General features: G+C 40.2%; 3 protein-coding genes across 3 annotated transcripts in view; 2 read left to right on the top strand and 1 right to left on the bottom strand.

Moving 5' to 3' along the window:
* The window catches only part of FAM180A (family with sequence similarity 180 member A), a 24,687-nt gene extending 12,592 nt beyond the window's left edge, over nt 1-12,095 (top strand). The window contains exons 2-3 of the mRNA XM_054281799.1: nt 11,358-11,458; nt 11,754-12,095. Of these exons, the coding sequence (XP_054137774.1) occupies nt 11,358-11,458; nt 11,754-12,095 (443 nt within the window). The remainder of the gene's footprint in view (nt 1-11,357; nt 11,459-11,753) is intronic.
* A 4,175-nt stretch (nt 12,096-16,270) lies between these two features.
* Nucleotides 16,271-42,294, top strand: SLC13A4 (solute carrier family 13 member 4). Its single transcript, XM_054281922.1, has 16 exons — nt 16,271-17,044; nt 22,578-22,706; nt 25,699-25,835; nt 26,034-26,215; nt 26,927-26,981; nt 28,594-28,633; nt 29,345-29,422; nt 31,045-31,223; nt 32,388-32,507; nt 35,274-35,375; nt 36,461-36,562; nt 37,619-37,716; nt 38,814-38,944; nt 39,274-39,435; nt 40,923-41,060; nt 41,706-42,294. Exons 1-16 carry the CDS (start codon nt 16,880-16,882, stop codon nt 41,841-41,843), a joined length of 1,956 nt encoding a protein of 651 aa, XP_054137897.1. The 5' UTR covers nt 16,271-16,879; the 3' UTR covers nt 41,844-42,294.
* A 4,943-nt stretch (nt 42,295-47,237) lies between these two features.
* STMP1 (short transmembrane mitochondrial protein 1) lies at nt 47,238-53,252 on the bottom strand. The gene is made up of 3 exons (XM_054282057.1): nt 53,177-53,252; nt 50,192-50,245; nt 47,238-47,701 (listed from the first exon to the last, which is right to left on the bottom strand). The coding sequence occupies exons 1-3, from the start codon at nt 53,189-53,191 to the stop codon at nt 47,621-47,623; spliced, it is 150 nt and encodes a 49-aa protein (XP_054138032.1). The 5' UTR covers nt 53,192-53,252; the 3' UTR covers nt 47,238-47,620.
* Nucleotides 53,253-71,903: the final 18,651 nt, after the last annotated feature.

Below are 71,903 nucleotides of genomic sequence, written 5' to 3'. Positions count from 1 at the left end.
CAGCATCTCAGACAATAATTACCCTAACTTGACAAAAGGAAACCACATAAAGATGATGTAAGATATCATCAATCTCATATTCATAACCAGGTGGTGTCTGTAAGCTTACCTGGGAGGTCACCATCACTGAAAAGCTGAGGAAGATCTGTCATGCAGATTTTTCACATGCTGAAGTCCAGCTTTGGCAAGGAGTGATTCTGTAGGCCAAAGCAACAGACAGCAGATGGACCAGAAGATTTTTCCCTAGCAGGATGTAACCCACACACCAGCAAAACTTTGCTAAGCAAGCTCATTTCATTATGCAAGCCTCAGAGTCTCTGAGCCAGCAAGGGGAAAGCCCAAAGGTAGAAAACAACAGGATGAGATTTACAATGAGTATCACAGCATCTTAATTAAAGTGCTTCTCCATAATAACAATGCCTTCACACACAGAGGAGTTAAACCAAAGAACTGACTGCCAGCTGGTTCCAGTCAGCAGCATGCTAAAGAGTTTCGTGGAAATCAGGCCTTCCTCCCTTTCTCTAAATTTATTCATCCTAAATTTAGAAGATGAGGTCATTTTTTCCTTAAACATTTACTTGCATTATTTTCCCATAAGCCAAAATCTATTTTACAAGTTCAGCTCAAATGGCTCCAGAGGAGGGTGTACATTAAGGAAGAAGAGCACTGAATCAAATACATCAAATACAAATACAAATTGGCAGGGAGCCACTGGGAGATGGCACCTGTAGGGGCAGGGACTGAGAAAGGTTTTGAATTTCCATCAACTTCAGGCACAGCTCTCAGCATTTTGTGCCTTTGAGGTCTCTCTCCTCAGGAAACAGGATACTTGGGTTATTCTGTTGGCTGTAAGATTTCTGTAACCCTGACTCTACCGTTCTTGTCTCCTCTGTGATCCCATATCCCTCTGTGTCTCTCACAGCACAGGGTTCTCTGTGGCCTGGCTGCCAGCAGAGCAGCATCACAGGGCTGCTGGTGCCAGCTCAGGTCATCTGAGGATCTCACCCAGTGTCCAGCAGCCTTAAACAATTTGCAACATTCCAGGTTTTAGCAAGGCTTTCTGTATTTAATGGTGAATCCAGTTTTATGTCAGTCTCAGCCTTATTTCAGCAGATCTTGAAACCTGAAAGATCTCGAAATTGACAGGTTTTAGGAGAATCTGGAGCAACAAGATTGGAAAAATGTCAGCTTTGTAAAAAGGAAATCCCATGTGTGTGTTTGTGAAATGGGGGATGCAGCTCTAAACCCAACCTGTTTTACATTCATTATATTTCCATGCTATGTTTATGGCAATATCACAAAGACTGTCTTGGCACAACATCACATCTGCCCACATTGAAATCCCCTGATCAGGTTTAGTGGAGGATTATATTTGAGCTTCACTAATATTTCAACGTTATTCCCACAGAGATGCAGACATTAACATAAGGGGGCCCAGACATGCACACAGGTGTGCACTTGACAGAATAGGTGTCTTCCCATGCTGATCCTCACTCACCTCTCCAGGAGAAGCATGTGTTTGCCCTGACTCTCAGCAGGGATACAGCCCAGCTTTGCATCCTTCCTGCTCTGCTTATGTAGCAAAGCAGCTGTAGCAGTCTATTTCAAGACAAACCTAAATTCATCTTCAGGTCTTGAGTCCCTTTCTCAGACTTCTTACCTTTATTGACGCTACTAGAAATCATACAATTGTTTGAAAAGGCATTGCCTCCAAAAAATAACACATTTTTGTACAAAAAGGACCCAGTATCCCTATTCTTTTTGTTTTCTGGGCAAGGCTGATCTATTCTCTCTCTCACCCAGCACATATTCACGTCATTAAGAAAACCCCAGCAGGTGCACTGACATTTGGAGCTCAATGAACAGCTGGAAAGACAGCTGGGATTTCCCTGCTTTTGAAGAGCAAGTGAAATCCCAGAGCTGAGGAAGCAGAAAACTGGTATTTATGTACTCACTTCCTAACCATTTATTTCAATGAGGATGGGGATCTGAAGAAAAAGGGAAGACATTTCTGGTTGTTTCCAACTGGAGTGAGAAGATATAGTCAATCTAATGTTTATTTCTCCTCAGTTCTGAGCTGTGATACTCATACTTAGTGAGGATGAGGAGTACCTTGTTGTTTCATGTGTGTAAGCAGTTCATACATGAATTAAATAAAAATAGAGAGACTGCTCCTAGACCCACTGTCAGACACTTGAATTTATTTGCTAGTGAAACCATTCACAGATGGCTTAAGTGAACAATTCCAGGGTCCCTGGCATTTGTGAGCTGTCATGTGATCATGAAAAAAATTTCATACTACTCCCTGCTAGTCTGTGGTCCAAAACTGGACCCTTGCTTATTTTCATCCAGTCTGGGGAAAAAAATATTACATATTCTTTTGAATATGCCAGTTGAATTTCCTCAGTTAAAAGCTCAGTGGGTTGTAAGCATAGAAGAGGAATAAGTGGCAGCTGATGGTCTTGCAGCCAGCCCTCTCCTCTAGCAGGTTGAGGTGGCCATCAACATAAAAAAGATCTTATCCATCTGGTGGTTAGATCAAGAGTGTGCAGGCATGAGGAAGGGCTTCTGCTTTTCCTCCCAGGGCTGACTTCCATCCTTAGGTCATCTGAGGACTTGAATCATCACCAGCTACAGCAAGCACAGAGCACAACTGCACTCACTGGGAGTTTCTCACACGTAGAAACGCTGCTGGCGTAGCAGATGTGTTGTGAAGTGAGACAGCTGAAAGCTACCACTGTATTTTTTTTTGTTGTTGGATTTTTCCCTTCATTCACAAGCAGGCAGATTCCTGGCTTAGGTGCCTGTGTGGCCATACAAAGCAGTGTCAGCACCGAGGGAAGGAGCTGCCCCTTGCAGCCACAGCTCCATTAGGTCAGGCTCAGCAAAACCCCTGCCAAGCTGTCACCTCTGCCTGCCAAGACACAAAGGAAACCCAGCCATTCTTAACTACTGAGTGAATACCTTTCCTGCATGCCTAGTGACTCAGCTTTGAGGAAATGCACACCTGGGAAGTGGTGCAAGGATTGAGCCCACCCCTTTGGGCTCTGAGATGTTGATATAAAAAGGGCAGAGAACCGGTGAGAGTGATTTGGTGCTGTGACAAACAACTGTTCACATTGAAAATTTAAATAGGGTTATTAAACCTTGACAAAAATACAACAAAAGGACTATATAAGGAAAAAGTTGCAGAGCTGAGAACTGCTCCTCATGCACACCACATGGCCAGTTCATCTTCAAGAGGGATGCTCAGCCTTTTATACCCCTGGGGTTGCCTTAGCCAGCCCTGGCCCCTCCCAAAGTCTGTCAGTCAGCCCTTCTTTGCCATTTTTCAGTGGAGATGCTTTCTTGTCACTGGATTGGAGGTCAGGTGCTGCCATGCTGCCCCCCTGAGCACCCCCAAGCTTTTCCATTCCCCACTGCCCCATGCCAGGGACACCTGTGCAGCTTCTTTGTACCTGTCCTGGACAGCCCAGGCTGTGTGATGGCAACAATACAGGGGGAAAGGGAACTGTGGGGAGAACAGAGGGCATCTAAACTACAATAACATAACTGTACAGCACTAAGGCTTTTCTTAATATTCGCACAATAGTTATCCCTTAATTGTGAGAGCCAATCATCTCATTATCCATCTGTAACAGTGTTGAAGGGCTTTCCTTCCAGAGCAGCAATAGCACCATGCAGGAAGCGCTTGGAGCTGCTGCAGTTCTGTCTTTTCCTAGGAAGCAGAGCTCTGGTTTCCTTTATTCTCTCTCCATTGCTCAACAGCAGAGGCAGCTGCTTCATTCTGCTCCTGGGGTGTTTCCCCACAGCTCAGCACCAAGCACAAACACCCTGCTGCATTTCTTGTATTTCTTCCTTCCTTCCCTCACTCACTCCCTTCTCTGCTGCCTCCTGGGAGAAATGGAAGTAGATTGGAGCATTGTTGTATCCCTTTGCCTATTCATTTGTAGGAAACTAGGAAATGTGAAATAGGAAACTTTTTCAAATGGGTTTAATTAAGACTGCTTGGTGTCCTTCCCTTGGATCTGAACTATTGTGAGCAACACATACAGGAAGGAGAAGTGGCTCTGCAATGAAGACAGGAAGAAAAAGTATTTGCCCATTTCCCGACTCTGCCTGAAATTAACTGTGTTACCACAATTATTTATTGCCTATGAGTTAAACCTGTGGAGCAGAGTTGATATTTCTTTCCTTTATTGCTGCCCTTCACTTTCACAGTTTTTACAATTGTCTAGTCCCAGTTTGTGCTAATGTAGCAGCAAACTGGAGGATAAGAAAATGATATATTTCACTTCTTCTTTCCTTCAGTTTCTCTGGGTGCATTTTTCTCTTCACACCTTCTGCAGTGACTTTGCTCCAGCATATTAAAGGCCTCTCCTGGCTGACTGGAGTGTTTTCTTATGAGCATAAATAATTCCAGGTGGGCACCCCTCCTTATCACACCAAGGGAAGAATAAATAACACAGCATACATTGTTTCAGCCTGGGAACAGGTGAAAATGCTGCATAATGGAAATTCCATATGAGGGAATAAATTCTCAGACCATTTTAGTTGGTTGGTGCTCGTGATATCTTTGAAACCATTTCACTTAAGCCATGAATGTAAATATCCTCCACCTCTCACAAACACAGGCTCAGGCAAACCATTTTCTTCTCTAGCAATATCCATTTCTGCAAGCGTAATGGTTTTTTGGTCTTTCTAATGCACTTTTGCAATTCTTACTCGTGCCAAGTAGCTAGGCAGGCTATTACCACTCTATTTTTTTAATGGGACTTCTGTTGTCAATCCAATCTCTCACATCTCAGGTCATTTATGAAGGGCAGAAGTTTTAGGTAGGAATGGGTTCTGTTTTATGCAACTGAGGCGCCCTTTCAGAATGTGTTTGTTTCTTTAAAAGGAGATAAACTAGTAAAATCTAACTTACTTTGAAAAAAAACCTGATAATATGTTGCACTATAGAATTAAATACAATCTGCTATTAATTTTAAGTGTTTTAAAGTTTGGTGTTGTTTTTTTTTCATAAGAACAGTATTGCCTGTTGACAACTTTTGTAGGGAGATCTACTTCCTACATCCTTATTAACAAAACTCTTCAAGCCAAAGCCTTTCATTTAAACATATCTTTTTTCTTAATAACTAAATATGATGCTAATGTCTATTCCCACTTTTAGTCAACAGCAATGAATTAAGTTTAGCCTTAGGAGCTAAGATAGCAAGGATATGAACTGAGGGCAAAAAGAGGCATATTCTCTTGGTAGCTGCTTTTAAACATGTGCTAATTCATGTTGTTTCGTAATTAAAATGTTTTCTCCATCCTACTGCTGTGTTCTCCTAAGGGGTATTGGGATTTAATCCCCCAATGATGGAGATTTAAATGTATCAAAGTTGGATAAAAGTCCTTGCATTGCACTTGTCAAAGAAGCTACTTATGTCAATAACTGCAAATCCAGACACAAGTTTCAGATGCTAAACTGTAGCACTGCAGCATTTTTGTTCCTTGTCTCTCTAGGATTTTGTATGTGATTCCCCCTATTTTATTCCTCTTATTCTTCCTACAAATCCCCAGTCTGCCGATTTCTCCTGCACTGGGACAAAGTGTTCAATGATTTCTAATATAGCAGTTTTGATACAGAAAGGCAAAACAAGACGGGGAGTGTAGCCAAAGCTTATGTTCTGGGGATGAGCCAAGCACAGGACAAGGAATAAAATGCATAAAACACATTAATCCTTTAATAATGCTGCCCTTTTTGTGATTTACATTACCACTTTCACTGCCTAACACACCTGTCACAGGTTAACATCACCCCACCCTGGTGTAAGTGAAGCTTTTGACACCACTGCAGATGGGTAAAGGTGGCATTTTCAAGGTATTTTCAAGGGTAATTCCCTGTTAGCCTGAGGCAGCAAATAGGGAATAGTGAGTTGTTACTCCCACTGGAGTAACAATTCAAATGAAGTAACTCAGCATGGACTCACCAAAGTGTCATTAGGCAGAAATAAAATTCTTTATGTATAAAAGATACTTCTGGTCTGTGTGCAAGTCCTCAGAAGCAAGGTTATCAAAGAGAAACATAAGACAAAAGCTTTTTTCAAGTGTATGCAAACTTTGACACTCATGTCCTCTTCTCTTCTGCACAGCCTGGGCAAGGAGAGCTCAAACCTTTGCTTCCCACACACAGTTATGGAATCATCCAGAAAGATGATTCCAGAAAGATCCAGGGCCAGGTTGGGAGGGTCAGTGGGTCACCTGGTGCCACCTCTCTGGCACATGGCACAGGATTGTGTTCAGACAATTTTAAATATCTCCAGTGCAGGGGATTCCTCAACCCCTCTGGACAATCCGCTCCAGAGTGCAGTCGCCCACACAGTAAAGAATCCTCTTGTGAGCATTTCAGGCATTTGCCCTAAAATCCGAAACAACAGCTTCTAGGAACTGCCCAGCAGTCTCTGCAATAAAATGGATTCAGTCAGCCTGGACCACTCATCATTTTTTGCATGGCATTAATTATAATGGCTGATGTATCTGCCTATACAATCACTTTATGGACAACGCTGAGTTTTGTTTCTTTTCTTTGGCAAAAATTTGAATCCATCTTAAAGAATGAAGTCCTTCTTGCTCCTGTGCTCCTCCTGTCCTTCATGAAAGGTGTCCTTGTGAAGCAATAACTCTTTCCCATGCCTCTGATAGCAATCCAAATCATTCCTTCTGAGTCATAACCCCAATTAAACTGTTCATGCCATGGAGCCCTGGGGAGCTGTACTTGCTTTGGAGCAATGCTCTGCACCGGTCCCAAATTGTGCTTCACACCTTTTCATAGGGGAAGGAAAGGGCATTGATGATGCACAAATAACTGAGAACTCCTGCAGCTATGCTCTGTGCTTATGGAGCAAACACAGCACAGGAAACAACTGGGAAATAATGAACAGATGCACGGACTGGAAAGCAAAACTAAACATCTGTACCCTCACCAATCAAACTGCAGGGAAAACCTGGGAGAGGATCACAAATATTTACCACACAGCTAATGAAGTGCAGGAGATTCTGGCAGAATCTCTTGAGAGAGATGAAAACATCTTTAAAATGAGGCTATTGTCAGCCTCAAATGCGATGTTTTGTTTAAGCCATGAAGATGCTTTAGCTAAGTGGTTAGAAGCAGGTCAATGAGTTGGCAAGCTTTTTTGGTTTTGTTTTTTTTTAAGAGCCTGGGTAGTCTGGACGGAGAGTGGAATTGAGTCAGAGAGTGGAATTGTGGAACTGAGTCAGCAGAGCAGTAGGAGGCTGGATGGGCTCCTGCAGCCAGAAGAAAATGGAGATTTCTGTGCCAGTTTTGAAGGGCACTTTTAACCATCCTTATCAGGAGAGGTGTGGGCTGCCTGGAGGCAGTGATGCACTCCAGGCCATGCAGGGCCAGGCAGGAGGGCCTGGAGGGGATGGATGTGCTCAGATGTGCTGCTCTCTCTGATCCAGCCCTGAGCCCTGAGCAGGCAGCAAGGCAGAACTCCCAAGGCCCCTCTGCAGAAGGGATTTGGAAGAGGATGAGCAGTTATATATAGATATACAATAGAAATGTTTTCAGCAAGGACAATGAAAAGCTTATTTTTCGTCACTTGTCTCTGCAAATCATAAGTTTTTTGTTACATGACTGATCAGCCCTTGGGACAGAAGCACCCATATCTACATTGGAGATGTCTTAACACATTTGTAAGAGAAATAAAAACAATAAATCAATTGGAGACTCTCCACTGACTTCACTGGCTTTCTCTGTCAATACTAATTGGGAATCTCTGCTCCTTAGATGTTCATTCCATTGAAATGAATTGGCTGCAATAGGAACATAAAATCATGCAATAACATAAATTCTGCATCTCCAGTTTCTTAAGAGCTTTATAGAGAAGTGCCTTGAAAAAGAAATTAGTAAAGGGTTATAAATCCTGCTACTGTTTTTTGATGTCCCCAGACAACTCATGTCAGAGATGGAAGTAAATGCAGGAAGAAGTAAAAGTCAGCAAAAAAGCTTCAAGTGGAATTTGCAATCATTAAATGCAGAAACTGACTTAAAACCTTTCTGTATCTCAGCTTTTGTACTTAGCTGACACATGAGTTAAGTCAGTACAATGAAAATCAGAGTAGTGTTCATACAGACTTGGAGGAACTCGTGAATTCATGGAGAGGACTGTGGAGGGAGTGATGGTGGAAGGATTTGACTACTGAGCAGGAAGGAAGAGAGAGGGAAGGACTGAACAAAATGCAGATCAGGAAAATCAGATAACCATGACAAATACAAACGAGCACTGAAAGACTTTCTAACTACAGTCTCTAAGAACTGTAACAAACTTTAATATGTTTTGGGAACGAGATAATGAGACGAGGGAGTCAGTGCTACAGAGGCTGGCGTGCTTCTGATACACATTAAAATCCCTTCTCATCACAGAGTACCCCAAGTCCTTGTCCCTTTGAATCTCCTTACAAACCCTTCTTCTTCCTGAGGTTGTGACTCAGCAAGTCAATAGCCTGGCATTCATTTTTGGGTGAGTCCTTTGCTGAGGCTTTTCAGGGTGAGTGGTGATGGGCTGAAGCTGGTGTCCCCCAGCTCAGCTCCACGGTGGGAATCTCTGCTTGGATTGAAGCTTAAAAGCAATCATTGTGATGACAAGATGCATGGCAGCACTGAAGCAAGGTGCCACAGACACTTCTCCCATGGCTCAGGGGATATTTGAGATGTAAACCATCTGCAGATGTAGAGGTACTCCATGCTCTGAGGCTGTTTTCCACCAAAAGGGCATCTAAAAGCTAAAAGGGATAAAAATGAATAGTCATCATTATGAACTGGATTTCTGCCAGCTGCTAAGTAATTAGAGTTTTAATTGCCCAGTAATAAAAGTTTTTAATTACTCAGCAATTAGTGCTTGAAGTTTCAAGTGCTTCACACGCACTCAGTTGCATCCTTGAATTGTCAAAAGTGAAAAATGGAGCAGCTCCAGTGTGCCTGAGCAAAGCTCTGAGCAAGAGAGGGAAACACCGGGGATGGAGCAGCTATGCCTGAAACCCATCCTAACTACTCTATCTAACTACAGAATGTTTGTTGAAATTCAACAAAATACTTTTTCCCTAGCTAATTTAAGGCCAAAATACCCTTTGTATCATCAAGTAGGAATTGCTTCATACCTAGCATTATCATGATTCATTTTCCATATGCAGGATAATAAAGGTCCTGAGGCTCTGGTTTCTCTCTTCTTGCTCTACTAGAATTTAAATATCATTAACAAGCCAAACTATAACAAAGTCAGCAGTTGCCAATGGTGCAGGAAGCAGGGCTGCATTTAGAAGAATTCAAATTCATATATATGATCTTCTTGGGTAACCCTAAGGAGGCAAATTGTCTGATGAACCATGTAGTCAGAGAGTTGGGACAGCTTTTTCATAAAATAATTACAGTTGCTCCAGACTTTTTTTCTTTTTTCCTTTCCTTTCCTTTCCTTTCCTTTCCTTTCCTTTCCTTTCCTTTCCTTTCCTTTCCTTTCCTTTCCTCTTCCTCTTCCTCTTCTCTCTTTTCATGCCTAGAAGAGAGAGCTTCAAATGACATTCAGGTTTTTTTACAGGCAGCGTGCAAAATCCATCACAAGAACTTTGGCAAAACCAGGCAAAATTGATTCAGTAAAAATGTTTCATGGAAAAGAATTCTGGTAGAGGAAGGGCAGGTTGAAACCTTCCAAAAATTCAAACTAAGCTGCATGTTCTATTACGTGTTACTCTTAACTCTAAAAAAAATCTTAATTTTGAAAGAGGAATCATAACGCCTATCAAAATTTGGGGGATTTCTTTCCTTTTTTCCTTAGACTGGTTTCAAAATTTATCTATTGGCAAACAGAGTTAAAGTTGAGAAGTGAAGTTTATGGGAAACATACCAACAGTCACATAAGCACTAGTTAAAGAAACAAACCCTTCCCATTCCTGACTATTAGAAAAAATCCAACAAATTCAAATTATGGTTACTCAAACATCAAAATAATATACAGATAATAATATACAAATAAAATATTAAACAGAGGTTTTTCCCCTTCTGCTCTGAAAGTAATTTAGACTTTTTAACAGTACATGGATGGTTTGTAACCTAGTTAATAACTCAGAGCATTTAGGTCTTCTCTAAAGCAGCATCAGATGTTTTCGGTACCCTGGACTGTCCAGGTCACTGCTTCCACACATGCTGTATTTCACTGGGGTGCTGAGTTCAGGGACTGTCCATCTGTTTCCTGTCTCATTTCCCTGTGACAGTGCAGTGCACTTCACAGTGCTGAACAGCTACCTGATGGTGGCAGGCTCTGTTTTTTCCCAGTTATTACACTGCAGAGTACTAAAGCCACGCTAAGCTGGGATTACCTCACTGGATGTAGCTGCCTTGTCTAAGCTGGTAACAGGCTCAGTGAAGTGACACAGGCATCTGGGTGAGTCACTCCTTCCAAGTGCAAATGCCCAGGACAGATGAGCTGGTTACTCTCTGGTGGATCTGTCTCTAATAAATAAGGAGAGATCAACTTTTAGGCAATTGAAACTAGGAGAAATGTAGACTCTCAGAAGAATGGCAGTAGAAGAATATGTTGCAGACATCTTTTCATGAAAAATCCCTTCTTTAGGATTTTTCCTCCTGAGAAGCTGAGAGGCCTCAGGATCAGAATGTAAACAGTGATTATCTGCTGCTGTGGAATGCAACAGGTGCATCTGTGATTGGTCCATGTTGGATGTTTCTAATTAATGGCCAATCACAGTCCAGACAAAGGTCCGAGACAGCTGCCGTTGTTATAATTCCTTTCTCTTCTTAGCTTAGCTAACTTTCTGATGAAACCTTGTCTTCTATTCTTTTAGTATAGTTTTAATGTGATATATATCATAAAATAATAAATCAAGCCTTCTGAAACATGGAGTCAGATCTATGTCTCTTCCCTCATCCTAAGATCCCTGTGAACACCGTCACAAGAATGGACCAAATAAAGTAGTTTTGGTTGAGTATCAGTACTGATTTCCCCCTTCAGATCCAGGAAAAGGGCCTGTATTTCAGACAATGTTAATGCTGCCATTATCATTATTCCTTTCACCTCTGATGGTGCAGCTCAGAGTCCCAGGCTTGGGTAACAAAGCGCCTTGTGTTAGGCACCCTCTGGATCCAGCTAACCTCCATCCTTGGTCAGTCAAGGCCAAAGCAATCCTTGCCAGACATTTAATTTACAGCCAAAGGCCGTTCTGTACAGAAAGATTTTGCAAGAGGCATTTTTTTATTTGATTCTACTGTTGAAAAGTGCTGCTTCTTGTCATTGTCTGGCACCTTATGGAACCTCTCTTTTCCCATTGCTGTTTTCCAGCTGTGCTTTTCCCAGCTTCTCAGAGATTCAAGAGGTCCTCAGCTGCCTTCCTGAACCCAGTGTTACAGAACTCGCTGGAGGATGTGGTCCTGCTTTATGAGGTTCAGTATATGGTTCCTTAAACCTTAACCAGGACTGGGGGTACTGCCCATAATTGGGTTATCCACTATCTGACTTTGTGTCACTTTTATTCATCCCAGCATCAAGGCTGTGTGATAGTTCACCAGAAAAGTGGGAGCACACAGCAACTTTCTGGTCTCCCCCACCTCCAGACAGTGCAACTGTCCCCATTTGACAAAAATTAAAGACCCAAGGACATGTTGTTAATTGACATGTACTCTGTCTAGAGTCTCTTGGAGAAAATAAATAGCTTTCTGTGTTCTGATTTTGTACCAGTTTCTTTTAGCTGAGCTCGACATCGACAAAGGTCAGAGGATCTCCATCAAGGATGAGGAGCTGGCTTCCCTGAGGAAGGCTGCTGAGTTTGACACCATCTGCAACGAGATCATCCCCAAGAGCATCCCGGAGATCCGCAGGCTGAGCAGCAGGCTGTCCTCCTACCCCAGGGTCCTCAAGAAGGAGGACTTTGAGAGGACAGTGCTGACCATGGTCTACACGGCCTACAGAGCCGCCCAGTCCCAGGGGCACCAGAAGGACACCTGGGCTGAGTCCTTTGTCAACCTCTACAAAGCCCTGAAGAACGACTTGATGCTGTCATACAGCAAGCAGCCCTCGTAGTGGAAGGGGAGCAGCAGCTCAGCCAGTGCCCTGGCTGGTGAAGGACACCTCGTAGCACGCCCACCACTTTATTCTGTAAAGAGTTTCATAGCCTGCTTCGTGAGAGATTCTTCGTTTTCTGGCTCCCTCTTGTGGAGTCCTCTTTCTAGTTCCATGCTAAATGGTGAAAAACGTCTTCAGCCCTGAGAATTCGATTTTTGTGCTGGTTTGGAGGCGCCTTCTGTGACAGGAAAAGGAGGCAGTTTGGTGCACACCCAGACAGATCAGGCAAAGCCTTGATTCATCCTTTGGGTTTCCTATAAGCAATACATAAATATACTGTGCTTGTGCTCACATGCTGGTGTGTAAATGCTGGATATTGCTGCTTTCCTAGCTGGGTAAAGAAGTTCATGTTTTGCTGGCCAGTAAAAGAATATGACACAGAGATGAAGGCCTGCTGTAAAAGGAAGAGCTTTCATAACCGTCAGCCTTCAGAAATTATGCGACATATTATCCATTCCAAATGTTCTCATAAATAAGCACCCTCTGATTCACTTTATTTGGCTGAGCCAGTGTTTAATTGCAATAACATTTTCAGAAGACAAAGGGCATTGTGAAGACCAGCAGCAAACAATGCCTGTGAACGTATTCCCTGCTTCCTGGAGCTGTCCTCCCAAACAGTCTGCAATGATTCTTTCATTATTTGCACATGACTTTGCTTCTGCTGCTTGTTTTTTTTTGTTTGGTTGGTTTTTTTTGTGGTTGGTTTTTTTTCTTTTTGTTTTTGGTTTTGGTTTTTTTGAAAGAAACATGTATTTGTCCTCATTGGAATCCAAGGCAAGACAAAAGCCCTATTTAATTTAATAATGACACATTTTTCCTGGTTCTATCACTTGAACATAGGTCATCTAAACCTATGCTTCAGAATGCCACTGAGGCAAGGGAGGAAGGTGCATCAAAACATACCTGGTGCTGAATTTGGCACTGTGGCTCTCTTTTTTTAACAGTAAATTGTATATTCATTTCAGTATCCTTGTGTTTGTGTGTGTGTGTGTGTGTCTGTGTTCATGCATGTGTGTGCACATGAGTGCTCAGTAGGTAGAAGAATCCCAAATCATTCAGTCAGTGAACAATTGCATCTGACCACTTGGCAGAAAAGCCTATTTACCAATTCAGTGGTGCAAATTATGAGTTTGGGACCAGCAAAGGAAAAACTGTAGAAATGCTTACTGCAACCAATTATAATGAATTCCCAAAAAAGTCATGAAAGGAAAATAGACAGAAAAAGGAGATCTAATCTGTCAGAAGAGTGACTAGCTATCAAAAATCCAAACTCTTCTAAATCAAACCTCTGAATGTTTGTGCACAGGAGATACAAACTCTGTTTTTCTATTGATATTAGAGGCGCTTCTGCTTCCAGACCATGGGAAAATAGCTGAACATTTATTTCATCCTTTCATATCATCATTCGCTATTTTTCTAGTGCATAATATATTAAGGATGCAGGTCTAAATCACAAATCCCTGAGACTAAAACATACCTAAGGATTCCAGCCCAAGTTCTGAATCACGTTTAACTGCTTTTGCATCACTTGAGCAAAAGCAATTAATTTTTTTCTGTGTCCCTTAACAGGGGTTTCGCAAGGCTTGGAGCTGAAAAAATCTACCCAGAGCACAGTGTAAGCAGTCAGAGCACTGGGTTTGGCAAACAAACCCAGTTTGTGGGTTTGGGGAGGCACAGCAGCCTTGGGGCAGTCTGGCCATGGCATTAGCAGCTGGACAAAGGGCTTATAAAAGACAGACTCAGTCTTGTTTCTCCCAAGAGTTTCTGGATTTGTGTGTATGAGAGTGCACATTCATTTAGACACACAAATGTGTAAGCACACTTTTATACCTGGAGAATTTTGTTGGCCATCCTCAAAGCCTGTCTGGCAGACGGCAAAGGAAACTGCAAACCTCAGGCACAAAGCTGTGTGCCCCAAACCTCTGTGTCTCCTCTGCTTGCACACACAGAGCTCAGCAGCCCCAGAGCAGCCTTGCTTTCCCGCCCACGTGCCCTCTGAGCCCTCAGCTTTAACTCTGATGATCTGCTTGTGATTTATTCCCCTCTTCCATGCTTTGTGAACACATGAAGGGGAAATGCCACAGAGTGCAACACTGCCTTTACAGCTCTGCTTCTGGGCTCCCTGAAACACCACTTGCTGGAAGGGCTGTGGTGGAACCAGGGCAATTAATAAATGGAACCAGGGCAATTCAGAAATGCCTCACAGCCAGCTACTCTCCATCTGCAAAAACACAAGAACTAGAGCAAATATTAATTGCTATCAGGCAACTAGAGCAAATATTAATACTATCTCACCAATCAGAGAAATACCTCCCAGCCATGCTCCTCACCCCACAACAGGACTGCCCAGCAGAGTTTACTAATAAAAAAATATCCCATAAAAAAGAATTACAGATATTTTTAAATATTTTATAATTCCCTATGGCATACATCCCTTACCGTACTTACAAATTGGTAACTGAAACATTTATGTCCTCAACAGAAAATAAAGGTTTTATGAGTTTGTTTCCCTCCTTCTTTTACTGTTTGTAATGTAAGAAAAAGATTTATTCCTTGGGAAAGTGCTTGGACTGCCCAGGTTAATTTAACAGAGACTCTCAATGTAATAATAAAAACATTCTACATAAAAGTCCTTGCCTTTGCATCGTATTGATTCCAGCAGTAGATTTACTATTTTGCAACTTCAGCGTGAGTAATTGCTTCTCTCAGACTGTGAAACTCTGCATGAGAACAATGGTACTGGAGAGAAGAGGGAACAGCCCTTCCCTCTGAAGGAGATAACAAACAGAAATGAGGGTGCCTCCTTTTTTCAGGCTTCAAGTGGAAAAGAGCACTCTGCCTTCAGGAAAGTTCGCTTGGCTTAGGGCACTTCCCTGCCTCAGTATTGCTTAAGATGCAGCTGTAGGTTGTCTTCTCTCTATCTTAATTTTTGTCTTATCACTTTGGACTGAATCTTCTTTATGGGCAGGTTAGAAAACCATTACCCCTAAAGGGCACATTTTATCCACCCTTTGACCTTATGGGTCATAAAAATACAAAATAAGATTGTAATTTTTCCATTTAAAATAAAACAAATTTTCATTATATAAACACTTTAGACTTTTTTTGTTGTTGTTATTTACTTAGTTTCTCTGAAACTATTGAAAAAAAGAGATCCTGAGCTGTATCGGCCAACCCAAAATCTTTACATTAACTATACCTTTTTTTCCAGATCTAGTTGTTAAATTTACCTGAAATGTCTCAAGGTTCTGTTGCTTGATGGAAGGTTTGAGATATAGAACTCTAAGATACAATTATTAATTTCAGGAAGAATTCACCCTGTACATCAAACTCCTCTGCAGGGCTGCATTTGCCAGGTTTCCAGTGAAAAACTGAGCTCCCCAGACTGGACTGTGATGCCTCTGTGACCCTGAGTCCTGGAAACCTGGCAAATGCAGCCTTGCAGAGGAGTTTGATGTGCAGGGTGATTTCTCCCTGAAATTAATAACTGTATCTTAGATTTCTGGCAGAGGACAGGCAAGCAAGTTTGGGGGGCATGGAAAATCCTAGATGTGTTCTTCCCATGAGACACAGGGCAAATATACATTTGTCTGTCTACAGATGGTGCATGTAACCAGCCAGTGGGTTCACTCCTAAATCTCCAGTGCTTTCTGCTCCACAAAAAAAAAGCATTAATAACATAAGAGTTGGAGAAATGTTTTTTTCCCCTAGAAGACAAGAGCAGAAAGTCAAAAAGTTCTCAATTTGATTTGGAACCCTGTGGTTACTCGAGGCACAGGAGTCAGTACAGAGATCAGCCCCTGCCTTCTGAATTAGTGACATTCAAGGGTTGTGATGGAAGAAACACAAAGACAAAAGATACTGTTCAGAAAACAACAATTATTTATTTATCATCAGTACAGGGACCTTGCAACAATAACAAACTGTTCTGCAGCCTAAAAAAGGGTCTTTTTATATATTTGTAGGAATGTCAGAAGGCTGTTGATTTTCTCAAATGTTCTGACTGGGTTTGGGACAATGGGTGGAGCAACTTCTACCTTCTGCAGTCCTCATTGGTGAATTAGAGTTGCCTGTAGCTTTTTAACAAATGTTTGTCTTGAGATCAAGTATAATCCATGTTGGAATTACTGCCCTGTGAATTCCAAGCTCAGGGCAAAAGTAGGGTAAAGGTAGATAGAAAATAGAAGCAAAGAAATAAAATCTGAAGGACCTGCAAATGGAGGGGGGGGTTGGTCTTTTCTTTAAAGAAGAGGTACCTGAAAATTTACTTCTATGCTTTGGAAAATAAATTGTTTGGTTCAGTAATCGTCCAGAAGAAAATCAGCTGTGTTTGAGATTTTCAGACTATCAAACAAGAGGAAAAGCAGCAGCTCAAAACATATCTTGCCTGGTTTATGAAAAAGGAAATAACACCACTAGATGATGGAAGAAAAAACTTTATAAGACATGGGAATAAGGATACAACACATCTACAACTGTGAGTCTGAATTAAAAAGAAAATTTGTCAAAAGATCACTATGCTCCAACTTGCAAACCTCTGCATGTTATGGTGTGATAATAATTCGGATGTGCTGGTGAGCCCTACCTAAACTGAATGTATTTTTAATTGAAAAACCTTTTCAAAACAACAGATTGAAGAATAAATAAAGCAAGAAAGATATTTTAGGTGGCTGTGGGGATAGGACATGAGATTGTGAGAGTTTTTTGAGGGAAATCCAGGCACAGGTGAAGGAAAACGTGGCATGAAAATTGGAATATCTGAGGAACCAGAGAAGAACATGAAGGAGAAGAAAGGCACCAGAAGGAGCATGGCAGTGATGAAGGAGATCCTCCAATCCAGAAATCTCCTGCTCGTTGTTCTCATTCCACTTCTGCTGCTTCCTCTGCCACTCATATACCCCAGCAGTGTAAGTACATTTTCATTTTTTTTAAACAAACACTCTGAGTGCAGCAGGCAGTCCTGCTGATTAAGTTTGCAGCGTGCAGAAGGAAAGACAAAGATGTCAAGAAGCACAGAGCTTAGAAAAATCAAAGACTCATCTTTGAAGGACTGTGAGGGTCACTGAGAAACCATCTCTGAGAGCTAGAGCTGCCTTGAGTTGTGTCACAAGCAGAGCCAGGTGAAGCTAGAAAAGCACTGCTTTGAAGCAGAAATGTTGGATCTCTTTCTAACTCATAAAATAGCAATGTTTTTCTGTTGCCCTGTTCTTCTCAGTTCTTCTAAGCCCTCTGATGTTTACATTCTTGTAACAAACTTTCTTACGCAGTTTTATGTAAATAATTATTGGTTTACATTCTTTTCTGGAGGAGGAGAAATTTGATGGACTGTTAGTTTGTCCAGTGTCATTGGAGAGGTGACACTGTCATCCTCCAATCCTCTGTTACTTTTGAAAATCTATAAATGTTACAGTCAGAAATTAAACTTCCTTTTTTTTACCTTGGAAGTTCCAGTGTCCATATTGTTTTATTTTGTGTCCCATAGCAACATTTTTCTGCCTTAGAGAGGTGGTGATGTTTAATTTATCAAAATCTGCAATATATTAAAAATCTGCAGCTTGTCCTTCCTCATAGACCTAGACATAAATCTGTCCAAAAAGTGCAGCAATATCCAATTCCACCCTCTACCCTGCTAAAGATTCATTCTTCCTTATAAAGTATCAGGGGATTTATGAATGCTGGTACTTTACCCAATAGAAATGCAAAGGATTGGAAATTGCATAGCTGATTTCAAAAACAAAACAGTGACATTTTGCTTGGAAAATAAACCAGAATTCATAACAAGGAAACATTCCTGCACCACTGAACTGTGTGTTGCACTTTGAGTTTTCCTGCTTTGAACTTCCATGTATCTTGGCTGTTCTCTTAGAGTGCTTTTTCATCTCTTTTATCTCAAGAGAGCGGATGAATAACAGACAATTGTGCTCTTCAGGGAAGAGAAAGGCTCATCCTGTCACACAGGCTTGCTCTGCAGAGGGGTTTAATCTCCCCTGGTGCCCCTGGAAGGGTGACATGGTAAGAGATGCTCCCTGGCATGCTCATGTAAAGCACCTTGTGGCTGCAGAAGCAGGAGTTCACTGACAGGATTGCTGCAGGAATTGCTATTGTACAGCACAAGCTGCTCTGCACTGTTACTCTGCACCTCATGGTGCTGCTTTGCTGCAAAGTGATGTGAAAATCCATCCAGGGGAGATTTACATCCACTTTGTAGATATGTGAGTGACCACAGAGGGTAAAGCACAGCTGACAATCTGAGCAAGGGCTGGACAAATGTTTATAGTGCTATTAAGAAAACATCTACACCATTTAAACTCAGTCAACAGAACACTATCCAAGTGCTTTTGTGTAGATTTTATTTTGTTACAACCCACTGACTATGATTACTTTTTAAATGTGGAGATTAAATTTGATGCCTGTTCACATGCTTGTGTTTTTGCAATTATATTAGGGGTTTTGTCTTTTTTATAGGGATTGAAATTACCAGGTCATTTATATTTGCATTTCTGCAGGGAATCAGCTTGCAGTTTCTATGATGATACCAGCACATCTCTGGAAAAGTCAAAGGATCATTACATGTGTAGTGGCAAAAGAGATCAAAGAGAGCACAAGGAGTGGTGGTAGATGCTGCTAATGGGAATAAAGTCCACAGGTTCTTTTACATTATTTTGTGAAAAGAAATGTGTTAAGAATAAATTTGAGAAAACTTGCTCAAATTCTTTTTCCCCTTCCAGAGTTATGACTGAACTTGTACCACAGGTTTGGACATACATAAATGCCTTTCAGGTCAAAAAAAAAAAAGTGTGTGCTTTCCCAACTGAGGATCTTTTTCCTTCTGTCCTTATTTCCTTCATTGTTTACAGTGACATGTGAGCATTTTTGCTTCTTTTTTGTAATCTTTATCTGGTTTTTGGGGTTCTTTTTTTTGCCATGAAGCCACCAGAGATACCACAAGGAATGCCACATGATTTCAGCCGGTTGGGGACAGGCTTTCTGTGCCCACTGTTGCTGTGGCCACCCTGCACCCAGTCAAGGACATTTGGATGACGCCTGAAAGTCACCTGCTGGCAGGGCTGTGAGAATGTAGTATCAGGGGATGGTGGCCCCTTGATGTGCCAAATCAGCAGAATGGACCCTAAAGCACAGAACATGCTCTGGAGAGCCACAGCTGACTCATTTTCTTTCACCTTTGGTTTTATTTATGCAAGCTGAAGGATGGAATTTCAGCATGATCCCGTAAAATCAAAGATGTTATCCCAGAGGCTGGACTACCTCTTTGCAGAGCTTAACCACATGTCTGCATGCAAGATATGCAATGGGCAAATAAGTGGGCAAATTTCCAACATATAGAATTTGTTCTTCCTTTTAAGCATTCTGAGATCCTTGGATATTTTAGTTACAGAAGTTTTATGCATGACCCTTAGTGTGGAGTTTTTAGCCATGGCTTCCTCTCAGCTCTTCTTTTAACCCAAGGGGCTGACTGAAGAGAGATAATTAGATTATAGTCCCTCCAACCACCACGTTTTCCTATTCCCTGCTTCAAGCTCTGAGGTGGGTTTAACAGAATTCTTCAGCAGTAAAACAACAAGTGAGGAGGGGGAAACAGTTAAAGTTACACTGCCACTGCTTCTGTGCAATACTTAGTAGCTCTGGTAACCATTAATTAAATATATAAACTCAGTTTAATTAAATGGAAGAGATTAATATGGTTTCTCTTGGAAACCAGCAGAGAAAATAAATAAAGTTGCCAGACAAGCCGATTAAGTTTTTAGTGGAGATTAGCAAGCTTGGCTTTCCCAGTGCTTGCTTACAGTTTTGTACCATTTAAAAATGCAATTTATTTGGGTTTTTTCTTTTGGAAAATGATAACAGCCTAGTGTATGGGAAACACAAAGACTTAGTGCCCATCCCAGTAAGGTTTTGGTAGAGATGCAAATTCCCTCTGTCCTATCCCATTTTCACTACCAGCCCACTTTTTTTGCCACACACAGAGGAGTAATAGAAAATGACATAATTGCTCAAAGAAATTAGAGAGAAGTATATTTTTGGAGTGAGAAAATGGTTTGGATGCCCCTTGGATCTTACATCTGGACTGCTCTAAAATGAAAAAATCATTGATTCTTCTTTAATTAGAAGTTATTTTTCTCCTCAGGCAACTGCTGAATCTGATGCAGAACCCATGCAAACATTAGCAGAAGCTAATGAGTTAAAAATTAAAAGTGCGTTGGAGTCACTAGGTCACAAAAAGGGCCCCATGCTCTGCTCTCTGTGGAATATTAACCTTGAGGTATAATGTAGTTAAACGTGACTGAGCAGCAAGTTGGCTAATTCAGAGCTAAGTTTCACCCTACAGCTGAAGACATTTTCCCCAATATCCAATATAAACCCACCCTAGCTTTTTTGAATTATAACTGTTTAATGTTACACTTTTCTGAAACAGGAGTCAAAGCAAGATCTGGCTGCTAATTTAAATCCAAGCTTCTGAGCAACTTTGGCTAGAATTCTTGCCCAAGTAAAGGAAATAGTACATATCAACCTATCCTAACTTCCTCTCTGGGCTGTGTTATGCCTGTTGTTACTATAAGCTGTACTTCAAAAACGAACATCTGATTGTGGCTCTTTTTTAGAGGTAATGAAAAAATGACATCTATAAAGATGAATTTAAATACAAGCTATTGATTAATTCCATTGAACCCACATCCCTGTATAATTTCACTAGGCCTGATACCTTGTTCACAAAACTGATTGAAAACAATGAAATGTAAAACATGCTCTTTGATTTGCACAAGGATCTGTGAGAATTGCTTGTGAGGCCTCTTGAAAAGTGCTTTATTTAGAAGTCATCCAGCCAGGATGGATGTATAATATATAAAATTATATTTTAAGAGACTCAAATAGTATTTGTGAATTTTCTAAACAATAGCCATTTGTGAGCTGTGACTCCATACGGCTTGATAGGTTCACATGGAGCATCTGGTGCAAAATGAAGAACAGATAAATTTATAGTTGGAATAAATTGGTGCAGATCTATTAACCACCATAGAACAGCAGGTTAAGGCAAGTACAGGACTTGGCTTCAAATTTGAGAAAGAGAAAGAAAAGGAAAAACCTTTTCTTGAGGATAGTTTCCATAATTATTACCAGCAGACATCCCCAGGTCTCCAAGTACAGAAACTACTGCTAAGTATAGGAAACTGAGCTTAAGGAGAGTCCAATGAGAGCCATAAATAAAGACATTTCTAAAGAAATGGACCAGTAGACTTCCATTCACTAGCTGTGTTTTCCTGTAAGAATATTCAGCAGATAGCACTTTTATCTATCATACCCCAGCTCCCCATGACTGCTCACCATGATGCTCTCCTGCCTTTTTCAACCAGAACCTTGGACAGCAGCAAATTTGTTTGATTAACTCCATTGCCTCCAACCCCTCAGTCCTGTGGTCTTCTTCCCAAGGTCTGTAGGAATTATCTGAGCAAATAAAATCAGCTGACAAAACTGTTTGCACATTGCTTAAAAAAAACCCAGCAAACTAAAAAAACAATGAAAAACCCCAACCCCAAGTTTCTAGAGCATTTCCCAATATAATTACAAGGCAGTTTTATGGCAAATATGAATGCTCTCATCTGGTCCTGTGTCGCAGACATCTTTTATGGAAAATCTTTTCCTGAGGATTTTTCTTCCTGAGAAGCTGAGAGACCTCAGGAACAAAATGTAAACAATGGTTATCTGCTGCTGTGGAATGCAACAGGTGCATCTGTGATTGGCCCATGTTGGATGTTTGTAATTAATGGCCAATCACAGTCAGCTGGCTCGGACAGAGAGCCCGAGCCACAAGCCTTTATCATTCTTCTTTCCTATTCTATTCTTTGCTAGCCTTCTGATGAAATCCTTTCTTCTATTCTTTTAGTATAGTTTTAATGTAATATATATCATAAAATAATAAACCAAGCCTTCTGAAACATGGAGTCAAATCCTCATCTCTTCCCTTATCCAAGAACCCCTGTGAACACAGTTACAGTCCTGAAAACTACCAGTTCCTGTCTTTGTCCAGGACTGGAGGGACAAATATCCTGAGATAACAGGTCAACAGGTCTAATTTGAGAAGTCATGATTAAGTGCCTGGTAAATATTGGATTATGGAAAACAAACAAATTTGCAAATGCACTTTATGCCATTGTTTTGCTGATAAATGGTCTTATCCCAATGCTTTGCTTTTATGTGAAAACTTTCATTATCCTCATCTTCTGACTGACTCCCTCCTTTGAGAAGGTAGCCAAGATTTCACACCCAAACAGCTGCACCTTTGGAGGTCCCAATGCACTCCTTTTTGGTTTTTTTTTTTAAACCCAGGCACCCACAGTCTGAAGAATCCTAAGGGTGAGTTCCCAGGGCTCCCCAGAGCATGTGGTGGGCAGTAACACTCATCCTCTGTGCTTGTCCCTGCAGGAAGCCTCGTGTGCCTACGTGCTTGTGGTGACAGCTGTGTACTGGGTGTCTGAAGCAGTGCCCCTTGGGGCAGCAGCCTTGGTTCCTGCCTTCCTGTATCCTCTCTTTGGGGTCATGAAGTCCAGCGAGGTCAGACCATTGTGTGTTTTTATCATTTCATGTTCTTGTTCTCAGCTAATTATGTGAACAAGGCTGATCTTAGTGCAGCAGTGAGACTTAGAGGCATGAGAGGCAAGAGTGTTCATCCTGTAAGGTGCAACTGAGTCCCACCTGCTCTTTCTTCATCTGAAGATAGATGTAGGATATGAGACAGGCTACAAGAGCCAGGAGAGGTGTCCATCCTTTCAGCTCCTGCCTCACCAACAATGACCAACACCTATTGCACCACAGGATCCCACCTCTGCCTGTCACAGACACATTTTTTATGAAAAATCCTTTCCTGAGGATTTTTTCTCCTGAGAAGCTGAGAAGCCTCAGGAACAAAATGTAAACAATGGTTATCTGCTGCTGTGGAATGCAACAGGTGCATCTGTGATTGGTCTCATGTGGTTGTTTCTAATTAATGGCCAATCACAGTCAGCTGGCTCAGATTCTCTGTCCGAGACACAAGCCTTTGTTATCATTCTTGCTTTTCTATGCTTGGCTAGCCTTCTGATGAAATACTTTCTTCTATTCTTTTAGTATAGTTTTAATATAAAACGTATCATAAAATAATAAATCAAGCCTTCTGAAACATGGAGTCAGATCCTCGTCTCTTCCCTCATCCTCAGACCCCTGTGAACACTGTCACATCTGCCCTCCTCAAATCCATGTGAGCAGCAGCCATAGGATTCACTGTTAAGTTTCCTTGCAATTTTATTTATTGTGGATGGCATACAAGGCAAGAGGCTACATATAAGGCAAGAGGCTAAAACAAGCTACCATTTACTGGAAAAGGCTGGATAATTTCGTTATCAAGGTGGATGTCTAGCCTTTTTTCAAAGCTGTAACCTGCTGCTGCACTGTAGCCATAAGTTTTTAGGCAAAGGAGTAGCTGTACAGAAAAGTTTCTATGATCAGTCCTGAATTTGCTTACTTGAGGTTTTTTTGAATGTTAATTTCTTTCATTATAAGCCAAGAATTTATTTTATTTTCTCTGCAACTTTTTTTCCCCTGCCTTTTTCTATCTCTTTTTGGGGGAGTGAGGGGACAGCACATTTGATTTAAGGATGAGTAATACAGATAAGAATGCAGAGGAATATGTAGCAAACATAAAATTGTTGGATTTTTCTCACAATCTAGCTCTGGGAATACCCACAAATGGATAGAAACAAGCATGAGCTGGGAGTTTAATGACTGCTTATTCCCCCAAGTTTTGTAATAAAATGAGATGCATTTTCATACCAACACAACTCAGTATTTTCACAATCTTTTTTTCCTAACATAAAGGTAAAGTAGTTGGGCATTTTCATTAAAAATTTGGCAGCACATTGGAGAAGGAAATTTAATGTCAGCCTGAGAGAAATTCAACGCAATAGAAAATAAAATGACAGTAAGACTACTGCAAAGAATGTATTATTTGCTTTAGGAGCTGAAATAAATCCCTGCATGCAAAAGTAAACAACTCTGGAGCATTATTTCCAATCTGCTGTTCTGGATTGACTCTTGCCTAGAAAATTACTGCTATTTAAGCTACAAATTACTCACAGGGGCTTAAGAGCATGAACCAGTGTGTCATATATATGTATGCTGGTATTAATGAGACTGTTAGCATTCACTTATTTCTCCAAAATGGCTGTGAAAGGAGTAAAGGAGAAAAAAACCCAGATTCTTCATGCTGCTGGATTCATGGATTTCCTTCATTCACCTCATTATTTTTTGAAAAGGTAGCAGGAAAATAAAGAAAGTTCATGAGAAAGAAACTGGTGGAAGAAAGCCAAAAAGGTGATATTTAAAAGTTCTGGCACACAATTATGATGGCCAAGTCTATTAAGTCACCATAGGGATTTATTAAATAAATGTCATTAGATATATAACTTGTTGCAAATTTCACAAAATAATATTATTGTCATTCTTGCATTTTATGGAGGAGCATCAGTATAACTGAGGACAATGGAAAAAATTATTGCTTCCTCTGACTTTAATAGTTTTAAAATGCTGGCACCTACATTTCATTAGAGAACTAGTTTTAAACTGAAGAAATGACATTTTTTGAAAAATATTCCAGCAACAGCCTAGGAAGGTTTTCATAAAAATGAAATGAAAAATTTTGCTAGACCCCAAGCATCTCTTTGTAACTCTTATTTTCTCCCATTTTGTTTGTTTTTACAGAATTATGTGTGTATGTTTGAGTAAGAATTTTATGGTTTGCTTAATTTGTCATTTTTGCAGTTGCTTCACAGAATATCTTCTCATATTATAGTAAGACCTACATCCACAATTCCTGCTTTGGATATTTTAAATATTTTTGAATATTTTCCTGAGGCAGTGATGGGTTTTGCTCATTGTGTTTAAATAAAAGTTCTTATTCTTGAAACTTTTCTCTCTTTTCCTGATAAAATGGAAATGGATTTCCAATGTGACAAGTTTTGACACAGGATTTGTGGATTACTGCAGAAATATACCGACCCTTTTTTTATTGCATTCAAAGAGCAACTCCCAAAGGACTTTTATTCTGATGCAGTAAGTTCTAGGGATGCCACATTTTTCCCAAAAGCCAAACAAGATAGAATAAAGATAGGCAAGATAAACAACACCTCCAGAAGGAAAAAACAGCTGAAGCACATGAATAGGCTGCCTTCAGTGCACTTTAGTCTGTGCTTGTTTCCATCTGAGCCTAGCTGAGTATGACTGACTCACTGCAGGCACTGAGCATCCTGCTTGCACATATAACATTTCTCTTGATCTCTTCAAAACTCAGAGGCCTGTAAACAACAGGGGATAGAGCCTTATTTGTAAACACAACAAGAAAAATATTAAAGAGAGTATTTTGATTTATGAATTCTTCATTTTCTCCAGCTTCCCTGTCATTCTTACTTGAGGAAGCAAAAATGCACTATGCTGTATTTCTTCTCATTCAGGATGATTTCTCTGTATTTACTGCTTTTTTTAACTGTCTGCTTCCCCCCGGCCCTTAATGCAGGTGGCTGCTGAGTATTTCAAGAACACAACCCTGCTCCTCATGGGTGTCATTTGTGTGGCAGCTTCTGTAGAAAAGTGGAATCTCCACAAGCGAATCGCCCTGCGCATGGTGATGATGGCTGGAGCCAAGCCAGGCATGTGAGTGCACCCTTGGCTTTGGGGCAGGCTGAGGCTGGGAGCAGCAGCTTGAAGCCACTCTGATCTTCCCATCCATGGGCAAAAGCTCCTTGGTTTGGGGCATTTTTATACCCATCTCTCAGAGTTTTACAGCTTACAAATTTTCCCTCCTTTTTCTGCCTCCTCTGACTCCCCGTGTTTCCCTGCCCTGCACTCCAGGTTGCTGCTCTGCTTTATGTGCTGCACCACGGTGCTCTCCATGTGGCTCTCCAACACCTCCAGCACAGCCATGGTGATGCCCATCGTGGAGGCAGTGCTCCAGGAGCTGGTGAATGCTGAGGAGGAGTGCGAGGCCATCACGGCTGCAGGCAGCACCACTGCTGAGGAAAACAAGCCCATAGGTATTTGTCAGTATTGGCGTTCACTCTTTGCTCATTTGTTTGGCAGTGAACTCACTTGTTGATACATTTTACTGAAATTCTATGCAGGTCAGATCTCTCTGGCTTATACTGCCAAAACCACTGATATGTACTCTTTGTACTCTGATATTCTTTTTTGTACTCTGATATTCCTTTCAAAGGAAATTTTAGAAGTGATGGAAGAATAGGAGTTAGGAAATTATTTATACTGAATCAGGGCATCTGCTGTAGCTGTGTGTCATAAACTCTTGGCCAAAGATTTTACAGGGTTGGAAGGAAACCTTTGGGAATAAAGTCAAGGAAATTTAGAAGAGGCTCAGAAGTTTCCTCTTGACAATCCCATAATAAAAAATTGATAAGAGCTCTAAGGTTCACTTTATTCATTCCTTCACAGAAGAAGAAGGCTTAGGAAGAAAAGAATCTCTCTTTTCTCTCACTTTACAGTTTCCAGGCTGTAAATTATTTCATCCAACCTTGTCTATTACACGTAGGTATCACAGTCTTTTAATTGCCAGATGTACATGATCAGTACAATACAAAATAATAAAATTATTATAGGTGCCACAACAAGGGAGCACCTGAGAGTGTTTGGACAAAGCTTTTGTTTGCAGCAGCTCCTCCAGGTGCAGGGGTGTGAGCCAGGGGCTGAGCTCAGTTGTTCCCCCAAGGGCTCTCTCTGTTCCTCTGTTGCAGGTCTCGGTGAAAAGCACGGGCAGCCTTCCCTGGAGCTTATCTTCATCAATGAGGAGTAAGAATGACCCCTGTACACCAGGACTGGACATTTGAGCCCTGCACAGGTTGCAATGAGATGAACCCAGGAGTAGAACCAGGAAGGGCAAGCAGAACCTTACAAGTGAATGTGTCACATGTGACTGACAAGGAAGGCTTACATGATAAATGGGATTCATGCAATGCTCTGGATCTCACTAGAATTTGCAGCATTTATTTATTTTTTAACACTATGGATATTTTAGGGAGAAGGGAAATATTTCTAGGGGTTTGATAGCTCTTTGGAAACTGTGTTTGTGCTGTGTAAGATAGGGCTGTCCCTTTCTAAAAAACAGGTTTTTATTCTGTTCCCCTGAAGGAACAGTGATGAAGAGGATCCAAGTACAGCACAGACTACCCACAGGACATATCCAGATATATCACTTACAGAGCCTTCCTGAAGAAAGTCTGAACTGCCTGCATTCAAGAGAGATGGGAGTGGAGGGCAGGGGAACATGGGGGGAGGGAGAACCCACAAAAAACCACCCCTCCTCCCCTACAAAATTTGTAGAAGATCTCTTTAAATATAGACTAATTTCTTCACAGTTTTGAAACACCAGCAGTTTCTGTTTGGGGAAGAATCTAATAAGGGGAAAGGGTAAATCAAGTACAGGAATAATTTCTTTGTCAAACGATCTAATTAAGCATCAGTTCAAGATATACAAGACAGTATACAAAGCTAATGTTCTAAAAATTTATTATAGGCCAATTCTGAGGAGCATCTTATGAAGTTTGAGAACAAATTTACACAGTCTCTTTTTGAGTTCCTCCTGTATTGTTTGCAACTGCTCAAAACAAAAGAGAAACAAGTTTCTTTTACTTTAGATTTTAATATGCTTTAAAGCAAATATTATCATTCAAACAGTACAGGTTAATGACTTTAACTTGCAAGATCTAAATAGTTTTCTCATTAGTCTAGAGACTATTTGGGTTCTCCAATCTTCCCTCTGTTATCTCTTTTTACCCCAGCCATATTTTCTATGCAATATAGAATCAAATCTTCAGATTGGCATTGTGCCATCAATCCCTTTAACCCCTATTGAAGAGTATATGTGCGATATTTCAAACAGAACTATTATTAAAATGGGATTACTTGAAAAAGAGCTTTGAAATTGGCAGGAAAAGTAGCACATTTTCTGGAAGTAAGTTCAGTGGATTGTTTGCGTGATCCACATGCCAGACAGAGCAGGTTTTAGGGAAGGCTTTAATGTGGTACAGGTGGGTACTCAGAAACAGCATTGGAAAAGTTGGCAGAAGAAGAACTTGAACAGGCAGCAGTGATGCTGGATTGCCTGGTGATCCCCTCCACTCCACAGAGAGTGGAGTCCTCTCCTAGAATGGGGTAAATAAAACCAAGAAACAATTTTTTTGTTGCATGGAGGTGGAACTCCACTGTTACACAGCTAGAGATTGAGCTATGAAACATAATAATGGCTTACTTTTTGGCCAAGAGCCCACATAAGAGGTTCTAATAAGTGTTATTCAGCATTTCAGTAGGCACTAGTTCTCCCTTCCTCCCCATGATATGTCCCTCTTGCAGTAGCTGGATGAACAGGCGTTTTTAAAGCATCTTTTCCTTTCTTTGTTTTTAGTGCTTCTACTACTGACTTGAGCTCCTTGGTGCACTCAAAGGTATTGTCATAGGTGGTATCTTCTGTGCTACTCTGTCTTCTAGTGCAGGAACCAGCAGAGCAAAATGCACACAGCTCTGAAAAAAAACCTGCTGGTCCCTTTATTTCAAATGTGTGGTGGTTGTTGGCAAATATTAGGTATTGCAGAATGTCCTGCTTTGTATTTAACCTGTCAGTTTGCTAGCACAAATCAATTGGGGAACATTAGCTCCAAAAAGAGAATTACAAAACAATAGAAGCCTGTTGTACTCCTTGCTGGAGATCCTGAGATCCAGTCAGAGAACCAACAATTCCAAATTGTTTCTAGCAAATCCAGATATGATCTTTCGTTGTTCCAGTATTGCCAGCTTCTGAAGCTGAGAATTCTCAGGTTGCTGCAGCAGCCTGTACACATCACAAAGTCACAGGCTCAAGGGACCTGTTAGAGTCTCAGACAGGCCAGAGGAAGACCTAATCTCATTATAATTTGACTTTAAAATCACTTAAAAATAAAAAAAAAAAAAAAGCAGGGAGCTTAATTTTTTGTCTCCAATTTAAAATTAACAGTTGATTTTAGTGTGTTGGATTTTCTTGTAGTTTTGGAACCTTTTTTTCTTTTTCTTTTTTTGCCCCCAAAGCCTGCCACCCAGTCACCTTTACAAAGCATCACAAATTCACAAGTGCCCCATGGAACACAAGAAAGGCTAATGCAAAGGCATTTTCCCCCTTGCAGGGTATGAATGGTGTGCACATGAAAGCCAACCCTATTGGAACAATGAATTCTACCAGCAATGGGCAGCACCTGCCTCAGGTAAGGAAATGTTAGATCTGGGGGTGAGGCAAAAATCAGGTGTGAACATCACCTGCTCCCTACTATTTCCTTGAAAGGAATCATTCTCCATCACCTCAGCACAGCCCCAGCTTGGCCCTTTGCCAGTTCTTGCTCCCATTTAGATGCACCCATCACAGTTGTGTTCAGAAGACCCTTCCCCAATGACTAGGACAATTCATTTAGCTTTACATCCAGTAATGTGATCACGAGTTTCCTTTATTATTTGACTGTAATAGCCACTTTGTTTCTGCAAATCCTCCTTGGAAAACAGCCCAACTCAAAAATAACAACCCCTGGCACAAAAAAAGCCTACTCAGAATGAAAAAAGCAGACCATTAATCTGTTCATCCACTTTGTTGGGTACTCTGAGTATCCACTTCCTTTTTGTCTTCCAAAATATCCAGCCTCAAAATCCTCCATTAAATCAATTCATTGCAGTATTTCTACTTCTCTTGAGTGGATCCAAGAAGAGGTTGCTGTTTGGATGACAATTTTTTAGTGCCTTAATGGCATAAGTTTATGGGCATGAAAAAATAGGCTAAATTCAACACATGAATTTGCGTTCACAGTTCAAAAACAAATCAAAATAAAAATTAGTAAATGTAACAAACATTTCTGAACCACTTGCTATCTTTTTCCTCATTCTACCTTTTTTCCCAGTATAAGGACTTGATCTACCAACATAGACATTCTCCTGTCACTGGTATGAAAGCTTCTTTTGGAGCAAAATTTTCTGGCATCTTTTCCTTCCATATTCCCATAGCTCAGCCTTTTCCATTCTGTTTTGAGATCCCCAGCACTCCATCCCTAATTAGAGGCCCTGAGCTCGTTTAAGTGTGAAAAGTTCACCAAGCCTTTGTGTGGTGGCTGCTCCTAAGCCTCAAGGATTATGGATTCCTTCTGCTCAGTGCTGGAATCCCGTCCCTGCAGCCCTCAAAGGATTTTGGTATCCCACTGATATTCCAATCAGACCTGGAGCTGGCCCAAACCTTAGCCAGAAGCCTGATTACTGCTTGTCCTACATTTTTGTCACAGACTAGGCCATTTTAGGCCCTGGGACAAGTTTCCAGGACTGATCCCAGTTAATCCCTGTGAAGAAAAACCTGGCCTCTCTTACACAAACCTGTTGCTTCTCTGGGCCCTGTATTATAGCAAATCAAAGGCGCCTCCAACAAATGGGAGAGAGAATGTATCTGACTCCATGGATATCGGAAGGCTAATTAATTACTTTATTATACTATACTATATCTATTTCATCTAAACTGAATCTGCCAGCCACTCAACCCTGCACACAACTGCACACACTGCACTGAATGTCGGGTGACAGTCCCGACACACAAGGAAACAAAACATCCTCACTGTGGATAAACAATCTCCGTATTGCATTCTACTTTGGCACAACACAGGCACAACAAGTGATAAGAATTGTGTTTTCATTCTCTGAGGTTCAGATAATGTGAATCTCAGAGATCCTTGGGAAGAACTGTGCCTTGCTTTTCTCTGTGAAGAGAAATGTGGCGACACCGTGTCGCTCTGGCATTAGAGCAAGCTGGGCTGCTGTTGTGATCACCTGCTCTGCTTGTGACTGTGTCCCCCCACAGGCTCAGATCCTGGTGCTGCCCCCCGAGCCCTCGGAGCTGAGCAGCAGGTACCAGAGCAGGCACGACCACATGGTGTGCAAATGCCTCTCGCTGAGCATCTCCTACGCAGCCACCATCGGCGGGCTGACCACCATCATCGGCACCTCCACCAGCCTCATCTTCCTCGAGCACTTCAACAAGTAAGTGGCATTGGGTTTGGTGAGGTCATTATCATCCTTGTGAGTCATTTCCTACCTCAAGAAACCCTAGGAAGAACACTCTCCTTCAAGGAAAATTTGCTTCTTCCTCTACTCTAATGTTATTACCAATGGTTAATGTTTGAAGGTTGCCGCGTAGCCGTGTCTTTCTCTCATGCAAAGTAAAAACTCCTCAGTGTGGTAACACTGAAGTTTCTCCAGGAACTTCTTTTGATTTGACATAGTGGTTATCATGAAAGGCAGCAGGCACTCTAGAAAAGTAAACACTAAAGCTATGAAGATAGAGCAAAGAAGACAAAGAAATACACACAAAAGAAAAAATGTCATAAAAACAGCTGCTCAACATATAGTGCAAAAAACCCCAACCAACCAACTTAGATATGTGGCCTTATGCATTTGCTTCAGAGAAGATGAGAAGCAGCTCTGTGATCACCTGAGTATTTCCTTTATCATAGGCCCAGGGCTCTCAAAGACATGAATGTTTCAATGTCAGAAACAGGAATGTTTTTCTGTCAGGAGATGGTGGCAATTCTCATGCACAGAAACACAGCCAAGCTCAGATCTGATTCTGACCATTTCCTGCTACCACCACTGCCTTGATATCTCTCATTTCTCTCTCTTAAATGGTGGTAGCACAGAAAACTGAGTTCATAAGTCATGTTTAATCCAGGGATTTGGATTTTACAGAATTTTCCAAGATTTTGGTTTTATGAGAGTTGCATCAAATGCACACATCCAACATCTTTGTCAGAGCACAGCAGAATGCAGTCAATATTTGTGTGGCCCATGAGAAAACATAGAAAGAGGTTCTGGTCAAATCATTCTGAAGACTGCCAACCCTAAAAGAAGCTTTAATATAAACCACAGGTAGGGATGGAGTTTCACTTGAGGTATCTCCAAGTGTTTTTGAAGCTGGCCAAACAATCCAGATCATCTGGTATTAAAAGTTTGGAGAGCTGCACGGTTTGTCTGTTGGTTTCACTCTGCACAGGTAATGCAGCTGTTTGCAAATGCAAACTGATGGGATTTTTCTCTCACCCCATGACAGTAAAACATGCTCATAGATGTGTTTGCAGCTATGTCTGTTGGAGGTTCCTCTCCCTGTACTGTTCTAACTTCTCATGCATCCTCTTTTTTAATTTACAGCCAGTACCCAAAAGCTGAAGTGGTGAATTTTGGAACCTGGTTTCTGTTCAGTTTCCCCATCTCCCTCATCATGTTGGTGCTGACTTGGTTCTGGCTGCACTGGCTGTTCTTGGGCTGCAAGTGAGTGAAAGTTGTTCAAGATACACAGATTACAAAAGCAGGGCATCTGCAGCTCCTCTCAAATGTGTCTCATAAAGAAGTTTTGATTGGCAAATGACAGAATTTAAGGCACAATTTCCTTCTTGTTGCCAGAACAATTACAGACAAAATCTCACTGCTTAGCTGCCCTGCATAGACAGCAGTGCAGTGTTGCTGCTTGAGATTGAAGTGCCCAGGAAGTGCTGACAGAAATTCATAATAAGCATTTCAACTGGTTTGGGGTTTTTTTCCACTCTTATGACAATTTTGAGCCACGATTCCCTCATGGACCAAATATATTGTTATAAGTCCTTTTGGAAAAGCAAAGTTTAAAAGATTAATAGAAAAAAACCTGCAGGTGAACAAGTTACTTTTCAGATCTGCTTCCAGTTCAATGAAATTAACATAAAACCAATTAAAATTAAAGGTAAATAGACTCCATATATATTTCTCTTTAAAGTAGAAGGGACTCACAGCCTAAGAGACAAATACATTTAATACCAGTCCCTAAGCCCCAAAATAAGAAAAAGTTTCAGTCTTCTAGGTCATTTGTACCACATATTGTCTTTACAAAGTTAATGAAAGCTGCCAAATGTGTGCATTTAGAATGGATTTGTTAATGTGCATTGAATTGTGATGCAGACACCTTTACTCTGAATTAAATTTGCCTTAATTTGATTTAGTTCACTCTTAAAAGTAAACTGAATTGACATCACTATTTCACCCAGGACAATGAATAAATTGATAATGAGTTCTGCTTGCTGCTGACCTTGACTAGATTTGAAGAAGTAATTTAGAGGTGAATGGCTCCATGCCCCTCTCAGTCAGTCTCTGAGTCTTATAGCTCCAAATTAAAAGGCTAATATAAATTCCCTCTGCCACTTTTTTCTTTTAATCTTCAGGAGAAACAGGTCCTAACATGACCCTCAATTAATTTGGTTTTAAAACAAAAATTGAAATTCCACATTGCATCCAAGACTTCATGCTGATTAATGTTTTTCTAAATAATACCAGAGACTGAAGCATTATTGACTTCTTGAGAAATAGTTGGTTCCAAGGCTCCTTAATCTCTGACTTTATTCACTGCACTTCATTAAAGAATATATTATATTGGGAGCTGGGCTTCAATTCTCTGCCTTCACATCCTCCTGAGCCTGGAAACACTTGGAACCTGTTGAAACAGCTGCCTAATGCTTTTGCATAAATGTTTAATGAATCCCCATAATGTTATTTTCCTAGGAAGCCCTGTGCTATCAATCTGTTATTGCCTGGCCCAGGTCAAAGGTGAAAGAGAATGGACTCACCAAAGGATCATTGCCAGCAGAGAAGAGCTAAGGGTGGAAGTTACTTCAGAGCTGTCCTTTATAAATCATAGAGCTCTTCTTTTCCAGCCTGGATGGCTCTTCCAGCCTCGTCTCTCCCTGCTGGTAGATTTTACTAAAGTCTAACAGCAAGATTTGCAAGGAAATTTGAAATGCTTATAGATGAAGAGCAATGCTAAGTGAGCTAAAAAATTGTGTTCCATATTTCACATTACATGTGAATTGCAACCCCTGGGTAAGCCCTTCTGTTGACCAGATAGGGCCTGTCTGGATCTTGAGCAATGCAAAGGAATTTGAGGATCTGGCCTTAAGCAGATACATTGAGGGAGATGCAGTCTATGGTTTGGCCAGGGCTACAGCTTGGTGCCTAATGAGGTACTCAATGAGATATTAAAATAGCAAGGACCATAAAAGCATCTATTATCACCTTAAAAAGCCATAAAAGTTATGCTTCCATGGTACCTGAGTCACTGCTGCTGCCTCTTTTAGACTGGCTTAGATCCTGTTACACCTCTGTGTGACAGAGGGTACAGCTGGAGTGAAAAAGGAGGGATCTCTGGCTCAAAGCACAGCTAGGTAACACTTCTGGAAAGAAGAAAAGGAGAGGGTTAAAGTGAGCTTGAAAGCATCTCAATTTCAATTAAGAATGTCCATGCTTTCTTACAGAATGAAGGAAAACTGAATAAACTAAGGGATTCACTTAACATCCATACAAGTGCATAGGAGGCTCAATATATCCAGCTAGGAAATGTGTTTTTTTGTTCCTGGCAGAAGTACAGGCATTTTTCACCTGGGCAAAACACCAGGGTGACTCCCCTGGCCTCTGTGGTGCTTTTCTGGCTGTGCCTGATTTGTAAACAAATGTTACTATGACAGTATAAGCAGAAGCAGACAGGTCATGGCAGCTAATGGGATCCCAAGCACAGCTTTCCCTCGTTATGAATCCTGAATACTCAAGGCAAATATGGTTTCAAAAGCCAGACCAGACCCCAAATATGTTGGATAACCCAGGAAAGCATAGTTAGGCCATGAAAAATTTCTCTTGATAGCTGACCTCTGTCACAATCTCTCCACGTGATGATAGACTCTAGCTGTAGCTTTGGGAGGTTTCTGGCAGCTCCTTGAGGAAGCCTACGCAGAGGGAGCCCAGCCATGGCTCAGTGATACCAATCAGCACTAGTCAGAGCACCCTGGGAACCTTCCAACTATGTCTAGAGTTGTATCTTAAAAGAACTTGAAATCAGATTAATCAAATAGCATGCACAGTAATTTCCTTTTCCGTTGCCATCAGGCCTTGCCTCAGTCACATCTTCTCCCAACAGTCTCTGATACCAGAATTTTCAGTCTACCCTATTGCTGGAGATTTTTTTAATTACTTTTCCCCTCCCTCTTTATACTCTTGCCTAATTTTCTCATGCTATCTCAGTTTTAAAGAGACTTGTTCTGTGAGCAAGAAGAAGAAGACCAAACGGGAAGAAATGTCAGAGAGAAGAATTCAAGAGGAATACAAGAAACTGGGAAATGTTAGGTAAACCAGACCTGCCTTCCTTGGGAATTTGTCTCTCATTTTCTCCTATTTCCTCCATGTTGCCTTGGGCTCTTGTAGCTTATTCTAAAACTCTCAGCTCTTTTTTCTCCCCTCCAGTATAGGAATAGAACAAAATGCAAAAAGGAACTAAAATCAAAGGCTTTGTTACAAGCATGTGTGCTAACATGCAACTCATTTATTTCTGAGAAAAAATGGAAAAGAAAGGAAAGATTCAAGTTTATTCCAGAGTTCAAAGGTCATCTGAGTCCAGGTTTGTCTTTGAACTCTAAAGGATCCCTTCTCCTAATTCAGGCACATACTTATTTTAGTGGATATAAGTTCAAAAAAGGCTTTTTCCCATGCCATGGGTTGTCCAGCTTTCCCAGTTGCCCATAATATTTATGCACAATGGCAAGAAATGTATCTTGAAAAGATTATTTGGCAACATTTTCATTTTCAAAAGGGCTGATATGGCACAGAATTCCTTCTTCACAAAACATTTTTGTGCTGTTTAACTGAAATATTGACAGATCAACTGCCTGAATATGATAAACTCTGAAACTAAACTGTTGTTCAGGCTGTGCCTAAGTATGAACTCACTCTTAATGTAAATCTATGCTAAATTAAAAATCCTCAAGCCACCTCAGGTATCCTCAAGTCACCTTGTGTGCACCATCTGTGCTAATTTACATTGTCATTTGCTCTTAGGCTTTCTATCCTTCTAAAAAATGCAGGAGAATGTGTTTACAGTGGAATGCTAATATGAACTTCACCTTGTTAACACATTTAATCAGATAATAATGCAAATACACAATGAGCATTTAGAAATATTTTCCTTCAGGTCTTGCCCATGAATGATAGCATTGCAAATACGGATGGATATTTTTAGCCTATTTCTTACAGGGTTTAGCTGGTTCCCAGCTGGGAACCAAATCTAGAATTCTTTCATTCAAACTAATCTCCCTTGCTATTTTTCATATATTTTTTTATCCTTTTTTAAAGCCAGTTTCTACTTTCTTACTTCTTCTGGAGTTTTCAGACAGACCTGGAATTGCTTCCTTGCTTTCTCTGTTTTTTATTTCTAGCTACCCCGAGATGGTGACTGGATTCTTCTTCATCCTGATGACCTTGCTCTGGTTCACTCGTGAGCCTGGCTTTGTGCCAGGATGGTCATCTTTTTTTGAGAAGTGAGTAAAATCCCCATAACTACTGCACAGGAATACAACTTTGCTTCTTTTGACTTTCTACAATTTTTTCCCCCCTAAGACATCATCAGACACATTTAACAAAGCAGTGAAAAATGGAGTCTTTATTCAAAAATTAGGATTTTTTTTCTTAAATTATATTTTTTTGTATAGTGAAAAATTCCATTCTTTCTCAGTATTCAAAGTGAGTTAAGTAGAGAAAGTAAATTAAACCATTTCAAATGTAAAAGAATAGGAGGGTCAGATTTTGAGGTTAAAACATTTTAGTGCATTCATAAAGAAGTTTTCACTATAATATATTGCAACTATAATTGAAATTAAATTTTTGACAAAAAGTGTTTTATCAAGAAAATGTCCATTCAATTAAATATTGCTGAGAATGGTGACTAAATAAAAAAATTTTTCTTTTATTTTAAATAATATTGAAACAAATTATATTAAAGCTTACTAAAACACATTTTGCACATCAAAGAATAAGTGATTTGAATGTAAGCTTTCTTTATACTGCTACTGTATAAAATTACTTTAATTTTTCATTCAAATTTCGACAGAAAAACCATTTCTAATACTGTGATTTTCTGATGATCACTGGAGTTTGGTGCTCCTCAGAATACTTTTACAGAAAGCCTTTTAAACATTTAATTTAAAATCAATCTACAGTTCATTTCTAAAGGATCACCTGGGTTTGGCTTTTCCCCAGAATGTGTTTACTGTTTCTTACACTACAGTAAACACACTATTTTTTGTACCTCCAAGTTAATAGATTTGTAAACCAAAAGGGATTATTTGTTTTTCAACCAGAATATTGAAAATTGTTGAGCTGTGATTGAAGTTGCATACCAGATTCAGTTTAATAAATGGGAAAAAATCTAATTTGTACCCTTGATAAGCAGGCATATTTTTCTAGTAGGCTGTTAGTATGACTTCAGATGTGGGAATACAACTGCACCTGCAGAAATGTGCTTGGAGCTATGTACCTGGTTTGGAAATGTTTCTGTTAAAGTGTTTTTATGAAAAATTTGCTATTTTTTTTCCTAGGAAAGGTTACCGAACTGACGCCACTGTCTCTGTATTTCTTGGGTTTCTCCTTTTCCTGATTCCAGCAAAAAAGCCATGTTTTGGAAAAAGAAGAAAAGGTGAGGAGAATGCACTAAGAACAAGAACTGGTACATTTTTTAATATCTAATGATTTTTTGTTATTTTTTTTGTCTGTAAAAAGTTCCTAGAAGATACTTTTATGTTGGTAAGTCAAGGATACCAGCCTTTCCTACATCAGACCCCCTTTTCCTTTGCTGTAATTCATACTGTCTCCTCCAGAAGATGACAAACTTCAATCTGAGACTGACACCTCTTCTGTGCTAGCAGTTATTAGACTTCAGGACTGAGCTTTGGGAAAGGTTTAGATTGAGTTCCATATTAAAAAACTATAATGCAAAATCAGCTCAAGGTAAACCCCAGCAAAAAAATTACTCATCACTTATACAGTGGAAATCACTGTAATGTCTTAAGATACACATAAAACAGGTCATAGAGTGCCAGACAACGTTTCGATTTTGTGCAACGCTTCTCTCACAGTCTTCTTGATAATGAGATTATTTCACCTTTCTGTTTGGGTAGCACTCAGTGGTTTGATCAGTTTGCTGCACCAGTCTTTCAGCAGGGCTGTATGAAAGCAGAATTGTCTGCAGAGACTTATGTAAAGATTATAAATGTATAGAAACATATATTTTTATGTTGTCATATATTATACAAGTTTTAGGAAAATATGACACTCTCTAACTCCTCCTTTAAGAAAATACTCAAGCACTGAAAAAACCCCAATGTCCTCAGATAAAATCTAGGGACCTAAATGCACTTTATCAAGCATCATGGACTACTTCATAGCCCTTCTTTGAAAATATAATCCCATTGTAACACCATCTCTGTGCTCTACAGATATATGCACATGCATATCACAACACAGCACACAGTCCCTCAAAAAGCTGTAACATGAGGACACAGGGGTTTACAACTGTTTACATTAACAGAGCAGCCAAGGGAAAGTCACGATCTTTGGAATTGATATGCTGCATTTTGTGAGGCCAGATTATCCAGAGAAACAGGCTTGCACTGCCTGTTTGCCTCTCTCTCAGGTAGTCCCATGCATCTTCAATCATTTCTATTCTTGTGAAAAACGTGAAGATCTTTGCTAAAAGGGCAGTATAATACTGGTCACACACTTTATTTGATATAGGAGATGGTGAAAAGTCAGCAGAAATTAACCCACTGGAGCCCATCATTACCTGGAAGGACTTTCAGAAGACCATGCCCTGGGAGATTGTAGTGTTGGTTGGTGGAGGTTATGCCTTAGCTGCTGGATGCAAGGTACTGGTGTAGATTTTTTTAAATCCTCCTTCCTAAACATATTATCAACATGCTCTTTTATTCCTTTGCATGCTTCCCAATTTGGATTTATGATGTGGATACTTTAAAGTTTGTACATAATGCAGTAGGCAGCACTCCCTGCACTCAATATATGTCTTTCACTGCAGTGAAATCTAGCTTACTGAGCAAAAGGAAATGCAGAAAGCATTGACCTGAACTTTGTTTATTTGCTGGTGAGATTCTCTGATGTAAACTGCCACAGAAAGAAGAATCTGTTTGACAAACATACCAAATATTTAGTAATTCTTGTGCTTCTGTCCTTTCCCCAGACCTCTGGCCTCTCCACATGGATTGGACGTCAGATGCTCTCCCTGAGCAGCCTTCCCTCCTGGGCTGTAACTCTGCTGGCTTGCATTTTGGTGTCCATGGTAACAGAATTTGTTAGTAATCCAGCAACCATAACCATCTTTCTGCCTATTTTATGCAGCATGGTGAGTCAAAACAGTGACATTTTTAGTCTGTTGTTTCCTCACAGGCTTGTGGGAATTTTCAGGATGTCAGGGTCTTGGCACTCTGTCCACACAAAACCCAGCCTCAGCTCCCAAGCTACTGTTCTGTAGTCTTGAAACTAGGAACAAAAACATAATTGGGCATCCAAAAGAATGTTTTAGCATCATGGAATTTATAATACTTCTCAGACAAAGTGCACTGAGGAATTCATATGCCAGGTACAAGAAAAGGTGATTATGGAATTAACAAGTTAGGTGAATTTCACATGAAACTCGAGATGCTTTTGTTAATGTTATTTTAAGTGTGTTGTTCATTACTTAGAAGTCACCTGCTCCCTACTTGTGAGAAAAGAACGGAGTGCTGAATTTTATTCCAGATTTAGAAGTGTTCAAGGGGTTGATCTGGTAAAGCATACTGTCTTCTATCTCTGGAAAGCAGAGATGTTTGCAAGTGGCAGAAAAAAATCAGGATGCTCTTGACAAAGGTAGAAGAAAGAGAGTAAATGAATTTTATATTGGAATAGCAGTTACAGAAAATTTCCCTTTTTAATATAATGTGAAACTTTTCTGTCCAAGAATGGAGGTCATTAATCGTCTTTCCCCATTATAACTATTTTACGGGATTGTCCCAAAGCATATTATGTGAACAGTTCTGAGTTAATATTAAGTATGGTCAAATCACAATATGTAATTGTGTTTCTGTGGCTTAGGAGTTCAAATTTGCTTCTGCTCCTTGCAGAAAGAGATTCTCTTGAAAAATATTTAGAGCAGTAATCTACTTGTAGTGTGAGCTGCCATCTTAAGGCAGACTCTCTTTTCAGATTGCAAAAGTAACCTGGAGACACTTCCCTCCCCCAAATGATTATAGCCTTGTTTATCATTTCCTTTCCCTCTCATATAAAACTGGGCCAAAGCAATGCAAATTAAAATGGAAAATTTTACCACCACTGAAAACTTCATTCTTTAGCCCACTGTAAAATATATTCCATCATCTCTGCCTTCTCACCATGCAAATTTGGATCATGAACAGCTGGTTCTCCTAACCAGTATTCAGGAGGACATCACATAACGGTCTCAACATATTCAGCAACTGGAAGAAGCAAGTTCTTTGTGTTAACCTGTTGTGACTTCTCGTGGATGAAGACTGAAGCAGCAGTCTGTGTTAAGGTCCAGAAGACACAAAAGCAGAATGATACAGAGAACAAGTGGGAGAAAGAGCAAACATGTCTTAATAGTAGCAAACTCCACCCTCCCTCAGTGTGAAATGTCTCAAGAGAGATCCCTGGAGCACGACCAGCTCAAAATTATGGCATTGCTCTAAAGAAACCCAACCAACTGAAAAATACTTTCACACCTAAGTTTAGAAATTAGGCAGGTGTGATTCACAGCAGAGAGGGTCCTTTCATAGCCATTATCAGCTGTGACTTTTATTGATCAGGTGAAACACTTCTCTCCCTCTGTTCTTCCAGTCAGAAACCCTGCTTATCAACCCTTTATACACCCTGATTCCTGTCACCATGTGCATCTCATTTGCGGTGATGCTGCCCGTGGGTAACCCTCCAAATGCTATTGTCTTCAGCTATGGGCACTGCCAGATCAAAGATATGGTGAGTCTTGGCACTGATATATCCTCCCATGCTTCATGCAATTCCAACACCTAATCCCTCATCAAGCAGCTAATTAAAAAAAAAAAAAAAAACCAAAAAAACTATATTGCTTCTAATATTAAGTAGTGATATCTGAACTGCTCTTACACAATAGAGCTGTCAGGTTAAGAACACAGATCTGCTGTAAGATCTGCTGTAAGATCACACATTTCTTATTTGTATTTTTTTTAATGAATGTAATGGTCTAAAGAGCTTTAGGAGTATGCAATCCTTTTTGCACTGACTACTAAGACAAGCACAAGAGAGCATAAGAATTAGATTTATCACATAGCACCACTCTGTTATGTGTGGTTTAACTCCCCATTCTGATTATCTGATTGAGAAGTCCAAGTGACAAACTCAGCAGTTCACAATGAACTGCATCAGTCTCTAGCCTGAATATTCATTCCTGAATACTCCAACATATACCCTGACACATATGCTCTCATTTATGTTTTTTTTTTCCTCTAGAAATCACTATACATTAATTATCACACTATATATGAGTCAGTATAAATTGTACAAACTGCTTTTTTTTTTTTTCCCTATGTTAAAAAAAACTATTTTTTTCATTCAGTTGCTCTGTTTTGCTTTTTGCATTTGCAGGTGAAAGCTGGCCTGGGTGTAAATCTGATTGGCCTGGCTGTTGTCATGGTGGCCATCAACACGTGGGGAATTAGGCTCTTCCAGCTGAACACCTTTCCAGAATGGGCAGCAGTCAGCAACATCACAAGCCAAACGTAATCTTCACTCAAAAAAAAGAGCAAAAGTGCAAGACCAAAGCAAGTTGGGACAAAATATTGAACCTACATTTCACATATGAAAGAAAGAAGGAAGCTTGAAGCAGGATCCATTGTAAAACTATGAAGAAAATCCACTGGGAGGTCTTTTGCAACAGCTTTTCAGTTCTGAAAATCAGTGTGAGTTAAAAGGAGAGACTAGCTTTGCTCTATTGTTGCTTCCTCTGGGATACCATAACTCAGAAAAAATCCACTCCTCCAAGTTATTTCCCTATAGCTTTTTCATGCCTTAGAGCAGTTATGTAGGACTTGTATGGAGGACTCCAGCGGCAGAAGACAAGTACACAGACACTGCTGGACTCAGCAGCAGCACATTCAGTCCTACCATTGACTCCTACACTGAATGTAGGCTGAGCCTTATTCCCAAATCCAGAGGAGTTTTATAAGCTTATTTCTTTTGAGGCAAATTAGTCTTGGTTTTTTGAGGTGACCAATCACTGTGTCACAAAAACCATTTTTCCACCTAATTCATATGACCTGGACAGAAATCCAGCGACCAGCTACAGCGCTTCAAAGGGATAACAGAAACCTCCAGAGAGGAAGAAGAAATCTCCTTGGAAGGAGAATATGGGGTTTTTTTCCCACACAGCACTAGTATAAATTTCTAATATTGCAGTACTTGCAGTCTCAGCTTTGGAAGGAAGAGTTTCAGGAACAGAAAGTTTTGTTCAAGACCTTCTTCATCATTACTGCAGTGGGAGCTCTTTCAGCAGGGGAAGCTGTGACCAGCAAAACCATATCAGGCCAACAGCCCCTATCACTCTCCTGTCTCTTTGGCTGCTGTTTAATTATGCACTTATGATTCCCCTGACTGAGAAAGTCCCATTCCTGATGGCACTCAGTGCTGCTCCATGAGTAAGAAGGGAGAGGGCTGAAGTGGAGTGGTGCTGGTGTATCTCACCATCCTGTGCATTCACTTGAATCTCACACCCCCTGCTCTCTAGCAGCCCAGAGAGCAGGAACTTCAAATGTAGGAAACTGTGGCATAAAGTAAATAACTACCAAGCCAAAAGGCCAATCTCTTTTTCTCTTATCAATAAAGTGAATGCCCTGCTTTCCTCAATGGATCTCTGTGACACTCATTAAGTCTTCTCATGTATTATGTCCAGTTTTTAATAATTTCTTTAATGTCAATACATTTAAGCTGTATATTAGAATGATTGAATCTCATGTAATTACACATACACTTTAATGAATTTTTATGCTTTCCACTTTTAATCTAGGCTCTCTAGATGTGAATGTATTCTGCAAAACTAAAATGCCAATAAAATAAATTATTCACTACTGCACATTCTGGTGCTCCATGAGCATACAAATTGGATATATTTCACCCATAACCCACCAAAACCTTAGAGAAGCAGGGTTGAGACAGCAGGAGGTTTTGGTTTACTGCTTCTGTCAAAACAGAGGGATCCCACAGACTCATACTGAAAATAAACAGGTACAATAAAAGGTCATAGGCTGGCAGAAGTGAGAAAGAAATACGGGAAAAAAACAAAAAGCATGTCTTAACCCTGGTTCCAAAAGCAGGAAGCTGCATCCTTTAGCAAAACAATTGCTATTCCTGGTAGTTCCTGTAAATTTCATTTTGAATAGCAAAGTGTTTCTGTGCATCAGTCACTTAAACCATCCCCGATGCATAAAACAAGACCTTGGCCTCACTTTTCCAAATCTTCTCCCAGCTCACCTATTCCTGTGTTCCCCTCACCCTGAGCCTGCTGCTCTGCTGCATTCAGCACACAAAGCTCAGGGCAGCCTCTGCCATGCAGAGCCCCCTCATCCTTTCTGCTCCCCTCCCTGCTCAGGGGGTCTCCCTGCTCCCCTCCCTGCTCAGGGTGTTTCCCTGCTCCCCTCCCTGCTCAGGGGGTTTCCCTGCTCCCCTCCCTGCTCTGAGTGTCTCCCTGTTCCCCTCCCTGCTCAGGGTGTTTCCCTGCTCCCCAGCAGGAGGCTGCTCTGAACACAGACCCTAAAATGGTGCTCAAAGCAGAGGCACTCTGGACTCCCCTGATAGGAGCTCCATCCTGAAGCCCCAGGAGCAGGAGAGGGAGGCCAGCAACGTCTGTTCACCAACATTTGGCACCTGGAGGCAACTTCCTCCAGGACAAGCACTACAGTGGGTGGGCATGTCTGCAATGCCAACAGTGTTGTCCCTACACACAGCAAGCAGAACCTCTCTTTGTTCACAGTGCCAAAAGTTACTTTTGATCATTCTCCCCCTGCCAATAAATTTTCTGGTTTGATTTCTTCCCAGGGCTTTAGCTGCTCTGCACCTTTCACTTGCACTCATCTTCTAGTCCTTTTCACTTCATGCTTCATCCACCAGCATCTTCCAATTGCTTTGCTGTTCAGCAACAAATCACTCTCTGCCCTCCTAATGCTGATTCCTCAGCTCTGCTCAGCTCCCACCACACCTTGCTATCCCAGAGATTTCCCAGGGGATACAAACATGGGATATTCTCATTTGTGAGAGACCAGCAGCTGGCATTCCAGCCAGCCTTAGGGAGACCTGGGATTACTCACAAATCAAACAGGGTGCCCAGCAATGCTCTTCAGTAAGAACAGCAATAGCAGGAGGTAAGTGAAATAGCTCTTGCACATCTCAAACAATATTTCTTCAGAAACATTTCCAGGAGGCTCTGGCATAGCTTGTGTCTCACAAGATTGGTACAGAGGCATTTGGAGTGGACTCAGGCAAGGAGTTTCCCCAACAGACTGTTTCTCCTGTTTTGGTGCTCTTGGCACACTTCCACATTCACAGCTGCTGGCACTTGTCACTGCCATGTCTCACCAGGTAGGTGCACGAGGCAGTGGGCTGTGGTTTTGGGATGTAAAACCAATGAACATTCATGTTAGTGAAATTCTCTGAGGTGCATCCACCAACTTTATTTGGGTTCTGGCACCCAATAAGCTAATAATGAGCTTTGCTGTCTGGCTTTTTGTTTATATTTTGGTTATTAACCCTTAACTGCTTAATGGCAGAAGGGCCTTAGGGCAGCATTTTCCAACACAGGATAATACTCTCAACCCATAGTAAATGTTTTAGAAGTCTGTCAGTAGCTCATATATTCCTTTTCTCCCATTTTGCCTTGAACCTTCAGCTCCAGAATATGTCTCAAAAGAATCAATATACAATCAAAACTGGTTTTTAGGAAAGGAAGGAAGCCTGCATATTTTAGCTGGCAATTTTAGCTATCCACACAGGCATTTGAAATGGACATTCACAGAGTCCATGTTAAATGGGAAACTTGCTCATAAGTAACTTCATGGAGCATCCATCTTCTGTGCCCTGCTATGACACCAGTGCATCCAAAGCATTCTGAGCCACTAGATGCAAGTCCTGCATCAAGCACTCATTATCTGTGCTCACCCTCTGCCCTCTGAAAGGTAAGGTGAAATTTTAGTATCACCTAGGACAACCTCAGGCTAGGTAAAATGTGTTATACAGAATTTGCAATGCCCACATCAGCTGTGTTATGTAATCCAGATTTACAGTTTACTATGTGGGAGGAAAAAACCCAGCTTGAGCTAAAATGTAAAGTGTTGCCAATAGTGTGAAACACCTCAAAAATCCTGTCTTTAATATTAATGAGCAGATATTGTTTCCACAGGATTACAGCTGCAGCTTTTCACTTACTAATATGATAGGAAAAAAAAAAATTCTAACATCTGCTTGGAATGCTTAGCTGAGGAGTCAGCTCCAAAAACACTTCCAGAGTAACTGGCCTGTTTGGCAACAAATACAGAGATTTTGAACATTATCTCACTTCTCATCCTCATGTAAAGAAAGGGAAGAACATAAAATATGTTCGAGCAAAGAAATAATCCAATTTTAAACACTAATATAATTTTACATGACAAGCAAAGAAAAATGAATGGGTTAGAGACAGTATTTTTCAATGCTCAAGAATAGGAAAGGGAGGGGAGGGAGAGGAAGTTGGGGGAAACTTAAGTTCATCATGTTCACGAAAACATCAAAATAGCTGTGCAGCACTATCACTCTAGGGCAACACTTTTGGGCATGGAAGAAAATCCCTTCAGTCAGGTCTGAAGCCTGAAGGTAATTGAAATCTCTCTGGGTATCTTCCACACATGCTGCTACCACAGGGCTTTTGATAGCTGGGTTCAGGTGGTACAACCATTTCTCCCTGTCAGAGTTTCTTGGAGTGTTTCCTGTGGAGAAAATTGGTTGCATCACTACTAAGATTGTCTGACTTGAGTTGGCTTTTAAACTTCCCAAGTAATTCTCTGCAAAGACTGAAAGCTTTTATGTCAGCTACACATTTCAGGGCAGAGGTGAAAGGAAGGATTTAAAATTACAGGTGAAATATTCCTTATATATATTTATATTGCTTAAGAAGGAGAATCTTTACATGAGGAATACTTCCCTCTGTTGCAGGAATGCATTGTGGAAGAACTCTGTTACCACCAAACTTTAGCAGAGGATGCAAGTGTTTGGTGTATGGTACTCTGTTGTAAATGTGTCTTTACTCATCCAGTGAGAACTCCTGAACTTGGGAGTCACTCAGATATAACAAAAATTAAAGGCTTTGGGGTAGAGAGTGAAAATTACAATGGGTACACAGAGTTCTGTACTTTAAAGCTTTGATGCTATGTTTATATCAAACAGCACATTTCACTGACAAAGCAAGACAATTAGTGCCCAGAGCTTGGGTTCTTCTCCGAGTGCACCTAGACCTGTCTAATGGACTAAACACCCACCAGAGATCAAAGCACATGTTCTGATTTAGTCTCTTCTGAGAGGAATGCAGACCATGTGCTCCATGTGGATTTCCTATGATGAGAATGAAAACATAGTGAAAGGACAAACAACTTTGAAGCCACAATCCTCATCCTAATTAAAACATTAATGGAGAAGCACTCTAGGTATGCTTTAATCTAGAGCCTGAACAAATGAAGGTCATTCTCTGTGCTTGTCTGCAGCACTTCATCATCAGGCATTCTCAATAAGAGCAAGAACATATTCCTGGCACTTTTCTGTGTTCTTCATGTCCTGCAAAAATCTGTCAAGGGTACTCAGTCATTTAAGCCATGTTACAGAGTTGATAGACCTCTTCCATTTTAAGGGAAAAAAAATTATTTGATAGATTCTTGAATTAATAAAATTGACATCTATTCAAATCATTGTAACTTTTTTTTCAGAATTTACAACAGGATTTTTGCAGAATTATGGTTTCAAACAGAAGACAAGACCTCTACAATGGATGAGTTTTCTTAAACACCAGAGGTTTTAATGGCTGGTTTTTTTGCTTTGCTTGTGTGTGTGACTTAAGGACAGTGAAGTACCACTGCTCACAACAAATGACAAGAAACTCTGAAAGTTACTTCTTGATGCATTTAATTTCTTTTGTGCTGTTCTAAGAGCTAGGGTATTATCAGGTGTGAGGTTACAATTGTAACAGGACCAAAAGCACTCCAGTTGGATCAGGTAAAAACAGGTTACAAAATATTAGGAAAAGAAATACTGAAAAATACAAATGATACCATCCAGTCACGCATCAGTTGCAAATCCAAATTCTGAAACCCTTGAAAATCAGTCCCAGGAAAAGTTCACAGCCACCCTTTCAAAAGGATATTCCAGTTCTAGGAGACTAAGAGTGGAGCAACCTCCCATGCCAACCCTCTACTTGACCTTTGCTGCCTGAAAGGTAAAAATTGCATCCTTGCTGCACACACAGAGTTGACCTGGGGAACATTTCTCTTTCAGGACTTGTCGTTGGGAGGTTTCTTCTTGGCTTCCACATCCTTCTTAAAATCTTCCAGCTTCTTTGCAATGTTAGGAATCTTTAAAGAGAAAACAAAACAATCAAACCCCACACTACAAAAAATCTGTGGCTACACGAGTTTCATCAGGAAAGACAATACCATACCCACAGCAAGAAATTCCATAAAGTTTAAACTGGTTTCTAAGAGATATTTCCAGTATCTGCTGCCTTGCACAGAGATTAAATCTAAGCAGTATCAGGCAAACAGCAGATGAGAGCACCTCACATGAGGCTTCAGGAAATACTTAGATTATTAAGGCTATAAGTCAGTGATGGGAACAGGAGGAAGGAAAAAGGATCACCTTACAGGAAATTTAGCATGACCAGTCTGACTTCCTGACTGAAAAAAGACAAACTGCCATGAATAAGCAGATTTAAACACTGATGCACAGGATTTCAAAGGGGAAATTAGATTGCACTATACTGGTCATATCCCAAGAGAAAAGAGATGTTCAAGAGCATCAAATATGTTCTCAAGAAATTTATTAAGAAATATTTCTTCTGGTTCATCTTATGGGAAACCAAATTCCTGACTGGGGAATTCTACTGCATTGCAAATTGGCACCCTTTTGCAGTTTCACACTTGGATGAAAATTCAATTTACTGCTTGTGAGTTCCAAATCATCAGCTTTCTCTTACAAATAAAATAATTTTGATAAAATAATCCAACAGTAAATTTTGATCACTTGAAAGGGAAAAAAAGCTGAAGCTCTTAATAGCAAAGAAGAAATTATGACTAGCTAAAACTGGGAAGTGATAATGTATGATTTTACAAAATAATGTATGATTAAAACCAAATTAAAGCAAATTTTCCACTCTTACCTGTGAAAAAAAAAAAATCCTGGGTTTTTACTTCATATGTAACCTGACCACAGAGCAGAAGTTAATCCAAACAGAATGCAGTTCTCTTATTAAATGGTCTGAGGCTCACAGAACTGGTAACAAGTTCGTCTTACCTTCCTTTTCAGAATGAATCTGTTTGAGCAAATGAAATTAAGAGCCCAGCCTGTAGCATGTCTGACATTTAAACTAAACCAAGAGAACTCCACCACTGTCAGCAGAACCCTCCATGTACTTATTGCTAAGCACATTGTGTGTACAGCTGCAGAATTAGGACCTCATTATGACAAGCTTATATTAAATGTCACCTCAAACCAATCATCTTCAACACCAGCAGTAAAATTTCCATGTTCATATTGTAAGTCAGTGTTGCATTTCCAGGGAGCTACTTCCAGCAAATCAAAAGCCTGAGTCCCCCTCTTGTGGCAATACTTTGCCAGTGCTGCCAGAAAAGCACCATACAATGCTTGCGATACATATTGATACATCCAAATATATTCCTACGACTACATTTTTGTAACACTGTAAAACATGTATTGGACAGAAACAGCCTTTCATTAGTCCTTTTACAGGACTGACTGACAGAAAAAATCACCAAACTTTGTGCATAAACAAAGGAAAAGATAAGATTTTTTTCCTAAGCAAGATTACTTCAATACTGAAGATGAGAAGAAAGCAGAACATAAACACCAATGATGCCTCAAAAACTTTGTTTCTTTTATTAAGGCTAATACAGATTGCCTAAGAATTTAAAAATATTTATATGTTAAATGTTATGAAGTCCTCTAGCCAGTAAGTAAAGTGGCACTGCTCTTACAAGGGATTCTGCTGACTTGGCAGAAAGTAAAAGCATGTTTTGAAGGCTCAGCTTGAAATCTTTTTCCTCTGCCCTCTCACATTGAAAACTGTTAACTGAGACTGAAAAAACAAAGTTCTCTTTCTTTTCTCACTGTGAGAAAAGAAGGAAATAAAAATTGCAGGTCACTACAACTTTTGAAGTAGGAGAAAGTATCACATTTACAAAAAAAAGCTGGCAAAATTTATTTTCATTATAGGTCCAGAAGAAAGACATTTCACATACTTTGAGGATTTTTATTAACAGTTATACTGAATGGAGAACACTGTAAGAAGGCAGGCTGAGACAGGAAACCAGTATTTAGTGCTGGTAATATCCATGAGCAATTGATAAACCTTTTCTGTTTCTACTGTCTTTTCCTGTAGGGCTTTTCCTGCTGGGCTCTAGTACTGAACAGAAGTTTAGGCTTTAAGCACAACACTACCATAGATGACGTTTTGGTTACACTTTTTTTTTTGCAATTAAGGTTGGAAAAGTCCTACAAGATCACAGAGTCCAACCTTTGAACAATCAACACTTTGTTAACTAGACCAGAGCATTAAGTGCCATGTCCAGTCATTCCCTGAACACCTCCAGGGATGGTGACTCCATCACTTCCCTGTGCAGCCTGCTCCGATGGCTGACCACTCTTTCAGTGAGATAATTCTTCTTGAAGAAGTCTCAGTTCTCCTGTAACTCAAGTCAGCATGATCTGCATTCTGTTCTGTTTGATAAACCATCAAAATAAAGACTGATTTAATTCTAATTGGGGGTAAACAGTCATATATTGTCAGTTCAGGACAGGTCTACCTCTGAGAATAGCAAGATACTCACATCATAGTTCTGTGCCAGATACATCCCAACCACGTTGCCAAGAGTAAAACCAAGCTAAAAAGGAAGAAAGGGAGAAGAGTTAACATCTTTGCATCAAAAACTTATTGGCTAAAATAAGGAAAAGGGGATATTGCAAGTTATTTAATGAGTTTAAACTCTACTTCTACGAAATTTCTCATCTTTCATCCAGAGAGGTGCAATTTTCCACATCTTCCTCACCAGAAACACTTTGATATCATTTCCAAAATACCACACAGTTTTGTTATTCAATCCACATCCCCAAGGACTATATGGATCAAGCTGTGCTCATCCTTGTAAGGTTCTCTAAACATCCACAAAGGCAGTAATTCCTAAAAAAATAGGGGAGACAGCAGCAGGGACCTACACATCACAGAGCTCTTGGTCCATTTGGAAAAGGACACACATGTCCTAGTATGAAGTAAAAGAAAAACCAAAACTTCACAACATGAACTTAAACTGATGTAAACCTGCTTCTTCTCTTCTGCAGCAACAGCTGGGCATCTTCCAGACAAACCCCTCTGACCCTAAGAGATTAATTCTCAGCCAAATCCACTCTGACCTAGGGGCTCCTCCAAGGCAGTACAGTTGGCTGGAAGCTGGGCATAACCTCTTCTGATAACTGTGAATTTATAGTGATGAAGGGTGTCCATAAAAATGCACTCTGGAAGCAGAGCAAGAGTAAAACACAAGTACAGTTTCTGGCCCAGACCCTGTCTGCCAGCTGAGGAAAATCCTCAAGCATAAGAACTTCTAGAGTGAAAAAAAATCCTCTATCCAAAGGCAGGTGATGAGATTTTCATTCAGCAACTGCTCAGTATCCTACATTTTATTTTTGTTGTTAACACTTCAAAATAAATCTGCCCTATACCATGAAAGCTCATTTAACTATTTTAAAAAGGAGACACTGCTAATATTGTGCTTTTCTTCATTGTCAGCAGACAAACCACTCTTTGTAACAGCTGAGGATAGTTCTATCTTAAAAAACTGTTATTGCTCATGGTCACTGCTGTCAAAATAAGACTATTTAAGGAAAATAAAACCACAGTCCACAAAACAACTTTGCCAGCACTTAATGACCAGACATCTTTTCCAGGCCCAAAGCAGCACAGCTCATCCTTTCTGTGATCCACATTCCATAAGCAGCACTGGGGAAAATCTATCTATAGAAAACTAAAATTGGCTGAGAGCTGTCAAATGAACTCTGACTGCAAATTACTTCAGTATTTTCTTAAACCCATTTTTGGTCTTATTCCTTATATTTATTATATCCTTATATTCCTATAATTACCTTTTTAAACTTAGCTTTAACAATTTAAGAAGAATTAGTCCTGTGTGTACTGTCCTGGTTATCACATGCTCTTGCAGTTTCAATTATCAGCTAAGTAGGTACTGTGGGAGATACTGACAAATAATGCACTGATGAAAACCAGACCTGTGATTCCTCTTAATTCAGAGTATCACTCTAGAAGAGGAGAATTTCCTGTATCTTTAGCAGGGTCAGGGAAGCCACCTGGAAGCACAAACCAGATCCTTGTTTATTAGCAGTGTTCTAGGCTTTTACCCTAGAAGCTCTTCAATATATGTCATATTCTGTTCAGAGACAACCCTTACTCAGCTGAGATAATACTGAGATCAGTACTCCCTTAAAGTGCACTCCTTTACTGAAAGTCCAGCACTGCATCCACCCAGCTACATTTATTTTTAGAGCTGACAATTCCAGCAGTGGGGGGAAAAAAAATAAATCACTACTTAAAACTTCAATTATTGTTGCAAAGCAAAACACACAGCCAATGAAAATGTGCATATTCACAAAAAACAACAGGACTGATGAGAGTTCAGGGTCTTCCAATTTCCACCCAGCATTTCAAGGTGCTCTGTAAACAAATGGCTTATTTAAAGCTTAACTGTGGCCTGCAAAAACACAAGGTTTGTGAGATTATTCCTTTATCTCACTGCTACAGCCCTAACCAGGGAGAGCAAGAGTCAAACATCCAATCTACACCCAAGCAGAGAACAAACCCAGAATTAGTATAACTTTTGTCTAACGGTTATGCACTAATGAGAAGCTGTAAAGTATTTTCAGCTAGAAAAAAAACAAAAAACAAAACAAAACAAAATCCCCATTAGCAGAAAGCAGTAGAGCTGATAAACACAAACTTTGAGAGAGGCTAACCACATTTAGCCTTACTGAAGGTTTCCATTGGGTGCACAGGGGATTACAAACAGCTACAGAAATGACTGAGCCTTTCATACTTGTTATTATGAAGCTGGGATGAGAAATAGGCCTCTTTTATTTATTTATTATATAAAAACAGGCAAGACTATCCCAATTTACAAAAGGCCATCATTTCTTGCTCTGTATCACCTGCTATGAAACTCACTGGCCTGCTGCATTACCTCACCCCAACGCAAGATGAAGTCTAATATTCAGTCTGATAATTCTGCTGTTCTTCGGAGCAGTAATGAAACGCGATTCCTTGCTTTAATTTCCATATATAAAACCCCACATCTCCGGCGGTACACTTTCAAGGGTCTACAAAGCGGCATGGGCTGCTCTCACTCTTAAGGAGAGAGGCATTTCTGCTTACACAAAGAAATTTGAGCAGCAAAGGGGAGCATCACCGTGAGCAAGCAGAATCTCCAAGGCAAATTGAGAGCGCGGCTTGGAGGAAAAACAAGCGGTGGAACTCCATTTTCAGAGCAGCTTTACGGCACCGTTCTGCGAGAACAAGGGGGACGGGTGGGAAGGAGGAGGAGAAGGAGAAGGGAAGCCGCGCAAGGATGGGGCGCTGCCGGGGAGCCAACACCGAGTGCAGCCGCCCCGGTGACAGAGGCCCGGGGGTGGCCGGACACGGGGCCGTGCTGTGGCGGACACCGCGCCCTTTCCCCTCAGCCGGGCAGCGGCCCCGCCGTGCCGTGCCATGGCAGCGGCGCGGAGCCGCGCCTCGGAGCCCATATCCTTACCAAGAACTGCAGCATGGTGCCCGCTGCCCGCGCTGCCACCCCGCCCGACAGCCGGGGAAGTGAGGCGGGCGGCGGCTGCTCCCCTTCCGGGCCCGCCCTCGCCGCCATGGCCGGGGGAAGGCTCCGGCCCGGCCTCTGGCCCGGCCCCGCCGCGCCCCGGCGTGAGGGGGCGCCGCCACCGCGCCATTCCCGGCCGCTCCTGAGGGGCTGCGCGGGGATGCCGAGCGGTGGTTGTTGGTTGGTTTTAATTTGTTTTATTTCTTTTTTTTAGGTTGCATGAGTATTTGTTCTATGTGAATCGCTTTGGGTTCAGCTTATTTTAATGGCTACACGTAATTCATTGAGATTTGGGCAATAAATATCAGTTAGGAAGAGTTCTCTAGCTGCGAGTCAGTAAGGGATCGCAGGCGTTATCGCAATTTATTTCAAAACTCTTCCCCCGACCCCCCCCCTTCAAAAATAAAAACACCCAAACAAAAAAAACTAACAAAAACCTCTCAAAAACCACACACAAAAAAAAAAAAAACCAGAAAAAAAAAACACAACAAAACAAGCAAACAAACCCCCCCCTCCCCAAAAGCAAACAAAACCCCAAAGCTTCTTTGACCAATTTTCAAGCCCATCCCTCTTAGGAATCCCACTAATCCTCATCTCAAACAAAACAAAAAAAAAACCACAAACAAAAAAACAAAACTAAACAAAACCCCCTCATGAAATATGTATATTTTTGAGCTCTTGGGAAACTACTCTGAAAGCAAGTTAACTCACATTACATCTCAACTCCCAGAAAGCTCCAATGCTTCATCTAACAGAAAATTTGTAGCATCTTCCTTTCTGGGGAAGGTACCTTGGTGAAGTAACGTATCTTCAGGAAAAAAAGCACAGAAAGATACTAAGTAACAACTTTTTTGTTGTTGTTGTTCTGGTAAGGACCGGGACTTGAGGCTACTTTCTCCTGAATTTCAGGGTGTCCCAAAGCTGTTGTTTTCTTCCCTCCCTGAGAGAGAGCTGACAGCTGCAAGTGACACAAAGATTTGAATGGATGTGGCACAAGAGCCAGGGCTGGGCTTACTTGTCCTCTGGATTGACTGACTCTTCCAAGGGTCTCACAAATGAGCTTCGTTCTGGAAAGAAGAACAAATGAGCTGCTAAAAACTATTTTCCTAATACTGAAGGCTTCTCCATGTCTGGAGGATCAGAGCACTGAGATAATATTAGACACCAGCCTGAGCACATGTCAGAAACCAGATGGGGTAAACAAGGCTTTTAGTAGTTATAATGCCTCCACAGTATCATCACAGGGAGATAAGGTTCATTAAAAATGTTGTTATTATACTTAAGCTATAATGAATACAACATGTGTTGAGTCTTGGCTCAACATTACTCTACATGGTTATTTTCCTACATACCATAAATTTACTCTGTGACATTTAGAGGACTGCCAATTTTATTTTTTTTTCCTTTAAAGTAAAACTATTCCATTTGCATCAGCCAATGCTGAATCATTTTGGGTCAGAGAGTGTAGAGGGTGGTGCTGTGGATGGCACACGTTAGTGGAAGGAAGAGCTCAGCCTGGTAGCTATAAATGCAACAATTATGCTTTTATAAATGGGGCCTTGTGGGGAGAAGCTAAACCAAAAATCCCAAAAAAACAACCTAAACCTACTTTTTCGGCTGCTAGGGTAGACTTTCTCAATGTTATCTACTATACTCTGGTATTCTGCAAGTACAATCAAGCCCCTGAGGAATGCAGAAGGCTTGTTTGTCAGGAAGTACTGGCTACTCAGCATTATTCTCAATTGCTAAATCATATTTGAAGACGCATTCATGTTGATTTAATGTTGTTTTTATAGAACATGTGCAGTACATGTGTACTCCACTCTGTAGAAAGTGAGAATACCTTTTTTAAAGGATAGCATTTAATTTACCCTGCTTTTACAATAAGGTTACTGGGTTATGAACATACTAGGATGTTTTATATGTTAGGCCCAGTGAAAAAGAAGGATGTTCTGTCATAATATTGTGAAAATTACTAACAAAGAAGAGTTTATATTCTGATATCCCCATGAGTCTATGTGCCTGGACAAAATTTGCCCCAGTGTGAGAGAAGTGGCTGACATTGCTGCAGGGCCACTGTGGATAATATTAAAATTTATAATTTAAAGTTATGGAGATCAGAGGATATCTTTAATGACTGGAAGAGAGCAAATATCAGACACATCTCCAAGAAGAGCCCAAAAGAAGGCCCAGGAAACTACAGACTCATTAGTGTGGCTTCAACCCCTGGGACAGGGGTGGATCAACTCCTCCTAGAAACTATTACAAACCAAGTGAAGCAGCTGATTTTTTCTGTACAGGCAGTAAATATGTGATTGTCAGATCTGAAAGCAGTACCAATAAAATGTTTGATGTGAAAACTTATGATAATTGTGTTGCAAATATTTGAGAGTTTATTTGAGTAAAGGAGTAGTATTGATTCAGCCATCATGAGGTGCAAGCAAAGCAAGCTTGGTAGGGAATATTGGTGTTTTGGCATTCTAACTGGTATCCTAATGACAAATGATAAGTTTGATATAGAAGATCTTTCTCAGAGATGAAAATTATTTAAGTAACAGGGCATAAAATCTAATTTTAAAAAGTATTATCTTTTTACTTTCACAATAAATAATATAAAACTTTGAATGTAAGTCCTCAGAATATGTATGCTTAACTGTCTTTTTAGTACCACTCTTCATTTCCCATGTGCAGCTGGAAAGGGAAATCCTACTGCCTTGAGATAGACATTTTGTAAAATAAACACCAGATGGAGCCAGAAAACCATCTACTAAAACTGTTAAAATTTTATTGTGTTTAATCTGTACATTTTGATTTTAGTTCTGGCCATTTTCTTTGCCTTATTTTAGTAAAGTATCTTTTATAATCTGTGATGTGGTTTCAAGGTTTCTGAGAAGCTGTAATTATCCAGGACTCTTTTGTCTTGCCACGGAGACATGCACTATTATACTACACAATAGATACACAATGTATTCTGCACTTGACATGTATTGAACAATATGTAATAAGAAATCAGAACTGCAGGACAGTAAGCTTGCCAAAATTTTGTAGGACTTATGACCTTTCAAGTGTAATTGCCTACCTCAACAAAAAATAGGTAGCCTTTCATCAGTTCTTTTCTAGTGGAGGTGCAGTTTATTGTTAATTAAAGTTGTTGAAAACATCTTTTCCTTAATAACTTCCAGTGCTTTCTGTCTCCTCTCGGTGGCTGTATCCCAAAGGCCCTCTGGACTTCTCAGATCAATAGCCTACTACATTTTTGACAGAAAAACAGAAAGCATCCCTGACTCACCGTGTAAGTCAGATTGTTTAAGGCCAAATTTTCAAATGTAGTTATGACTAGAAGAAGTGGTTGGTTTATAGTGGGTCGTATTGACCCCATATTGCAACAGCAGCTGGAACAGGGAGATGTCAGGCACTACTGGGCTCAGAGTGAACTCCAGAGTGCACTCCAGAGCACTCCCTTCTCCTAAAAGTGCTCCTCAGCAGAAAGAGGGAAACTTTAAAGCATGAGGAAGGCGAGCCCCAGGAGAGCCAGAAGAGATAAACCTACAGAATGTCTCTGAGCAGCAGGGCTGAAGGGCAGAATGAATCACAGGTTGGAGTTGAGGGAGTTGTCACCCTTCTGGTGCAGGACTCTGGCCCCACTTCAGTGAAGATTGCTTCTGCATTTCCAATAAAATGAGAAAGTGGTCCTTACTCTTGTGGCATGGTCTGATGATGGATGTTCTAATTAAATATATAAATCTAAACATCTATGGCTTGTTCCTCTCTACAGTAACTCCACAAGACCCTTGGCACAAGGAGAGGGAATCAGAGACATTGAGGGCTAGCTAGAAAACAGAAAATAAAAGCAAAATTCTCTTTATGTGCAAAATAACAATGGGATGCTCCTCCAACAAATTAACCATGGAAATTCGAAATACTTTAAATTAAAAAATAAAAAGATAATTCAACCACACTTTTTTTTTACTTGTAGATGCATGAAACTGCATTTCCTGACCCATTTAGCCATTCATTCCATCCTAGCATTGCAACTTAATCCTGCATTTCAACAAAAGGTTATCTGCAAGCCCTGTCTATGCATTTATCATATACCTTGAAATTATCTCCCACAGTGATATATATATATATATAAGCCTAGAGATAGCTGTAATTTATCTGCTTAATATCTGACCACACACCTTAGAGCCTCTGGTTTTACCCTTATAAATAGCTCTGCTTTATTCTTTTTTCTCCACTCCTTCAGTATGTTTATATATATAGGCAACTTATATTTGACTTGGACTCAACTTTCAACTGTTTCATTATGAGGGCAGTCAGATGATGATGCAGGTCAGAGAGGCTGTGCCATATCCATCTTTCAGGTTTCTTTTTTCTTTTAATGGAGGAAAGAGATTTTTCAGTCTTTGCATACAGGAATAAAGAAATAATCATCTACCCTGCCAAGAGAAATGGAAACTTGTTCAATAAAAGTTCCAGTGTATAATTAAAAAAACCCTCAAACCCAAAAGACTGATGATTTTATTTATAGGCAGAGTAGTGGAGTATCTTGAATGCAAATGACTCATGGCTTTAAGTTTTTACCCTGGAGCTACAACATCTAGAAAGGTTCTTTAAACAACTCCTCCCCCAGCCAATTGAGATGTTCCCATGAATACATGTCCCTGGGACTAGAAATTCAAAAATTGGAGGCTGAGTCAAGCCAGAAATTATTGAGTAATGATACCTTTCAGCTCTAGCTGCTGTGCTGTGGCCTGACAAGGACAATACATGAGAAGTCGACGATGTATGAGGAATATATAATTCTCCAGTGACTCACAGAGAGGCATAATTGCATGAGCACATAATAGATATGAAATGAATTCCACTCTGTGCCAGACCCACAGAGGGCAAGGGTGCCAGTCATGCAGATCTAGCTGGCATTTCTAGCTCTAGCTGTGCAGGCAGCTGTGGGAGCTCTTGGTTCAGCTCCTCACATGCTGGTTTAGAGACAATCATCACAATCACATCAGGTGTGAGACACTGGGAAAATAGTGCCATCACTCATAGGATGACAGCAATCACCAGCACACCAGTTTTCTGAAATTGTTTCTCAGAGCACCTCTAGTGCTTTTTAAGAACTCAAATCCTATCAAAAGTACAGAAAAATGAGCAAAGAAAACCTATTTATGGCTAAGCTTTCTTGCTGCAGTTAAGGCCCTGAGTTCACACACAGGGTCTCCATCCTTGGCTACCACCCCTGGGTTGTGAGACAAGGCTGGGAGAATCCTCCCTGGGCCCTCTGTGCCTTGGATCTGAAGCTGAGTTTGCTGCCTGCTGCTAAGTTGCTGCTGGCTGCTAAAACAATCAAACATTGCAGTGGGATCAGCTGATGGCTGAAGGTACACAAGCTTTCTTTCACATGTGTTCAAGAGTCATCCAGAACTTCTGAAGTTAAGTTTATGATGTTGCACACAAATAAAACACATGCAAAGGAAACGTCATACAGGAATTTTAGAGTGATGATCAGTAGATGGTGCTCTTCTGCTGAGCAAGAATGCAAGAAATATTTTCAAATTATCAAAAAAACATTATCAACATATTTCAATTTTTTTATTCCAGAATTAGGTAATATTTATTAAAAGTTGTTTCAGACACTTTTTTCCTTCCAAAAGTCACTCCAGATTTTCACTAGATAAGAGACAGAGAGGCACTGGCTTAACTGACCCACTTCATTAAACTTGGTGGAATAATCTAGTTGTGGTGCTGCACTTTAAAAAGCAACCCTTCAAAAAGAATAAGATTATCTTTCCAGATTTTAATTAGCTCTCCTCTTTCTACCACGAAATTGTTTGTTCTGCTTTTTATGAAAACAAAACAAAACAAAACCAACCTGTCACCCCCAAAATCCCATGCCCCTTGAACTACCTGTTGGTATTTTCTTAGACACCATTTCTTCAGTCAATTAAAATAATCTCAATTAATACAGAGATCAACTAAAGAGTGACCTGTTCTCCTTACAGTTGTAATGTCAAATAGAAAATGTTTATATTTTTAAAATGCCTAGGACTCTTGTTTTGAAGCAAATTCAGGTATGCATTGAGAAGTTCAGATGACAAGTCACAGATGTCATGCCTTTTCAGGACTGTGGCTCTAAATATTCAATTAATCTCTGACACAGGAAAATCTACACTTGTTGCTTTCTGCTGAGCCCTGTCCACATTTCTTTTTACTCTTCAGTGCAAATAATAACCTGCACACATCACAGAACTGAGGAACCCCACTTACTTGATTACAGTTATTTGGTATTCACTCACTTTCTGTTTTTCTTTGATGACTGTCATACTCACTGGCAAGCAATCAGAGTTCAAATGCTCCCAGTTACCAAGCTACCAAGAAATTTTGTGCTGCCACTTCCTAAGTTTCCAGCACTGTACAAGACAAGCCAATAAAGTAAATCTGGGTAGCACAACTTCTATGAATGCTCTTTTCAGCCCTGCCCCTGACTCCTGTGAGAATTCTATTGAGAAATTACAGCTCCAGAGCATCTCAAGCCTTCTCCTTTGAGGGTCAAGGAGGGCCACTCAGTTTGCCCTCTTTGCAGGCTTTGGGGTTTGGGCTAAATAATTTAAAGACCTCAACAAGGACTTAGAGTTTCAAATGCTACTAAAACCCATGCTTCATGTGACAGCTGCTTTTAGAGAATGGAATATTTACAAGAATTTAATAAAAGCAAAAGAAAAAGTCTGGAACCCATACTAAGTCCTTAATTTTTCCTGCAATGACTTTTTGAACTGATTGAATGATTCTTCTGTTTAGGCCAATGTGGTGTTACAGGGAGCATTCAAATCACTGTGATTTCATACATCTAAAGTCAAGGATATTATAAGATGTGAGATTTTAGCTTAAGCAAAATATGTATTGATTTTTTAAAAGCAGATTGATGAATGTAAGATCAAATCTGTGCTTTGTACTTGTCTGTAATATGTAATTCAGAACACAAAATTTCCTTCTGTTTCAGTAACTGAGTGCTCCTTATTTCATACGCTCATTTAGATGCAGACAATGAAATCCTTTACTTCAATAGCACAATTCTTTTAGATGGATGATAGATATGTCTCTGTTATACTTGGGAACATGGAGGCTGCAAAGGTGTAAATTCCATGGATGAGGAAATGTGACAGACTTAGAGGCCTGACTCCAAATTATGGAAAGCATTGGGCATTTAAGGCCTAATTTACAAAAGGACTAACTTGATGTCTTGCCTTCTGATAGGTTACTGAAGTAGAAAACTGAGATTATCCAGCTGATCCCAACTTCTTTCTGGTAGTGTGTCGAGAAACAGTGAGGCAAGCTCACACTTTCCATGAACAGACATTGTTAATTGCACTGTCAAATTTAAATGCTATTAAAATAAAACACTGTGTTCATGTGTGTCATGTACATTTTGGATAATATCACAGACTTGTATTAGAATGGTTTAAAATTCTAAATTAAACAAAATAACACAATCTGATGATTATGAAGGGAAAAGAAATTCACTCTCAAGGAAGCATTTTCAAAGTATTTATATTTTTGTTAAAGTATCCATTTATGTTGACATTTAATTTCTGAATGAGAGAGTTTTGAATAAGCTTAGAGATAAATTGCTATGTGTATTTGATTCTGTAATCTTATGGGAGGCTACACAAGGGTGTCCTAAGAGCTTTGTGAAATGCTATTGTGTTGTGCAATGTGTACTGCTTCTTGCAAGTTCTTGTCATAACATTCCTGACCTCTATTAACTACTATAAACCAAAACTAGCCTATACATTCTCATTCTGATAATATATTCTCATAATGACTGTATTATTCTCATCTAACATGGGAGAAAAACATAGAGAGACATAAGTGCTCCACTTTAATCTCAAACATTTGATATTACTTGTGGTCTTCAATGATGTGTACAGCCAGATGCTCTTAACCTTCTCCTGCAGGCAGTTCTGACCTGTCAGTGCTCAGTATCTGCTAAGGGGTAGTGACTATTTCAGTTTTGCTAATTTCACAGGTTTTTTTTCAGGGAATCACTATATGATCTGCTGTTTTCTAGCTCAGAACTCCTTCAGAACTGTGTTTACAAATGCTTTTTGGATATTTTTTATTCCATGGAAGTAAAAGTTGTTCTTTGGATAAAAAGATCTCTACTTCTCAAGACGTACTTTAATATACTGATAGTAGGTGCAAGTTCTTTTCACATTAGTTCATGTCTTGCTACTTAGGTCAAAGTAAGGTGGTTCTGGCAACATCCATTTTAGAGTGACTATGAAAAAAACAATATGATAGGTAATGAGCATGAGGTTGCAGACTTGAATAACAGGTATCAAATGCATGCTCCTGTTGCCTTAGTAACCATTCCTTCCCCACTGAGAATTTAATTTAACCCTCTATGCAATGTAAATTTAACCCAGGATATTTCCCACTTATAGTAAAGGGAAACATTTCCTAGATCCTGAATGAAATTGCCGGAAGAAACAGAGGTTAATTTGTAACATTATAGCAAATCTTTGGCTCAGTTCCCTGTTCACCTGTTACATAACCTAAGTACAGGACAGTTTCCTGCACCCTTTTTGTTTAATATGCACATAAGAGTCAAAAACCTCATAAAAATTCACTGTATATCTGAGGATGACTTTATGTGGAACTGCACAGGTAAACAAATATAGTTTTGAAGTTACTGATTCTGTTTAGCAAAGTGTTTAGCAAAGCCAGGAAGATAATATTCTTTTCCCCTTTTTGTCCCTTATTTCAGAAGTATCGAGGCAATTATCCTTGAAGCTCATTCCAAGAGCTGCCTCTAATTATTGCAGTTACATCTGCTAAGGCATGAAAAGAATTATGTCAAAGCTTAAGGTAAAAAAAAAAAGCCAAAGAACTGATGTGTTAAGCTATAGCTGGAGCTGGTTCTGTACTCAGGGAATTTTGCACACTGTACTGTCATATCTTAAAGAGATAAAAGGAGAAAGGGAATCAAACTGTTCTTCCTTCATGTCTTCTTGAACTGGCCCCTAAAAGGCCTGATATCGGATGAGCTCCTACAGAAAAAATTTGTGCTGGCATTGCTCAGGGACATGAGGAAGTGTGATCCCTGAGCAGCAGCAATGTGCTGGCTGAGAAACCTTGGCAAGAAGCAGTTATAGAAAGAAAAAATACACTTCAATGTGGAGCAGGGTGCACCATATGAAGTGCATCTTCTGAGCTGTAACAATCAGAGTCCTCTGCATCAGCATGCCCTGGAGTCAATGAGGCCTCAATAGACACTCTCCTTTGGTTTAGATTTTACCAAATGTGTATCTATTTTTTTTAAATTCATTTCAATATTTTATTTTGCTGTTTCAAAAGTTTCATTTTCCTTCTGTCTAAAACAGTTGGAAAAGCACAACTGTGTCGTGCCACATGGCCCTGGTAAGGCTCTTGATGTGCAGCAACACATAAAACGAGATCATTTGGAATGGTCTATTGAGCTGATGGCCTGGACTTCAGGCAGGAGTGCTTAAACACACTCTCCAGAGAGGCTTGAGACTTCTTTGTTTGAGGAAGGTACCTGCTGAGAAAAACAGTTGTAAGCATGAAATGAAAGCTTAAGGGACTATGTAGGAGCAGAACTGCACAAAGGGAAGAAGCACAACTGATAAGGTCTTCTCAATCCTAGTAGTCCCTAATTTTTTTGTGTGTGTACTATATAAATATTTTTCATGAAGTATATTATTTATGTGGTAAATGCCTCAGGAAAAGCTAAATGATTTTCAAAGTCCCATCCCACCTCAAATAAAACGGCCCATAGAAAAAGAAGAAAAAGAAGAAAAAGAAGAAAAAGAAGAAAAAGAAGAAAAAGAATTGAATTATGAAAGTTTTATTTGGTGCTGTTCATAAATTATCCTTGACTTTAATGCCAGTTAAGCATCTTTTCCCCAGCATTATCTCCATGCCCTCTGCCCAACAGTCCCAGACAGTTTGTCCTGACATTTCTACCTCTGTTTTCATCTCCTTTACTCTGTGGTACAGGTTAAAGCCTAAAGCTCTTGAGAAGAGCCTTTGCTGCAAATCCCAGACTGCAGACAAGGTAAAATAAGCATGTTCTTCCCTAGTATTTGAATATGGTTCTTCAAAGAAAAACAATAAACTAGATACAACATTGCAAGGTGCCACTGCAATACTTTCTTTGCACAGGTGACAGTAATGCTGCCATGTAATTTGTTCTTTTTGTGACCCTTTTTTCTTCCATTAAACCCATGCAACATGGCACTTAGAGAAGATGAGGAAAAACCTAAGGAACTCACACATCTCATCCTGAATTGAGTATTGGAAAGAGTAAAAAATTGAGTATTGGAAAGAAGGTACACTTTATGCATATATTCTCACCTAACGCTTTTTCTATTCCATATCTTGCAAATAAGAAAAGTTATTGATCATTGTTGTGTTGTTAGGAGCAGAATTTGAAAATGGTTTTGTGTCTACACACTGTGCATATGGTGGCTGTCAGGTGTTATTCAGATTCTTTTTTGCATATGGAAACATTTAAAAAGGTATCAAATAACTGTCCTACAGTAAAGCTTTTGATGGGCATGAAGATCCTGAGGCCAGTCAGGCAGGTAGCTGTTCAGGTCCTGCTAGACTGGGAGTGTGAAAAGAAATCAGTGAACAGGCTCTTAGACCAAGAGAGAGAGTTTCTCTTCTTTCTTCCTTCCCCTTGTGTTTCTGAGACTCACAAGGAAAAACATGAAAGTTTGGAATATTGGAAATGTTGCAGAGAAAGCAATGCTAAAGGGTACAAATGTATCTGACAAAAATGCACTGAAAACTCCCATTATGGATCTCTGAGTTCTTTGGGGTAATGAAACCTTTCTGTGTTCTCTGTGCAAGTGCTGTGATCTGATAAGGCTCCTAAATTGTAACGCAATGCCATAGGAGAGAAAAGATCAGTTCAGTGAAAAGCAGTGTGCTGAGAAGCAGGTGAAAACCCTGGCACTGACACAAATCAAAACCATGGCTCTTATTTTAACCAACTGACACTAATGAGAAATAGCTCTAAGTGATTTTCAGCCCATTAACATGAAATATTTTTCATCATCAGATCTCAATACAGTCCATGACAAAGTCAGTGTGATTGTCATAATGTTGGAAATGAAGAAATTGAGGTATAGAGAAGCAACAGTTTGATGCAAGGTCACCTATCTCTCTGTCAGTACCACAGTGAATACAATCCAGGAATCCGTAGACTGAAAACAACATTTTCTGCAACATTATCTTGTTGAAAGTGTGTGTGGGGTGATGTTTGGCATGTAGATGCTTACACATCTTTGCACAAACTCTTATACCAGCAGATATTCTAGAAATAACTGGAAGTATAATTCTCTTCTATCCCATACCAGTAATCACCTGTCAGGAAGGCATTGAACACATCTTATCAGAGTGCAGAATAATCTTACCTCTAATCACTTTCACCTTTTCAATGCATTAAGAGGCCCATCTGTGTTGTGCCTTCCATCCAATTTTTTTTTTTTGAGAGACCCAACTGATCTAACATGTATTGATCTGAGCTTGTCTTCCAAATTACTAATTTGTTTATATGCTCCTAAATGGCTCTAGCAGTGTTTCTGCCAGGATTCTGGCAGAATGTGAAATAGACTCTTTTTGATAAACAAACATGCAACTTATATCATTTTTATAATAATGTTTGATTACTATTCATCATGTTTTTACAAAATACTTCAGTGTAGTAAAGGACAGCACCTGCCTTTGGGTACAATGGTTACTTTTATAAATGCTGCAATTTATCATTTCAGTGAACACATTTTAGCAAGCTGAACTTATCCTGCTTAAAATTGTCACAAGGGAACAATGGGATCTACTTTTTATTTTTTAGAAAGTATATTTGCATTATCACAGACCCTGAAAATTAAAATAATATTGGCTATTATAAAAAATAATAACTTAGCAAGTATAGAATGCAAGCCATCAAGAGAAATAAACCAGATTTGTCTTATTTCCCCTTTTATATTTGTCTTGTACTTAATTTGTTGTGATGCTGTTCTGGTCCTCTGTTATTTTAAGAATCAGAACTGATTAGAAATTTGCTTGCAGTACTTCGACTAGAAATCCCCTTTTTATACACTTTCTTTGGATATTTATATTTTTATAAGGAATGGTAGGATAGTGGTTCCATATTACTGTGGGTGTTAGTGTAACTTCTCAGAAACTTCTTTTTCCTTGAGACCACTGTTAATCTTTAAGAAATTTTCTAGATGAAATATTATAAAAAGATCATAAAATCAGGGAATGGTTTGGGTTGGAAAAGACCCTAAAGGTCATCTAGTTCCAACCCTCCCTTGCATGGGCAAGGATGCCTTTCATTATTCCACTATTCCTTCCAACCTGTCCTTAAACACTTGCAGGGATGGGGCATCCACAGCTTCTCTGGGCAACCTTCCAGTGCACTGGAATGAAATGCTCAGAGGGTAAATTTGATCCTAATAACTACTGGGGATACTACTAAGTTAGATCACCAATCTGTTTCAATCAGAAACTCTGATTTCTAAAGCCACCATTGGGCTGTCAGATGAAGACTGGGGACTGACTTTCAACCATGTAAGTCTGTATGTTCCTGGTGGTGGAGGTGATATTCTTCATTCTGCAGCAGATGGCTGACTCTGGTTTGGATATGGATGCAAGCTTGGCAGTAAGGGGCTGAGGCTGCTGGAAGCCACTCAGTTTGCCCTCTTTTGCAGGCTGTTTTCCTTAGGGATCTGCCCAATTCCAAATCAATTCATTGCACTTTGCCCATCTGTACTCTCAAGACAAAAAAAAAACCCTCTTCATTTCCATTCTGAACCAATAAGTTTCATGCTCACTGTCGGTCTGCAATCCATCTCAACGGCCTTATTATCATCCACTGTCCAACACAAAAGAATTTGCATCTAAGTGTGTTTTCAACTCAGAAAACCCAGGAGAAAAGTTCTGGCTGCAGAGAGAGAGCAGCTTTTTCTTACTCTTCCCTGCCATCTTTGGATCTGTTTGATCACATATCCATTTTATCTTTCTGTAACTCCCTGTAATATTCCTCCCTGGCACATGTTTTGGATGCTTCAAAAGCAGAGGGAAGAGATGGATAACTTTTTAACCAAATAATTTAATTTTTTCTCTTACTGTAAGAGCATCAAGCCAGTCAAGGAAGCACTATAGAAGCTGAAAACACCAAGGAATGTTCTTCTCTTTCTTGCATAGAGTAAGAGTTGCACTTCTGAGAACTGAAAAAGAACAAAGTCCCTGTGCAGAGCCTGGGCACAGTGGGAAAGGTTCACAGATGCCTCTGTCCTACTGCACTGACTTTGTGAAATTAAAGCACACGGTGTAAGTTGATATCTAAGACAAATTGCATTTATGAAATTACATTTCTATAATCATTGAAATTCTCCTTCTCCCACTGTAGTGTTGGAGTTATTGATTATAAGCTAGAAAATGAATTCTGTTGCTTTCCCAGCATAAAGAGAAATGTGGAAATGTGGATACATCCGTGAGGCTTCTTTTCTTTTGCTGGTAACTCAGAATGCCCCGAGGAATTTTAACAATGCAAGGGACATCTCAGGCTCAGAAAAACAGAGAACATAAAAGTATCAGCTCCCATGGTCACAGCATTTGTCAAGCCTTTGGATGTCAGAGACTGTTGTTTTACCAGATTTCCCTATGGCCAAAATTTACCTAGACAATGCTTCCTTTGGTCTTATAGACATCTCACAATTTACTGAGGCTCCTGTGTGTCCAGCTGAGTGCACATGTGCTTGTCTGCCATCTGCCAATACTGGTTCATCTACAAAACACACTCTGCCAGTAAATGGATAAAAACAAGTAGAGTCAAGAGACTTGACCACAGAGGACTTCTCCTCATTACAACAAACTGTCTGAAGGCCCTGACAATTTGTTTCATTACAAGCCTTGCTGATGCAGACAGACCTTAACAATATTCTGCCAATGATCCACTGTGGAGTAGAAGTTACCTTGCACTTTTCCTTTAGAGCTGTTTTTCTTTCATGTTTTTCCTCTAGGTTTTCTCTTAAGACAAAGTTAAGAAGCACATTTCTATCTACCAGGCTGATGATGTTAAACTCATGCACTGAATTCCCGTGGGGGAAAAAAACCAACAAAACTTTCTGCTGGAAAGGGGAAAACAAAACTCTCCGCTCCAATTATGTAAATCAGGAATCTGTCTGCAGGAAGGGAAGAAAGGGCTAAGTGGAATTAATAGAGGAGAAAAAAACCTATTTTATTATTTATATTTGAGTGAGTGTACCTGACATCTTACACTCCAGAGACCTTGCTGTCAATAAAAATATACAATGAAATATTGTTAAAGAACTGTACAGCAGCATTTCCTCTTTCTTAGGGAGCAGAAAATATATTAAAATATATGTCAGAATTATACAGTCATAGAAAATAGGGCTGGAAGGGATCTTATTTAATCATCAGGCTCATATTGGCACCTCATGCCTAAAATATACCTGGCAGACATCTGGAAAACCTCAAGCAGTGGACATTCCTCAACTTTTTTGGACTAACAATTCCTTGTCTTTAGTAATTATCTCTTGTAAGAAAGCACACACATTCCCCTGGAGCCCTGTTCTAGCAAACCCAGCCTTCTACAGTACCCCTGGAACCTGCTGTAGAGCACTGAAGTTGGCCCTGACAGCCTCTTTATTTCCTTTTTATGCAATATTACCCTATCCAAATAGACCTGATGGCAGCTGTTGCTAAGCAGAGCCTAAAGAATAAGGTGTTTCCTCAGGTATTTATCTGGATTCTGCCCATTCACAAGTGTAGGTGCAAGAAGGAGGAACAGAAAATGAAGCTGAGAGAGGAGCAAATACAGCACCTGTAAGATATTGGTGTGCCCTGGCATTGGATGCAGAAGTTCCGCCAATTTTCCTCTGACTTGTGTGGCAGGAGCAACAAGAACTGATGGCATATCAGTCATGAGGGTAAATAGGGTTGATAAAGTGTGATAAGCCATGAAGTTTTCATGCACTGCTAATCACAAATTTGGTGAAATGCCTGTTTCCCCCTCCTTTTTAGTACAGCTGTTGCCGCTGTGTGCCCTTACCACCAGAAGGACGGGGACAGTAGCTGGACTCTCCTGGGTGCACACAGCTTCAGTTATGTCCTGAGCAATTTGTTTTCAAACACAATCAGGAGTACCTGGAATTGTGGGGTTTGGGTAGCTTTGGTTTGTCTTTTTTTTTAAATTCTGTTTTCCATTATCTATGGAGTACCATGTCAAGTAGCAGCAAATAATATCACATTGTTTCTTTCATTTCATCTGGCACCTGGAGCTTAGGGGTTGTACCCTGCAGAAATCCAGACACTCTCCTCATGATGCTTACATTCATATCATTTAGAAAAAAATTCTTTATTGGAGTTTAATGCCTGGCAGCCACTGCTATTTGGGTGCAATTTTCACAAACAACAAAATTACTTGCATAATGAAAATGGCTCTCGAAAATGTATCTGCTGTGTATTTTTAGTACGAATTTACTTTCACCCAAAACCAGTTTAAAATATTTTACTGCTGAATTAGGATAATGATATGTTAGATATTTTAGCAGAAAATGAACCTGTTTCTAATTTAAATGTTTTAGATTTTAAAAGAACAGATCACTTTACATAGTGTTGGGAAAACCTACCATTTTATGGAACTGAAAATTTACCTACAGCAGGTAAAATAATCAAGAATTCAATTTCTGCATAGTGGGCAGGAGGAAAAAAACATGACTCCAAGCAGTTTGTTTTCTTGCCTGAGGAGAGAGTTATAAAAATGGCATTGGGGCCAATGAGCACAGAGACCCCTTCTGACGTGGTGCTCTTCCAAACACAATCTCTCCTCAGCAAGCATGGCCTGTGATGAAGACTCATCTCATATCAAAATTGCCAGGCAAGTCACAGTGAATCCCTGGCATCATGATAAGGACTCTGCTTTGTTCTTTTATCTATGAAAATTGCCGTGGGAGCAGAAGCAGTTTGATGGGGAGTGTTTTCTGCTTGGCACAGTAGGTGGGTTTGCTGAGGAAAGGGGAGGAATTTGGCTTGCTGGGAGCTCTCTGCTGCTCTGTACTGGATGAAAGCAAGGCATTGGCTGTGCCCTTGTACATCACCCTCCTTCCTTCTGCCCTCACTCCCCCAGGCCAGCTGCAGCCAGTTTTATTATGCAGCAACACTCATTGCAGAGGATGGTGATGCTAACTCTGTATAAATAAGGCAATAACAGGTAAAATCTGCAGGCTGAGGGATAGAGAGTGTCCCCCTCCCTTTTTAAAGAGCATCCACAGCTCTCACCTCATCTCCAGTCAGCAGGAAAACATTTCCCTTACTTTTTTCAATCTGCTTTTGAACACGGTGCTGGGGCAGGGTGAGATTTGCTTGGCCTCTTTAAGGGACAGAGAAGGGGCAGAGAAATGCCCATTCCCTAACCAATGCTCCTCTGTGAAGAGTGAAGGATGCAATCTCAGCCAAACTGGAGAGGCAAGAGGATGATTTTAGACAGCAGGCTTGCTGGGGTAATATATTTATCTATTTATCATTTGAGGCTTTGTTTATAAAGAAACATGCTGGCTATATCTGTAAATATTTAAACTAGTTCAGTTGGTGGTAGGCGTGGGAAGGGGATCCAAACAGGGATTCTGGGCATTTTCCTTGCTGTTCCTTCTGACATGGCAGTTCAGAGCAGTTGGTAACATAGCGACAGGCTGCAGCACTTCATTATCACCACAATCTGCTACCTTTAATACAGTATCTGACATTTCAGTCAGACAGAGATCTGCATCCTTAAGCTGGCAGCTACCTGATGCCTTGCACTTGGAAACATCTCCTTGCTGGGTGTGGGCATGAGGCAGGGCACAGGCTGCCAGTGTTTATTTAGATGGGCCAAAGCATGGCATTCAGGTGAAAGGCAAAAATATATAAATACTGATGGAAAATGGCCAGCAAGATCCAAACCATGCTCTGCTATCTGGCAAAACCATTTCCCTTTTATGCAGTTTGCAGCAAGGGCTTACACAATTTGAGAGGAGGAAAGCCAGCGTCACTTGAACTTTGTTGGCAGAGCTGAGGCACCCAGTGGGGCAGGTGCTGGTGCTGCCTGTGCCACAAGGTTGTGGGAAGATGCCAACACTCAAAGTGGTGTGGCCACAGGGTTGCAACTGTGTTAACCAGGCAGGAGGCAGGACTGTACTTTTGGGATTGCAGTGCAGGGAAAATTTTGAGGTTGGAAAATTCCGACTTACAAGAAGCAACTCCATGCCGAAGACTTTTCCTTAGGTATGTTAGAGATTTTTTATTTCAGACCAGCCTCTTTTCCATGGCTTTGTGTGGCTCATCTTGAATGTTCTGTTTTGCTCTGCCTACTTGTCCTTGTTGGGAATCTGCTATTAGAAAACATAAATGAATGACAGAAGTGAAAATGTGTAATAATATCTATTGCTCATTTGAACCTCTGTATGTCAAGACCTCGCTTATAAAATCTTATATAAAATCAGAGCTGGAAAGCAGATGTTACTAGTATTAATTTTCCAGGTGGGTAAACTGAGGCACAAGCAGTTACTAACCGTGTACAGACTTTCCTACCTTTACTGGGTAGCAGAGTTTCTCCCAGGAAGACTGAATTTTATATATTACATGGAAAAGATGCACTTTTCCATGTAATATATAGTTCTAGGATTTAGCTGCAAATAAGTAACCTAACTATGAAATCAGAAAATTCTGGTTTGCTGAAGTGTTGCTTTGCTACTTTAACAACACTGGCAAGCCTGATGTTTCCTGTTACAGCCCACTGAGATTTCAGTCAGGGGTTCCAGCATGACTGAGAAGTTTAAGTGCTGTGCTAAATGCTGATCTTCAGAAGAGCTGCCCTGTTTGCCCCACAGCTGCACAGGGGTAATGTGTGAAATCCTCTTTGTTTGTAATGCTTTCTGTGTTATCCAGCTTGAAACACTAGATAAAATTTTCTTAATATTTCAGCAAAATTTTTTGTCTTAAACAAATCTTTGATCAAAGCTTAAAATTACCTCGTTTGATCTAAGCTGACTTTATAGATAGAAGTAGAATAAGGGGATGATTTCCACTACTCTCCATTTCATCTTGGCTAGAATAGTTTTTCTCAATAATTCATGCTCTACAACATCCATAATCTTTCTTTTATTATGGCTAGACTATTTGCTTTAATACTAGGTTTAAAATGTCACACAGGATAACTATGGGAGTTCTGTGAACTGAATTGTTAACGGCACTTTTCTGCTTTGTAATTCACATAAACCATAGGCTGATTATGAAAATAAAAGCCTGTGACCCTTTAAGTTATACTAACACATTATGATTACTGTTGTAAAAAGAAAGGTGAAATCTTTTTCTTGTCAGTGAGAAGCAAGTATGTAAAACACAATCCTGCTCTGATTTGTGAGCAGTGGTTAGCAGAGTGATTTAGTGGAAACATCATAAAAGCACTCCAGTAATTTGGGACATTTATCTTAATTTTTATAATCATCCACAACCTGTGAAAGCTTAATATTCATTGCAAAACAGGGAGACTTGAACTCCTAAGTGTCTGAAGCCTTTTGAAAAACAATGATTCAATTCTCAAAAGCTTGTTTTTCCTTCTAAAACTCTCAGTTCA

The sequence above is a fragment of the Melozone crissalis genome, unplaced genomic scaffold, assembly GCF_028551555.1.
Source record: "Melozone crissalis strain CALT ecotype California unplaced genomic scaffold, PUWL_Pcris_2 ptg000033l_1, whole genome shotgun sequence".
NCBI classification, from domain to species: domain Eukaryota; kingdom Metazoa; phylum Chordata; class Aves; order Passeriformes; family Passerellidae; genus Melozone; species Melozone crissalis.
Note: the sequence above shows the minus strand (reverse complement) of the source record. Positions and strands in the feature narration are given on the sequence as shown.

Bases quoted from the DNA above. Each gene is read 5' to 3' on its own strand.
- SLC13A4 (XM_054281922.1), top strand. From the start codon at position 16,880: ATGAAAATTGGAATATCTGAGGAACCAGAGAAGAACATGAAGGAGAAG. The intron at 36,563-37,618 runs GTGAGTAAAATC...TTTTTTTCCTAG, and splicing joins TGGTCATCTTTTTTTGAGAA to GAAAGGTTACCGAACTGACG. The intron at 37,717-38,813 runs GTGAGGAGAATG...TATTTGATATAG, and splicing joins TTTTGGAAAAAGAAGAAAAG to GAGATGGTGAAAAGTCAGCA.
- STMP1 (XM_054282057.1), bottom strand. The intron at 47,702-50,191 runs GTGAGTATCTTG...TTCTCTTTAAAG, and splicing joins ATCTGGCACAGAACTATGAT to ATTCCTAACATTGCAAAGAA.